A 60,948-nucleotide genomic window follows, 5' to 3' on the forward strand; every position below is an offset into this window, starting at 1 on the left:
AGGGCCCATCATGCCTGTCTCGTCCGAATACCGTTTCACGGAATGGATTCGTTAAAATGCCACCAACAAACGATACGCGACATTTGTTTTATCATATTCATCAATTCTCTCCATTTTCTCCTAATTTCGCAGCAGGGCCGACCAAAATACCCCTTTGCTCGGGTATACAAAAGCGTAGCGTCGGCCAAGAGGAAGAGTGCATCGATGTACCTGGTTCCGGTGGCGCCACTGCGATGCTTGGCACCAATCGAGACGGTGGTGGCCACGGCGACAAGGGTGTAGGTGTTGGTGGTTGTCCTGTGCAACGCAACTGCAGGGCATCCAATGAGGCTTTCGCCGACGACAGTGGAGGTGGATGCAGAGCTGGAGTTGGAAACACTCTCGACGGTTGTCTCAGACTCCAATACCTGCATACGGCCGGTGTACGATATGTACAAGCCAATTAGGGGGGGGGGGGGTGCAGCCCGAGTGGCACTGGCTCGACGCTATGGCCACCGTCTTGTCCATGAGGATTAGCATGGAGGTCCATTTGTTTCGCCGCAGCCGCCATGGCCGCTCCCGTCCTCAGCGCTCAAAGGGGCATTTTGGTCAACCCGAGTGCAAAATTATGAGGAAATGAAGAAAAATGACGAATATCACAAAACAAATGTTCAGCATCGCTTATGGGTAGTATTTTAGCGATTCCATTCCGTGGGACAGTTTCTAAACAAACCAAGTTTTGGCAGTTACCATAGTGTCCGATTTCTCCGTGCCGCGCGCGGATGACGCGCCCGCTTTCGGCTACTCTGCACGCGTCGCATCCCAACTCCCACGGGGCGCGGCGCATTGCTAGCTACACGGTGCGCGGAGGCCGGCCCGTTGATATCGTTGCAGCACCACACCACAGCACCAGCGATCTCGTGACTCGTGTGGCGCACACACACACCACCGTTTCCGGTGAAACACGTGACGTGTAGCGGTTGATCTCGACACGCGGTGCTAAGTTAGTTCTGACGTTGCGCCAAGAAATGCGCTAAATTATTAATGTTTCAGCTTACCTGGTGTGTGATGCATCATGTTTTTGTGGCCAGCTCCTGATGCAAATATGTAGTATTCCACTCGAATCACTTTTTTTTTATTTTTAATCTCGTTTCATAAATGGTGCGAGATGTTGGTATACGGAGAAGTTCTTTGTGCAGACTTAAAGGTTGTAGGCTTACGGCAATGTTATTTTGGGTAATCAAAACTGATTTTGATGGGAATCATTACTAGCGGCGCAACAGATAGCTTGCACCCCCCCCCCCCCCCCCCCCCCCCCCCCCCCGCCGCTGTACATCGTTGGGTACTTGGGTAGAGCACTAGAGGTTCGGTTCGTTCGGTGGTTTGGAACGCCTCGTGTTGGACATCCATGCATGGTTTAAGACGACGCAGGTGTGGTCAGCATTTCACCCGGGAAAAATCTGCAACTTGCTTGCCGCTCGACGTTACCGGAAGTTCTAATAGGTCATGTTTTGCTTTTTAAGAGAAAAAACAGAACAACATATTTAAAACGAAAATAATTCATAAATAACATTTTTCTATGCGTATTCTTAATGATCTAAAAAGTAAATGCTGGAAAATAAAATATAATAATAATACTTAAAATTTAATTTTAAATTTAAAGTTAAGAAAAAATAAATTCTAACTTATAAGCATAGAAGAATAAAGGGACGAGGCTGTTAGTCTACAACTACCCAGCACAAGCATTAGCGCATGCGATTCGCTTTCATCTCTCCTGTCCAATAATGCATGGAGCTGCAGTCCATGCATATGTGTACACCGAAATTTTTCTTCATCTCTCTGTTGGCAAATGTTGAAATACTGAATAAGACACATCTGTTGCTGTTTGTATTGTCGTGTAACATGCCAACATATAAACCATATAACCAGCAACGTAGACCCGCATCTCCGGAAATGATGTGGAAGCAAGGGTGTCTAGGCTTTGCTTTACCCCTAATCGATGGCAGCAAACACGTTCTCACCAAACAATTGGTCGGTTTCGACCTGCTCCGATTGCTAGTTGAATTCTCTTCATGCTCGGTCACGGCTGACCATGATTTTTATGGGACTTACTAGTTACTACCAACTCATAATTTATGCAAAACCAACAGAGTTGGCTCGATCCACACTCGTGTTTGTGCAACAAAGATCTCTCGCTTAAAGTATGACCTAGCACATGGCCAAATCAAGAGGAGCAGCTCATCGGCTGATAACTGATTGTATTACATCCTTACATTAGTAATTTAGTATCCGCTATTTTCATGTTTCATCAAAGGTAGACAATTAATCGCAAATGACCGTGTTAATTTATTGTACGGGAAGTAAGTAGGCCATCGACTGGTCGCAGAGGCGTTAGGCGTACATATAGCTGAAGGCAAGAGGAAGACGAAAAGGAACGAGTCGTCTTCTCCTTCCTTCAAGGTCTCCGAAGAAAAATCTCCCTACTCTCTCACGAGCCACAGTACTTCCTTCCTCCTATTCATGCCCCCGCCCAGGACTTCATACGGTTGGCTATTTCAGAAGAAAATTCAGTTTATATTCGACTGGAGGACTAGCTTGCGGTAATTTGAAGCATTTTTTTGTTCGGTTTTGCTCGCTTTGGGAGGGAGCCAGTAGATGCAAAAAGTCTGATCTTTTGATCGACTTGGCTGTCCTTTTGATTCGGCGTCATTAAGCTCCGCATGAGAGTTTCTTGGTCTGTGCTCGCTTGTGAATAGAAAGGCTAATTGTTGGTGATTGGTTACCAAAATTTGGTCCTTTTTCTTAATTCGGAAGGCGTGGGCAGCAAAATTCACAGGGGAGCTTCGGTTACCCGAGCAAGAAGGATCCTCTCCTTCACAGACTAAGATTGGTGATGGCCCGGCGCTGAATTGCTCTGAAATCTGCCGAAAGCATCGATCTTTGCCTCCGAAAGATCAGGGATTGGGCCCTGGAATCCCAATTCGCCACATCTCCAAGACAGCGGTCGGGCTTGTAGATGGGGGCGGGTTCGAGCATCCTCGGCGCGGACGGGGAATGGGGGATGACGTCCCTTGGAGACATGCCGGAGAGCTGCGTGGCGGCGGTGCTGCTCCACCTTGATCCACCGGAGATCTGCCAAGTCGCCCGCCTCAACCGCGCCTTCCGGGGCGCCGCCTCCGCGGACTGCGTCTGGGCCGACAAGCTGCCCGTCAACTACCGGTACCTCTTGGCCTTCGCGGCCGCCGCCGATGACGAAGATGGTGGCGGCGGACACGGCAACAGCAAACGCTGCTCGCCAACTTCGACCAAGAAGGACATTTACGCTCGCTTGTGTCGACCGACCCCTTTTGATTTTGGCAATAAGGTATTTATAGCCGATTTTTTGTTAATGCTTACTAATTAAGATTTACTCTTGTTTATTAGAACTGATTCGCTGCTGTGTCATATATATGATGATTAATCTGTTCAGTGAGGGTTACTCCCCAAACAATTTTCAATGGGGATTTGCACTTCGCAGTTATTGAGAGGACCTTCATTGTGATTTGGGTAGTCGAAGAGAGATTTTGAGCACAACTTGTTTAAGTTTGCTGCTTTTTAATGTATATTTTCGGCCTCCTGTTTGCTTGAAATTATTTGTCACGAGTAAAGAGGCATCGATCTTGTGGTTTGTAGGAATTCTGGATCGACAAGAACAAGGGAGGTATTTGCTTGTGCATCTCCTCAAAGGCGATGGTGATAACAGGTATAGATGACCGGAGATACTGGAGCCAACTTGTCACGGAGGAATCAAGGTATTTACCCCTTGTTGGCTTTGATTTTGTAGAACTCCTCTCTTGTGTGCAAATAATAAATAGTAGCTGTTGTAGAAAATATTTAACCTTTAGGAATTTGATTTGAATTCTTAACCTTATTTCATTAGATTCACTACATGACACTTATCTATACTTCTATAAAGATGAGTAGTGGTGGTGGTGAATATATCATCTACCTCACCACCAACTCCTTTCTATCTTTTTAAAGGAAAGACCTATATATATCAAACCATTTTATTAACTCTACTTTAATAACATGCTAATTATATTTTTAATAAAATACCAATTGCAACGCAAGGACAATATGCTAGTAAATCAAAATTTCAAGTAACAGTATGGAAACCTTCTTGTATCACTCTTCGGTTCTACTCCTCTTCCTTGGTGTGTTAATATACATCAATTGACTGACTTGCAACCCACCCACTGATACTCTACTGTACTAACTATAGAACTTCAAATTTTGCTAGATTTTTTCAGGGAATTATCATAGCTAGTAATGGTCAAAGTGAAATACGCAGGAGTGATTAATTCAGGCAGAAGTGTTTGGTGCAGATGATGATAATTTTCTTTGACCTGAATTCCATGAAATTTTAAGGATTTACTTAAACCCAAATTGAACTTCTTAGTTGAGTGCCTTTGTATCATTCGAGGTAGAAACAATTTGTATCAATGGCATTTCATGGATTTTCTCTTGCTTTTCTTTTTTGTTTTGATTACCTGTTTTATATATTATCTAACTATTCTGTACGTTTTCTTCAATGTGTCCATGTTGCTGAGGGCTACCAACTATTTCACTAAGAGTTCTTTAATTTTCTTGCACATTACTCCCTCCGTCCCACAATACTACTACCTTCCTAGCACAATTTTTTCCTAGAAAGGTAGTAATATTTTGGGACAGAAGGAAAACCAGTCACACTGACGTTAGCAATTTGAGATTTAATAATTATTGTAATCTGGTTAGTTCCCTAGTGTCTTCGGTTCTCACTGCTATTTGCTAGTATGGCATAAAGTTAGACTATTTCATTATCTGGTCATTTGTATTGTTGATAATTTTCCCTAGAGACTTTTATCTTGGCATAAATGGAACTATGGAAGATGACCTGTTAGTTGTTTGTGTTATGCAGATTCCACCATGTTGCCTATCTTCAGCAAATTTGGTGGCTTGAGGTAGATGGAGAGCTTGATTTTTGCTTCCCTGCTGGTTCATACAGCATTTTTTTCCGGCTTCACCTTGGTCGACCATACAGGCGCATGGGTCGACGTATTTGGGGAACTGAGCACATCCATGGGTGGGAATCCAAACCCACACGGTTTCAGTTCTCAACTTCAGATGAACAACATGCTACATCAGAATATCATCTAGAAGAACAAGGAAGCTGGATCCTTTACCATGTTGGTGATTTTGCCGTATCGAACTCTGATGAGCTTATGAAGCTCAAGTTCTCAATGTTGCAGATTGATTGTACCCATACAAAAGGTGGCTTGTGCGTCGATTCAGTTTTGATATATCCAAAAGGGTATCGGCATGAGAAGGAAAAATATAGTTCGCATGTGCTGCAGAATGGTCGCAATACTCCAGCAACATGAGGCAGGCAATTCAGAAGGGGATGGCTAGTCTTTTTCCTGTCGTTCTTTCCTGAAAGTCCATGTGTATATTCAGTTTTTTTCCTTCTTTCATTCTGAGAGTTTTACATGATACAAGGCCTTTTTTTGTTCTTCTGTAGTGTTAGGGTAGGGAAGTAAGGGGCAAGGTTTTGAAAAAGTTAAATTGACATGATAATGTTGAGTACAAGTACTGGTCGTATAAAAGTAGGGTAGATGCCATCTTCATATGTAATTTTCATCAGTGCAATGATGTTTGGCGATCTGGGTATTCATCTTTGCTTATTCTCATATGACTTCAAGATGATTTTATCTTTTTCATATGTTTGTAGTCGACAGCTTTCTGGTGAGCAAATGAATGATAGCGATAACTGACCTGTCGCCGGCATATTTTTCAGAGCTATTACGCTAGTGATGCTTTCGGTTATTAACAACTGCTTCGCATATTGATGCGGTGCTGCCCTAGTTCTGAAGATTTTGCTCGCAGGATGCCAGGATGCCTTCTCCATGCTGCATATCGTGGGAATTGGTGTACCATTGTTGTGGCTTTTGATCACATCTAAAATCCAATTGACTTGGGGTCAACAGACAAAATACTGGGTCCTAAATTTAGTATTGTAAATCTCAGGTGGTGTTTAGATTGAGAAAATTTTTAGGAGGATTGTCACGTCAAATGTTTGATCGGATGTCAAAAGGGGTTTTCGGACACGAATGAAAAATGAATTTCATGACTAGCCTAGAAACCACGAGACGAATCTTTTGAGCCTAATTAATCCGTCATTAGCACATGTTGGTTACTGTAGCACTTATGGCTAATTAGGCTAAAAAGATTCGTCTCAAGATTTCTTACGTAACTATGCAATTAGTTTTTTAGTTCATCTATATTTACTGCTTTATTTAGATGTCCAAAAATTTGATGTGATATTTTTCAAAAAAAATTTGGGAACTAAACAAGGCCTCAATTGAAATCTTCATGGCTATCTAATCCTTTTGCACGGTGCAAGGGTCAACGATTGTTTTCGGAAGACATCTACCTATCTGAACTGGACCAGCTAGTGCATCCTATTATTATTTAGAGATTCGCTCCTCTTTTCGCTTTTACTTATATTTATGAACTAAAATTTAGAGTTATTTATCAAAGTTTATCTCCCCGCCTTGACTTTGATCGTTAAAAGTATGTATAAAAAGGTTTTGTTCATAAATTATTTTTCATTTACAAATATGTCATTTGACTTTTTCTGTGAAAAAAAGACAAACAATAACTCTCAACTGAGCATTCAAATATTCGATCTAAGAAGACATTGGCGTTGAAATATTGTTGTAAACTTGTGATACAATGAGATTGTTAACATGCATAGCATGTTCGTTAACATGTGCGGGTGGGGCGTACCTTCGGGCCGACAGCTAGTCTACCCAGCCGGAGGAGCGGAGCCGGGCGCAGCGGAGGCGGCAATGGACCAACGGCTGGTCGCCGGCCGCCTAACATGAGAAAATTGGAGAATAATTAACTTTTTATCACTATTAGAAATGATATTAACATAATTGTCACTGGATCTACATGTCATAGACACACGAGGATCCACGTGAGAATGATAAATATGTTAGCTATTATTTCTAAAAGTAGCAAAAAAAATTAAATGCCTCGAAAATTGGTGGCGGATTGGGCAGTGCAGCTTTTGCAGATAAAAAGTTTCACAGTGAAGCCGTGAAGGGCCGGAATTTGTTGGTGTGCCAGAAGCCCAGGAGGCTATGGGCTTTGTTCGCGAGTATTCTCATGAATCCCTTTCTCGAGTTTTCGGCTCAGGCCGTCCTGCGCCTCCTGGGCAAAGACTTTCTACCGGGCCAAGCATTCATAATGCAACACATTACTCATGATTTCTATACCATTTGAGTTATAAAAGAATTAATGCGAAACCGCTCTTACAATAGAAATACTACTAATTCACATCTAAATTTAAGAGTGATGTGCATCCACGGTCTCTAAACTTGTGTGCATGTGTCATCTAGGTCCTTGAACTCTCAAAATGCATTTTTTGGTTCCCGAACTTGTCCAGGGGTATCATATAGGTCCAAACGGGCTCTGACCTGTTCCATCCGCTGACGTGGCATGGCACGGTGGCGCCTACATGTTGGTGGTGTCATGTGAGTCCCACATGTCATTCTCTCTCCTTATTCTTTTCTCTCCCTTCTCGTGGACACCACTGTGGCATGCCATGTCAACGGATGGAGCGGGTTGGAGCCAGTTTAGACCTATATGACACACAGTTCAGGGACCCAAAAATATATTTTGAGAGTTCATAGACCTAGATGACACGTGCACACAAGTTTAGGGGCCGCTGGTGCACTTCACTCTAAATTTAATGTTACACATCTCATGTCTTGGTGTCAAATAGAAATTATGTCTCAATGTAAACATGGTTCCTTTCTTATTTCTTTATTTAATCACCTACCATGTTATCTTTTCATTTTATATGATTGTATTTAATTACATGAAAACCATCGTAGTCTTGAGTCTCTTCAACTTACCTTGCCCTTTTAACCCAAAGGGAAGTTATTATCAACAAAGGATCATTAAAGATGGTACAATTCCAAGATAAATATACTGAAATACCACGTGCATAGTACACAAAATCCATGACAGAAGCACGTAGTGCATTTGTAACAATTGTTTGCATCTTCACAGGACACTTCACTATACGCTTGAAGTTTCATTGTAATTGTTGGTCTTCTATTAAAGCATTACGGTAGGGAAGACTTTAAGATCCATCCGCGGGACTCCTGTACTTGAAAAATCATTAGTGTATAGTGAAGTGATTATGAACAAGAGAATGACCGAGAGACCCAACGTGTGAATGAAAAGATTTCTGAATAGTCCATTGTTATTGTTGGTTGTGGAAAGACAAGTGAACTAATATAAGTGAGGGAAATTCTCATCTAATTGGCTAGTTTTTAGGATAAAAAATACCCTTTACGATCTTAAACATGCTACCTTTCTTCTTTCGCTTGTTTAGCACTCGCTTCACAGTCGCATTTCATTTTTTTAATCCTTCCACACCGTTTTTAATTAGTCGATACATACGTTCAGCAATTTTAAAGGCCTTGGCATTCAGGTTGGCAAGTAAATGAGTTGTGTATTTACTTGTATATATGGCTTACTATTTTATACCTTCCATTTCATATTATAATATGTATTGATCTTTTTTAATCAAACTTCTTTAAGTTTGACTAAGCTATATAGAAACGTAGCCAATATCTACCATACCAAAGTAGTTTAGTTGGATCAAGCATTGAATATATATATATTTTATAGTAAATTCGTTTTTGGTTTAAAATGTTGTATTAATTAATAAATATGACAATACTTAAAATCAGCATGTTATAATATGAAACATGCAGAGTATATCCGTCCTTAAAAACCATGTTTGAGGCATATCACTTTCCCATTATCCAAAGTATACTTGATAATAAGCATGCCAACCCACGCATCCGTACTCTTATTATGTACCAAAAACAGAACCAAAGGAGTAAAAATCCGTTTGAACCCAGCACCAGGCACCAGCCAACAACATGTGTACATCACACGATTGATGGCCTTATTAGACAGCACGACCACGACGCACCGCTAGGAAAAGAAGAGCAGATGAATTCACAAGTACACTGTACACGCTCGACTGAATTCACGATTCATGGCCGGTTTCATTGCACTGTTTCTTGGTTAATAACTAAGTGGCTGTTTAGTTCTAAAAAATTTTCATCCAAAAACATCACATCGAATTTTTGGACACTTAAATAGGGTATTAAACATAGATAGAATGAAAAACTAATTGCACAGTCACGTGAGAAATCGTGAGACGAATCTTTTGAGCCTAATTAGTACGTGATTAGCCATAAATGCTACAGTAACCCACATGCGCTAATGATGGGTTAATTAGGCTCAAAAGATTCTTCTCGCGGTTTACAGGCCAGTCGTGAAATTTGTTTTTTCATCTGTGTTCCAAAACCCCTTTCAATTTCCGGTCAACTGATGTAACATGCAAAAAAATTTTCATTTTATCAACTAACCACCCCTAAAAGTAGGCCGCCAATTAACTGGGTACAGCAGCAGCTGCCGAGCCTTTTTAATTTGCCGCACCGCCGGCCGGTGAGCGAAACGAGTTAATTACCACCAAAAGAAACGGTCCCCCGGTGGTGATGGGTGATGCGGATTGGAAAGGTCTATAGGCTGTACTGCTTCTGTAGCATCGTCGCCTGGTCCAGCACGCGAAGGTGCCGACGTCGCGGAACTCCTGAAAGTCCTGATTGATTCCACGGCTTGCGCACGTCACGTACAACTGCTCCTTTCTTCCTGCGGCCTCCGCCTCCGCGCGACTGCGAGCGAGTCGGCCGGGGGGGGGGGGGGGGGGGGGGGCGGGGCGGGCTCCGGTTTGCAGCGTCGGCAACGACGACGACGGCGGATGGGTTCGCTGCTCGCTCGCACGCATCGTCGATCTGGCCGTGCGCGGCGCAATAAATCTGGGGGAAGGGGGAGCCGCATTGATTGGATCGCCTGCATGTGTTTCCTGGCTGCCGTGCCCGTGCCGCCGGATCTGATCGCTTCTGCTGTGTTGGCTGCTCTTCTCCGTTTGCCTGCCCTGCCCGTGCCCGCACCGCTCTCCATCCGTGGGCACCATGCGCGTTAGTACGCTTGCTGCCAGGTCCACCGAAATGGCCTCCAGGTCCCTGCACAATGCCAAATTTCACGCGTGAGCTTATTATGTACACGCGGTGATTTCTTTCCCCCTCTGTCTTTTCTTTTGGTTCAGTGGAAGATCAAGATGGGTATTTTAGTTGATCTTCAACAACAACTGTGGGATCATTATGCCTCAGTTATGCTTCGTCGCAGAAGGCGCAAAAACTGTTTAAGAATTAAGATGCCCATCCTGTGTGTTAAATGCTGAAAGCTACGGGCAGTCTGGTACTACTCCGAATAGGGGGATTCCATTGGAACGGCCTTGACAGTGATCGATCGATGACACATCGCCTTCGATATTCCCGATGCACCAACCTGAGTATTCCATTCCACATGTGTACACTTAGCGTATACTGTATTGTAGAGAGGGTTGTGCACTAGCGGTAGGCAGGTTCCCAGAAAACGTACACGTCGGTATTCCGTGCTACTGTGCAGTGCTCCAACTCCATTCCTACTGCTATCAAAGAATTGTTCATCTACTCGTTGACCGATTACTGCAAAGGAGAAATGGCCGTGTGATTTTAGGAGTATATGGTCATAAGGAAGAATATCCTTAATCTAGTACCATTAGATTCCTCGCTTTGAGGGCTAAAGACAAATCATCGAAGTATACGAAAAGAATGTACCCAGACATATACGGGTATACGACTTGCTTGCCGCGTGATCTCCAGCAAATGCTCGCATAAGACAACGAGTGATTCTTGGAATTACGTGGAATTTAGCTTGGAATTACGTGGAATTTAGTTAACACACACTCCAGGATTAAAGACCAATCTTCTGTGGGTACGTATGGAGCTTGGAATTCTCTTGATTATTATAAAAAAAACTATATTGCTCAGAGGTATTCTCCTACAGGATACATTGGCAATAAAAAAGACTCGCATACAAAAATACCAGGGGTGGCTTCACAAATCTATCAAAAATCTTTGTTTTACCAAAATAAAGTTGACTTCTGGGCCTTTGGATAGAGGGAGTAGTCGAGAAAAAGAAAACATTCCCATGTTTCCAGGGTGTAACAGTTGAGGTACATTACTAATTCGGGAACTCGACAGGGCCTTCTGTACAAAATGCCACGCCTAGATTTGCACGGCATCACATGTAGTGCACGCGACTCGCATCGCAGAACGAATTGGGACTCCACAAATCGCCGCTCGTCAGCGAACCCTCCAAAAAAAAAACCAAATCGTGTTCTGAAGTCCGCATCCATCTGCTGCGCGTCCCTCCCCGGCGGCGGCGGAGGAGGAGGAGGAGGAGGAGGAGGCGGCGATGGGGCTGGAGATGGAGGGGATGGCGGCGTCGATCGGCGTGTCGGTGCCCGTGCTCCGCTTCCTGCTCTGCTTCGCGGCGACCATCCCGACGGGCCTCCTGTGGCGGGCGGTGCCGGGCGCCGCGGGGCGGCACCTCTACGCGGGGCTCGCCGGCGCCGCGCTCTCCTACCTCTCGTTCGGGGCCACTTCCAACCTCCTCTTCGTCGTGCCCATGGCGTTCGGGTACCTCGCCATGCTGCTCTGCCGCCGGCTCGCCGGGCTCATCACGTTCCTCGGCGCCTTCGGCTTCCTCATCGCATGGTGAAACTCTACCCCCTTCCACCATTTGTCTCCAGGATTTGCATACTGTTTTGGATGATTAAGATCAGAGCCATAGTTGCATGCCTAATTTGGGGTGCCAGATCAATTTTTGAACGGAGCTTATTTGCATACGAGTAGAAAGTGAATGCGATGGAAGTTTATTTGAATGACAAACCAGATCAATTTTTGAACGGAGCTTGGTATGTGGTGATGTGGCGGTGCCAGATTTCATATTCGAGCTTACTTAAACGATTTTGACTTTTTATTAATGGAGGGTGTTCAGGTGTTGTACTCATGTGGTCCTACGTAAGACAAGATTTTCACTAAGGCAAACAGGGTCCTGTATTAACTCCACGTCGATTGGCTTGTATGCCTGCAATCTTTGAATGGTCGATCCTGCGAAGTTTGCAGTGAATAGGTTAACCATTTGCTTTTCTAGTCCTTTTTAACTGCAAAATATAGGATTGAGGCCCAGCGAAAAAAATATAGGATTGACAAACTTCCAATAAAAGCTCATTACTGCTGCTTGGATTGCATAGTCCACCTATATTTTAATCTGTAGTTTGGTGCAATCCTTTGTGATGTTTTGTTGAAATAATAACATAGTAATGCATGTTAATGCTAAAATGACATGGTTAAACTAAATGGTTATTGAATGTAAAAGTATGGCAAGGTAGATACTTTAGGCTGAGATAACTATATCGGAATATCCTGGAGCTTCATATGCCCAAAACAAATTTTGTAGACCTCCTGTTTTTATGCCATCTTTATCTATTTTTTTTCTATATATGTGAGTTGAGGCCTTACATATACAGTTTATTTTGCAACAGTTCTCAGTTTTATGCTCATGGAGTATTAGTTCTTTGTGTTGGATTGCATTAGGATTTGCCACTTTCCAATAACGGCAATTGGTGATTTTCCACCCATATGTCTGATGTGGATCCACATGTCAGTTACATATTGGTGGGAATTCCTCAAACGGCACTATGGAGAGTGATGAATCCTCAATTTTCCTAGTAGGTATTATGTCCATTGAGTACTAATGTAAATACAGCCTGGACTTCACTGATTCATCTACATGCTTATGTATCCATCTGTTTTACGGTGCACCATTGTAGAACACTAGATGCTACACATCAGTTTTGTTGTCTTACCCCTTCTTAGTGATCTGCTGCAGTTTATATTTATGTGTATGTGATGGAGTTTGGTAAGATAAAATAGGGATGGGCCTGCTATCGATTATTAGATAATACATCGTTAGTCTCCCAAGGATTTCTGCATCAGGCCAAAATATGGTTCAAGAATTGAAATCAACAACGGTGTTGCATCTAGTGTTCTCTGATGGTCAAGCTAGGGTTATTGTGAATCTGCAAAGAATCTTGAAAGATTTTGCTTTACTTGGTGTCATGAGAGATTAGATTTTGCAGAGGTGATGCAACAAGATATTTCACTGCAAAACAGAATAATGATGTGCCAAATAGTTGACCATGAGAGCTGACAGGAGAGGATGGCCTCGGAATATACCTGCCCTGCCATAGCTAGAATTTTATTTTGAACTGAGTCCAATTCAGAGGTTCCCATCTAGATATCCCGAAGCTTTAAGATGATAATGGTGCTGCTCGATTCACATTATATTATTTTGTCCAGTTGATTGTAACTGAGTATGTATCAATTAGAAAAACAATGAAGGGGTTTAGTTTATTCCTCAAAGAAACGATCAAACTTGGAACTGGTGATGTTTTATTTTCTGAATGTCCTATTAATTGGCATCTGAGTGATCTAAACCTTCTCTAATGAATTATGCAGATATAGGCGGATTACAATTACGTTCTTATCAACATCAGTGTTCAGTTCCTATATCTCTAAAGTAACTAATCCTAGACTGCTGTAATTATCCAATAGAGTCTGCCAATTTGGAATTTCAAAATGAGCTTAGGATATCCCGTATACAAGCAATCTGAATCAGTAGCAATGATATTCTAATTCCACTCCCATTTATGTTCATGCCTTCAGTTCGATTTTTCTAGTTTGCTGATTTGGACTTTCAAAATGAGATTAGGCTGTTCCCTAGACAAGCAGTGTGAATTAGAAGCAACAAGTGCTAACCTAATTTCACCCCGATAGTGTTCATTCCTTCTGCTCCTTTTCTCTATCTTGTAGTGGTTGCCTGCCATTTTGGCATTTCCTAAGTTTAGTAAGCTACCTTTCATGAATGTGCTCTAATATTCATGGACTGAGTTCTGTACTAAGTTTTGCATTATTCTCAAATCCTGTTATCTTGCCAAAAGATAAAACAACATGGCAGGCTTTGATGCCATGTTCGAACTTGTACCTAACCGTAGTTCACATGATGCTCGCCTTTCATTCTTATGACATTGCATGAACCTAACTAAGCATCTGATAGAGATTACTAAGAACCTGATTGGCACCTTAAATGGAAAAATGATATTTTTTTCCTCCAATATTCTTGTCAGCAGCATCTGTCATCAACGGAAGTGAAAGATATGAAATATTCCACAATTATACTTGTTCTGCTTGAACCCAATGCAATAGGTGAACACCTACAACTGGCTGCTGTAAAACTGAAGTGTGATTATTTTATATTCGTTGTATGTAACTGATTTCTAGAAACCATAATTTCTCTGTTGACGTGATCCTGATACATGTCTTCTGTCCACACTCTTCACCCTTGAGGTAATATAGATGTGGAGAGTATCTTGCCGTCTTGTAGTACCAGTTCCATCTTTTTAGTAGAACATGGAAAGTAACTACTGTCAGAAATGGGCAAAAACGAAAGCCAGCTTAATTATTGGGTGTTAGATGCCATATTCATGCCGTATCAAGATCAGTCACCAACAGGCGATCATCAGTCTTAAATATTGCCTTCTTTCCATTTTACACCAACTTAGAAGTTAGCCAGCTCATCATCTGAACAACTATGTTTTCTTATATTAACTGTTGTCCTGGCATGTTGTTTACTCACATAAAAGGATAAACTGGAATATATTGTCGGCTAGCTCTTTATTTTTCTAATATGCAGTTTGCTATTGTTTCCTTTATGTTCCGTAAATATATATTTCCTTGTGCCAGCCATGGAAATTTAAAAAGCGATTGTTAGGGAATAAAATCTCTTTTGGATCTGGATGGGTCTTCTTGTACCGACTGGTTTACACGTAATCCCGTTTATTATTAAAAGTGTGTTGTGGACTGGAAGGTGGCAGGTTGCATACCTGACCAGCGTGAATCAAGTGTGTGTATGTAACAAACCTTTTTCCTCTCAACTTGATAAAATTCTGCTGGCAATTCTTTGCCAGCTCCTTGTCGTTAGTGCAATGGACTCATTCTAAACAGCAGATTGAACTGAGTCCACAGCATTAAGACTAGGGAAACATTTGTTGTTAGGCATTATAGTAGTGCTGTTAGTGTCTTGGATGCATTGATGATGATACATAATAATCAGCTCACACAAAAATCCTAACAGGTTTCCATCCTCTTATACAGTCACGTGTACTACATGAGTGGAGATGCATGGAAGGAGGGTGGCATTGATGCGACAGGTATGGTATAGTGCTCTTGCTTGAACGTTTTCATTGGTCAATCTTCTCGGTTATTTCATTCTTTATTTGCGGGTAATCATCTAGATCATTTCTATTTACATATTTGAAATAAGTGAAGAAAATAAGACATGCATTGTTTTCAGAGTCAGATTCCTAATATTCATCATGAAATTTTAATCATCTGTTTTTACTGGCCTGCTTCCTTGTAGTTAAGCACCGTTCCATCAGGATACCATTCCTGTTCCCCCCTCCCAAAATAAGTTTATCTTTATAGTTCAAGAACTACACATTCCTTTTGAGGGTTGTAGCTATAATATAGACAGCAATATTTGGAATAGCATAACTGAGCGGAGGAGGGAGCTATGGTTTATTCAGGTTAAACATCAAATTGTAGGTTTTTATTTTAAAGGTTTTATTCATGTCACCCCTAACAAAAGCATGATTTTCTGTTTCAAGTGTCTTTGGAATTGATTTCTTTTTTGAAATGCAGGTGCTTTAATGGTTTTAACGTTGAAAATCATTTCGTGCGCAATAAACTACAGTGACGGTATGCTGAAGGAAGAGGGTTTGCGTGATGCCCAGAAAAAGTATCGTTTAACTAAACTTCCTTCTTTGATCGAATATTTTGGTTACTGCCTCTGCTGTGGCAGCCACTTTGCTGGGCCAGTATATGAAATGAAAGATTATCTTGAATATACTGAACGGAAAGGAGTAAGTGGTTTTTGTCTGCTTGGTGTGCATGATGCTATGTTTTGTTTCTTCCTGATACTTTCTTGTCTCTAACAGATATGGGCCAGCCCAACTCCTTCACCTCTATTACCTACTTTGCGTGCTCTAGTTCAAGCTGGTGCATGCATGGGATTATATTTGTATCTATCACCTCAGTTTCCTCTTTCACGGTTTAGCGAGCCCTTATATTATGAATGGGGCTTTTGGCACCGGCTCTTCTATCAGTACATGTCAGGCTTTACTGCTCGTTGGAAATACTATTTTATATGGTCAATTTCAGAAGCTTCAATTATTATATCCGGTTTGGGCTTTACTGGCTGGTCCGATTCATCTCCCCCGAAAGCCAAATGGGATCGTGCAAAAAATGTTGATGTTTTAGGTGTTGAATTAGCTAAAAGTGCAGTTCAGTTGCCGCTCGTGTGGAACATTCAAGTGAGCACATGGCTGCGATATTGTAAGTTTTGCATCCTGATGAAGTCCATTATATCATTGTTGTTTTTTGAGTATTTTTTGAACTTCTTTTGTTGGATGATAGAATGTTTTTATTGATTTTAAGTTTACTATGCTGGTATGGACATGACTCTGGTGCTTTCACCATAAATGGATAGGATAATTTTAAAGCTAACTGAAGGTCTAATCTGCAATGACCTAATACAATTCACATGACTTCTAGATTGTAAGTGCAATTTAGTTTGAAGAGCATAGAAAGAATACTCTATTAGTATGTAGTCATGTAGATGTTTTTTGTTATAGGTTAATTTGCAGTGTTACTGAAAGAAGCCTAAACTTCCCATATATTATCTGACCCTTGAAATTGGCTTTTTGAGTAACAAAAGGCCTTCCACTTGAATAGACAGTTTGCCTTCTTTCAAATTGGATATTGTTCATTCAAGCTTACTAATAAATATGAATTTCGAAAGCCTGAACCAATGATATTCAATATGAATGTTATTAGTTTCATAACACTAATTCAACTATGGTAATTCCACTGTTGTTCCAGATGTTTATGAGAGGCTAGTTCAGAAAGGAAAGAAACCTGGTTTCCTTCAGTTGCTGGGCACTCAGACAGTCAGTGCTGTCTGGCATGTAAGTTGTATTTTTCATGATGATTATATTCTGACTTTAATTTTTCCACTTCTTATTAATTATAAATGGGCATCCTGAACATAATTCCATCAATAGTTGCCATATGAAACTAGAATACTGTATATTTAGAGCTTCTATTGTCCTTGTGCCCTAGTGCCCATCTTTCCAAGTAGAGGCAGCACCATGTGAATTGCATAATGTCCTTTTCACTTGTGACACATTTTGATACTTTCTGACACTTTCTCACACCAAGGATTTGTTGGTCCTTAATATTTTCATTACTTCATCTCTCATGGAAGTGATCTAATTGTTTCTGTTTTACAGGGACTGTATCCAGGATATATTATATTCTTTGTTCAATCAGCATTGATGATAAATGGTTCAAAAGGTACTTTTCGTCTCTTTTACTGTTTGGGGTTATTTCAGCTGCTCTTCTTTCCTGTGGTGTACTCCGTTAGAAAGAATTATGAAATTGTAATTGATCTGACCTTTTTCTTAATGCAGTCATATACAGATGGCAACAAGCAGTCAGCAATCCAGTTTTCCACGCTATACTAGTTTTTCTAAATTTTTCATACACCCTAATGGTCCTTAACTACTCATGCATTGGGTTCCAGGTGAGCTTTAAGCCTCCGAATCTTGTTTTGTTTCATAGCTATATTGAAAGCATTATACTTGTCAGAGTGCTTGTTGAAATGAATCCTGAATGTATGGTGACACAAACACACACACAACAAAAGAAGATAGGTATCATTGTTTTGATCCTTTCCTTCCATGACATACATATGTGTTTTTTCAATTGACATTTTAAGTTTTACTTTATCATCATTTCAACAAAATACGAAGAATGTTGAAGCCTGAATGGTTCTTAAACTTGTAATTAACCATGCCACCTTTAGTGCCTTTGGTTTATTAGCATTTCAACCATGAGGTAATGAGGTTATCATTAGTAAGAGGGAAGTTTAAACCCATCAAGCACATTTCAAGAAATAACACTAGTGGTAGTTGCTGTGCTATTTTATTAAGTTAATACCGTGGGTTGAGTTCCGCAGCAGCTCTAGTATTATATCTGTGTCTGGAATGTGAAAAGGATGTCTTTCCTCAGTTGTTTGTGTAAACTCGGTATTTATAATTATGTCGTATACTCTTGTTTCCTCCAGGTACTGAGCTTCAAGGAAACTTTAGCATCCTACCAGAGCGTATATTATGTTGGCACAATTATTCCCATCGTAGTTGTCTTGCTGGGTTATGTTATCAAGCCAGCCAAGCCAGTGAAGCCAAAGGCTCGGAAGGCAGAATGAGCAACAAGGTGACCTAGTCGAATGGTCATTACATATAGGAGCGGCGAAGATCTAATGATGATATTGACGAACTAGTGCTCAGTTATTCTACTTCTGTGGAAATTTGCAGGAGGAGAATGTGGTGACCCACCTCTTAAAATTATGAACTGCCTTGTGATTGACCAACCATTAAAACGTGGCACTCCCATTGGATTTTTCTATGTTATGGTTACATACCACGTTGGATATCGGCCTTGCGCCTTTTCCCTTTGGTTGTTAAGTTCTCTGCTGGCTGACTGTATTCAAAGCGATGTATTTTATCACCTGGTCATAAGCCAAATGGAAGTGTGAACGGGCATCAATTCTTGTTTCATATACAATGTGTTAGTCCTTACCCGTTACCAATTGAGCTCCAACAACATTAGCACCCGTGTTTTGACTCATGGCCTAGTTTGAACACAATGTTGGTGCCATGATAGCTGAGTTAGTGGCCATAGATAAGCCATCTGGTAGTCATAGGGTCTATTTCGGGAAGCTTTACATTCTGAGAAGCAGTTTTGGTAGCCAGCTTCTGAGAACTGCTTCTCAGAATCTGAAAAAGCTACTACACCCAACTTCTTCAGTTTTTGGATTCTTAGTTTATTTTTCCGAATCTATAACTACAGATTCTCAGAAGCTGTGGATCCTTTGAGATAGTTTCTGCCAGAAGTAGCTTTTAAAAAAGCTGCAGCTAGAAAAGCTCCCAAAAACAGGCCCATAGACTACTTACTGAATCTGGCGCCCTCTGTCGGTCATTTTGGTCTTATAAATGGTGCTACAGAAGTGCAAGCCTGTGGGTGGTCTGGTCCAAACTAATCTACTATGCAGCGGTGGTAGGTTTGGTGCTGATTGCATCATGTTTGGGCCCCGGGACTTGCTGAGCCATGTCCAATACATGGATTTGGCGACCTGATAGTGCCAGCCTTGGTGCTCTGCTCTGTCACTCCAGGGCGGCCAGTAAAGCGCAGCGTAGTGTGCTACAGTGCTATGCAGGGAAAAGGCGACGCCAGTGGCACGACGTAGTAACGTGGCGTTGATCAGGTCATGACAAACGACTGCTGGTGGCGTCCAGATTCCAGTTAGCAAAACTGCAGTTGCAGTGTATAACGAGTCATGCTGCACTATCTCTAGTGCATTCGGCGCGATGTTTATAACGTGTGAAGTCAATCTCCTGGTCCTGGCTTCTCGTCCCAGAGAAATGGGCGGGTCTAACTGTCCAGACTGGCAGCCGCCTTTTCTTCTTTCAAATAACAACGCACAAGTTCTTTAGAACATCATGGAGCAAACCGGCTAGTCGCCACTATTCCCAAGACAAATCACCCTACTGGTGGTAGTAGCTACGGTTTATAGACATTTTGATCGCGGTGCAATTCGCACCCGTGAATTCAACGTTTGCGACACCGGCTGGCCTACGGAAGACGACTTGACTCGATTCGATTCATCGATCGACCGATCCGGTCGTTTTCAACCGCTCACATCTGCTGCGCCGGCGCCGCAAGAGCTGCACGGTTTCGCCACCGTCTTCACCCACCTGGGCGTACGTACCTCACACGGCCGGCTCCTTGACGTATCCCACCCGGCCACGGCCACGGCCACGGCCACGGCCACCCGCGCGTGCTGTGCTGTGCTGTGCTGGCTAATAACCGAAGCAACATGGGCGTGCGTCTATTAAGCGACCGTTCATATGCAGAGCTAGCTGGCATTCGTGCCATACCAATCGCGCGCGCTCTCCCGCCGTCGCCCACTCGCCCATGCCCTGGACGCGTACATCGTGCGGGTGCAGCCTTGCCGGCCTGGTTAATTTTGCAGCTGCAGGCCATAGTTTTTACTTAAAACTTTTGTTAAAAACATTGCATCGAATATTTAGATATTTAAATAAAGTATAAAATATATATAAAAATTAAAACTAATTACATGGTTATGGGAGAAATCATAAGACGAATCTTTTAAGCCTAATTAGAATATGATTAGCCATAAGTGCTATAATAACCAATATGTGCTAATAATAGATTAATTAGACTCAAAAGATTCGTCTCGTGATTTCTAGATAGAATCTAAAATTTATTTTATAATTAGACTATATTTAATACTTTAAGTAAATGACCATACATGTCGATACGATCTCTCCTAAATATTTTTTCCAACGGCCTTACTAAAAAAACACTGGCCGGCGTTGGGTGGGGGATGTGTAGACGGGACAGCGGACCACCTGAGATTCGCAACGAGCGTGTCGTCGATCGACCGGTGGGGTTGTGGATTCCGTGCCTGTTGCCTCTACAGTTACCTGCACTGCCGGCTACGGGTTACCTGTAGCTCGGGGTACCACACTAGCTAGTAGCTACCCAGCTTTGGCCTTTGCACAGGCACACAGAGATAGAAAGAGAGAGAGATGGTGTTGCCGAACTAGCAGCAGCGGCCCCGTCCTGACACCTGATGAGACCACGAGGCAAGGTGACCATCACGCACACTCGCATCACTTGCGTACTTGCGTGGCACGTGCCCTAGCTTACCCCCTCCCCTCTCTGAGCTGCGCCCACCAATCGTTGGCCCGCGACCGCTGCGTGCATGTACAGTTCCACCTGAAACGCGTACGTCAGGTGCAGGCGCGTGCATGCGCCACCGGGCAGACGGCCGGCCATGCCACTCCACTACTACCCACCCCGATCCCTCGCTCCGGCCGGCCCAACTGCGTTGCGGTGCTCTTCTTTTGCGCCACATGCGTTGCACATATTTTGCATTGCACCCACATCCCCAGCCTTCCCCTATACACTGGCAGGGTTACGTACGCTCGGGTCGGCTTGTCGTCGCCCTCCCTGGTCCAGATTCCTCGCCCATTTGGTTCTCGCTGCACTGAATCCGTGTCAGGGATCATATATAGTCGATCTCAGAGATCTGAGTGTTAGTTTATCACTCTACTGATCATGCATGCATGCATTCATCGGGCCTGTGTAGGCATGTCTCGCTATCTGTTCATCAGTAAGTTTTATTTGACCAAGACCGCCATCATTTTACCTAGAGCTGTGCAAACTGTGGGCTGCATTTTTCTTGTTTCGTGCAGCATGCAACAGCATACCACGTATCAACATCGGCGTAATCCTTTGGTAGTGGTATATTAGTATATAATTAACTAAACTAACCATCACATTCACATGTACGTAATTTAAACAATCACGTTCGCAAAGTCCTGACCGGGATCCCCCATGCTGCCACATGTAAGAGTCACCTGCTAAATGAACGAATTGCCATTGGAAATTCTGCTTCGCCGGCCGCAGCTGGTTTTGTCGGATTAATCGGAGTTTCAGATAACGAAAGCGAAATCCACAAAACACAGGATAGTCAAAAAGGAACCCCGCGCCATCGCGGCGTGTCGGCTGCATTTGCATCGTTTTTAATTACATGATGCATGGGTTTTAATTTATATTAAAATGCGATTCGCGGGCGCTATGCCAAATGTATGTATGCATCGCTACTTTGATGTTGTTCCCTTCTTCTTGAAGATCATACACGGTTTCGAGGTTCCCGTCGTCCGTATCTTTACGCGGTTGAGTTGGTAGCTAGCTGACGTATGTGTGAGATCAGAGCAAATGTAGTTGACACCGATAACTAGCCGGCCTAGTTCCCCTCCTCCTTGAACATATATAGGTGGTCATCTTTTTGCAGTTTGGAGAAAAAAACCGAAACGATAAGTTTATAAATAAAAAATAATTTATGAATAAAATTTTTATACAGGTTCTCAGCTATCTGAAAGCAAAGAATAAAAAATAAATTATGATGAAAAAATATCTCAAAATTAGCTTTAATTTAATGTTAAAAGTTTCATATTTTATCTTATAATCATAAGTGAAAAGTTGAGGTTGTATTACTTCCTGCATGCCGAAAATGTTGATTTTCTAGGGATTACATGACAAATCAGCTTAGAGTGCAAATGACCAATTTACCCTCTATTTATCAATTGTTGTTCAAGAAGAATGGATTAATGTGCATGCTCTCAATTAAAATGAGTAGGCCTGATTGACTCAAGAGGACAATGGTAGTGTTTTTCTCTACATATTATTCTTATATTCCTCAGTTTTTACACACACTTCCCTAATTGCTTAATGATGTACTTTTTTATGAAAAGTTTATATATGGTATTTCATCATATCACATTTTTAGAATAAATTTTCAAATTTGTACCAGTTTATTTTATCATTTATACCATTAAATATCTATCCAAAAAAAATCAAATAACCTATATAGCTAGATGTCCAAAACGGCAATCTTTATGAGACATTTTTCTGAATTGTAAAACGACCAACTTTCTAGGACAAAGGAAATAGAAAAAAGAAGAAACATAATAAAAAACATATTCTAAATAAAAGCATAGGAAAAATATGAGGGTCAACCAAAATGGGTTGTTGGAACACATGAACCAAATATTGATGTCGCGCATATGACGATTCATCTAAAATTGGTGTATTTGAGGCAATTCCCACCCTGTCGATCTCCCAGAGGGCTTAAATTTTGAATTGATACCTATATCATGGATATGTGGGGCATTATTATCAGTTTATTAAATGAACTAGAACTTATGGTGATCAAGATGAGCTGATCGTTCAGGCTAATCGATTGACTTATTAAACTTGGTCCCTTTCTCATCTCAATCCGCATAGTCTATCATCTCTCGAGCTTGTTGTCTCCCTTTCGCTCCCCCAACCGCCTCCTTGCATACTCCCCACCACCCACTGCCATCGTTGTTGTCAGTGTGGTAGTACTAGTAGTAGGGATTCGATGAGCAAGATGAACTACCTGATGAATGTAGAGCAAAATGAGCGTAGGTGTGTTTAGACAAGTTCGGGCCATCTATACATGCGATACTCTACTCCTCTATGTGTTATTATATTTGTGAGTAAAAATTTCTTAGTCTAGAACCCGATATCCCTTATGGTCTTAGACCTCCTCTTATATATGCTAGAACTAGAGGGTTAGGCATGACAATGTACAAACCATGTTACAATTAACTACTCCTAACTTACAGTCACATGTAGGCCCTAACAACCACATTGTACGGAGTTGGTAACTATTCCCATTTGCACTTTGCGCCCTTCCAATCATTGATAATGTGTGTGGAGGCTTTTATTTCCATTTATATGTGGAGGCTTGCAACTGCACATCATATGTACCGATCATGCCTCTGGCAAGTGTGGGCACTGTGATGTGCGGAGGCTTTTATTGCTACTACGTTGTTCCTACTTATCAGCCTCCCAATGGAACATGTACGCAGCTAGTGGATACAGCATGATGCCTAGAGCTAGGCACAATGCCTAACACCCCATGCTACCCCCTGCAAGGTCGGGTGATGTAACCCACCATACCTATCATGCCTCATGCTCCATAATTGGGAATTGTCACCATGGAAAGGCACATGTTCACAGGGCTTGTCATGGATCATGCGACAAGGCCACCTCAGCCCTGATCTTGGGGACTTTGGTGACGTGGTCCTAGACCATCTTGTGCCTGTGACATGAAGGTCCCATCCGGTTCTCATTTCACTGACAATCACCCATGCTGTTGGCCCTCCTCCTTACTGCATCTCCCCTCCTTTCTCGGCTCTCCATGTCCTCCCTACCACCGCGGCCCTCTTCTGGTGTTCTAATTGTTAAAATTCGAGGCTTCACGTGTGAGAAGCGAACATTTCAGCTATAATTGGACTTTGTTGCACATTTTGATTTTATAATTTCTTTTGATGTTTCGGTCATTGGGATTCACCACTTCCTGTAGTGGTGGCCGGGTTGTCGCTATGTGTTACAGTAACTTCTTCTTTTCGATATTGAGTCTCTTCAAAAAAAAAATTAATCAGGTAAGTTCCACAAAGCGGAGAGGCAAATTAACCATTGTCATAAAAAAAATTTGCCGGGGCCTGCATGCACATTACCAATTTCCTACACATAAGAGTATTATATTGCACACCACCCCCAGCCGCGACAACAAAATTTCGGCCGCATGCATGCAAACACTGGAGGCGCCAAAAGAGAGGGAGGCGCTTTCACTGGCGCAAACGGGCATTACGGCATATGCATGCCTGTACGCGTCGTCCGTCCGCATCGCTGCAGGCCAAAGACAACAGCCTTGTTAACGTCCGCCCCCCACTTTAACCAGCGAAAGGTATCGACAAAATTAAGGCACGCACCGCCAAGAAACACACAAGAGACGCTTAATTAGCTAGCTAGCTCTCTCGATCTTGTGCGCCCTTGTTACCACGTACGTACGGATTCGATCTCTCCTCCTTAATTGTAGTATAGATTTGTACGTTTAAAGTCGTTAAGCAAATTAATTAACCACAAATGCCCCCAAAAGAGCTACACTCAACTGCTCCTCCTCCATGCATGGATATTATCTCCCCAATACAATATACTACCTCCGTTTCATAATATAATACCACCGTTTTATAATATAAAATTTTGACTTTTTTGCTTGTAATGTTTGATCATTTGTTTTATTTAAAAAAATATGGAATATTATTTATTTTGTTTGTGACTTATTTTATTATCAAAAGAACTTGAAGTACGACTTATTATTTTTATATTTATACTGAATTTTTAAATAAGATGAATGATCAAACGTTACAACTAAAAAAGTCAAATGTCTTTCATAATTATGAATCGGAGGTAGTACTGGATTACAACGGAGGCGAAGCGATCATCGAAGGCTACGCATGCAAAGTGTCTCCTGCAACTGCAAGTGTACGTACCTAGCTAGCATCGTGTTACGTTGTGGCTCTTGTTTAACTAAGAAGAGCGTATAGATGCTAAGGACGATACTCTAGCTAGCATATGTAGGCATGAGCCACGCATCTAGCTACCTAGCTCAACATGAATATTTTGTCGATCTGCGCAATCAATCAAGAGCTTAATTGATTTTAATTTCGATGGAATTATTGCGTCGTCGTTCACTGTATACATATACACTTACTGTTTACTTGGTAACTTATGCTGCTACCCAACCAGCTCTCTAGCCTACATATATGCGTCTTGCAAGGGGGGAATCCATCGCTGATAGATGATGACAAGACTCTCCCCAGGGACCCAAAAATTCTCTTGATGGATTCCCCCGTTTATAATTAGCATATAATATGGTAACTTGCTCACTATGGGTCCCTTGCTTGCATGCTAGACATGGACGCATCTATCTAGCTCGATCGATCGATCGCGTATATGCCACTAGCTAGCTAGCTACCTACTTGCCTGCAAGCCAGCGTAAGTACGTCCAAATTGCACATTATATCTTCATTAGCCATTGGCACGTTCAATTAATCCCTCTGCTTTAATTTGCATGGGGGTCTCCTGCAAAGTGGATACGAGATGGATCAGGGTACTTCAGATGGGCCTCCAGGATCGATGCACGGAGTGTTGTGCGCTGTACGTGCGTGCGTGCGTGCGTGCGTGCGTGCGGATGCATCTGCTCAAAGTCGTCGCACGTACTGTTTTCCTGATTTGGCAACATTACACGATTGCATTTTGCATCGATCGATCGCCCCACGGTTTGGCTATACCCATGCATCTCCCACCCAAACCGTAGCTTGTAATTATTAATCGTACTTAGCAACGCTAATGGATTTTATTTAGTGACAAGTTGCGGCTAGATGATCGAGCTAGCTAGGCCGCGACCTCGAGGGCTAGCTCGATCGCTATGAGCCTAGATATATGGAGGTGGCCAGATGCGGTGGACGTGTACATATTATGTATGCCGTCCCCTGACTTTAAGAGAGCATCATTTCTTAATTAGATGCCTGGTATCTAGCAGAATTTTACTAGCTAGCTAGGTATGGTTAAAGTAGTTTCAAGTGACCAAAACGAATATGCAGAGTTTGTACGTGTTGGTGCTGAACGGTACAGTGCCGGCCACTACACTAGCATGATCGTTTAGTTTAGAGATCTCTTGCTCCAGCGAGCCGGAAGTTGTCAAATGCGAAAGCGCGATCAATGCACAGTATTATATCAAACGAAATATATTACTACTAGTAAATACCCTCTATTTTTTATTTAACGTCGTTGATTTTTGATCTACGTTTAACCATTTGTCTTATTTAAATTATGTAAATATGCAAAATTTAAGTTATTTCTAAAGTTTTTATTTAGTAACAAATTAAATCATAAAAAAATAATTAATAATTATATAATTTTTGAATTAAACGAGTGTGAACATAGATCCAAAAGTCAATGATATCAAATAAGAAAAGCGGAGGGGTAGATATATTTTTTGATGCTTTTTTTAATCTCAAAGATGCAAACTAACATAATTATGTTTGATATAGGCGTGACATGATTATAATTACATAGTACAATCTCAAATGGTGCGCTCCTGGAAACCTTTGACCCTCTCATATATACGTGGGTGTATATGGCGCAGACTTTTTGATTTATTATGCTATAATAACGCCTGAAAGAAAACAAACATATTGAGCGTCTTGTCAACGCATAAAGATATATACTGTACCTCGCTAAAACAGCTAGGAAGGGTTGACCTATATATGATACAATTAAGCAAGAAATGTCAACCAAACAATATCAAATGTTAATTAATTTACCCATTAGGCCAGTATCAATGTATTTTATGGCATAGTTATCAAGACCGTAAACTACGTAACCGAGTCAGACGAGTTTTATGGGGATGAAACACCTCTCTCATATCATGAAACTCTCTCATTTAATGATCATATCAAGTCATCAATTTTAATAATGTGACACCCTATTTAATGTATATGACATCCATATAAAACATGTATTGAGATTGACTCTAGCACAGCTAGCTATATGTAAGCAGGAAATTAAGGAAACACCGCTGCCATTAGCTCATGTGAGAGTCACGCATTCCAAGCCAGTAGCTAGGCTTAAACATGCATGAGACTAACATGTATGCAACCAATTAAAACACATCCACGTGAACGATTTTTAGGGTCATCGCGTCCAGCAAAGGCCTTCTGAGTGACGGTGCAGTGCGCATTAGAGCAGTACAATACTAGATTATAAGTCAGCTATAAATATATTTTAAAGAGAAAAAAGATAATAGAGCAGATCAGTGAACTATAGATTTATAGCTAGATGCAGTATGGGCTCCAAGACACAATATGTGTATGACAGGTAGGTATATGTTTTGTAGCTAACTATTGTACAAATTGTCTATTAGATTGACTGTAGATGATTTAGAGCTAGTAGTTGACTATACTATTGAACTTGCTCTTAACGTACATATCCCCTTGCTAGCAGAGTACGGAAAATTATTGAAGTACTCCCCGTAACTAACCTCGACGAGAAAGAGGTGTCAACGTTATCTTAATTTAACGCTGTCAACTTTTAGATCAGATTATTTATTAGTTTTAAAAAATAATATATTTTTTAATAAATTTTATATAAAAGTTCATGATGTTATATTTCTAAAATAAAATTTTAACTTTAATATAATTAATTATATTATTAAATAGTTATAAAAAATCAGGTAATGGCTTGAGCCATCGCTCACCTCCAACCAATGCTACCTCTCCGTGCCAACAGACGACGTCCTCTACTGCTGCTGCGATCTTCTCTCTATATATAATTAAAGATCAAAGCATATCCCTATATTGTTTCTGTTATTTATTTGATATAGTTGACTTTTGGATGACGTTCATATTATCTAAAAATATTTTATAAATATGTAAAGTTATGAATTATGCTCAAAATTCTTTAGTAATAAATCAAATCATAAAAATAATTAGTAGTTAAATATATTTTTTAATACAATAAATAATCAAACATAGATCTAAAAGTCAACGACATCAAATAAAAAGATGGATGTAGGCTACGTCCGGCAGTAGGTTAAATAACCGGCACGGAAAATGTAGCAATAGATTAGTACATGATTAATTAATTATTAATTTCTAAAAAAGAAAAATAAATTAATATGATTTTTTAAAGAAACTTTCCTATAGATTTTTTTAAAAAAACATACCGTTTAGCAATTCGGGATACGTGTGCGTGAAAAACGAGGGAATTTAGGTTAGAAAGAGGGGAAAATGAACGGAGCCATAGTTTACTTATCTCTCCCATCCTTTTGTGAATACCTGCCATTTCAAAATTTCTGCTGAATATACAAGAGATTCTGTTATTTTGATATATTTCTAAATACCATTTATTGTATCATCTCCTTTCGGTTAGTAGTCTCTAACCGCACGATCTGTTAGCATATTTTTGGTTACAGGGATGGGATGGGTTGGGACAGAGCCGACCCATCCCTGACCCTGTTTGGTTAGTGGATGGGTGGGATGGGTTGGACCCAGAAAATGAATATTCCCCTTCCAACCCATCCCATCAAAACGGTGGGACGGATCCATCCCAGGACGATCACGACGCACAAAAGGGTGTTTATTTTATTTATTAAAATTATTTAAAATATATTACTTGTATAAATATATATTCAATTACTTTAGGTTCACATATTAATCCTAGTATTTAATATTTTATTTTGGATATCAGATGTAACCTTTATCCCATCTCATCCCTTCAACCAAACAAAAAACAGGTCCAACCCATCTCATCTCATCCCTTCCACCAAACAAAAAACAGGGTCCAATCCATCCATCCAACCAAACAGAAAAATAGAACCAACACATCCTACAATCCAGGGATGGAGCCAACCCAATCCACCTCGGCCACGAACCAAACGCATTATATTTTAGCATGGCTCCAACTTCTAGATTCTTGCACATAATGGAGTTCGATTAAATTAAAAACGACTTAACCATCCTATTTGGTCCAAAATTATGAACAAATGTTTCATCCTAATATTTTTTAAGCTAGAGATGCCTAGCTACCTCCAACAGAATTTGGAGTTGGAGACTTAGAGCTGTGCTAAACAAGACGCAAACTCGTATCTACGTTCATCTTTATTTGAAATTTAGGACATAGCATGGTATTGATATGCTCGTATACACCTTTAGCTTCTTTCTAATCATGTTTGAGTGGTGGTGGATTGAAGCATTTGGGTGGAGCTCCTTTCCCCTGGTCTCTATCTCTTTGGATTTTCATGGGGATCCAATGGGTAGGGGAGCTAGAGCCCCTTCTGCCCCTAGCTATGACATTAAGGATAGATGCCTAGTTCCGAAAGCTCTTCCAAACGTACTATATATATCTCTATTTGTTTTTTCTTGTGTTATTTAGGATATCTACTTGGTGTCCTATATGCGCTTTTGGTAGGATTTGAATATATATGTACCTCGTGTTTATTTGTCATTTATTAGGACATTCAGACAATATTTATATGCCTGCATGCACCTCTGCCCATTTAATTAATTTCCTAATCATGGTATGAAATTAAAGGTTAATACCTTCAATATTACTGCTTGAAGTTCTCCTAAACATGGTCTATATATCTCCGTTCACTTTTGTGTGTAATTTAGCTAGATTATTGAAGCGTTCCCCTATATGAACCTATGGTTTATTTACTTAGGACACAAAACTAGGGAGTCTTTATCTCTGCTTATTTTTATTTGTCATTTAAGATACTCACACGGTATTGTTTTGCTACGGCCTTGTGTTTTTCCTTCTGGTTATGCTTATAAGCCAAATTTTAAATTTTAACTTTAAATTTATGGTTGATTTTGGAGTTATTTTATCATAGTTTATTCAGCCTTAGCTTTCAGATTGCAAAGAACACGTATATAAAAGTTTTATCCAAATTATTTTTTATTTATAAATATGTCCTAAACAATCACCCTCCAAGTATGCACCTCTAAACCAACACAAGCTCCTTGGTTGAGTGGTCTTAGACACCACGTCAGTCAATCGAGACTACAAAGCTTTTCTTTAATAATACAAAATGATTTTAGCAATAGCTTTATTTTTTTATGTTGAGCAATTCTACATTACTTAAAAAGATATCAGGAGGTGCTAAAATTTTAGTATAAAATTTAGTAGCTCCTAGTACCTAAGGTACCAAGATGTACCAAATTTTACACTAAATATTTGGTACCTCTCGATACCTACTTAAGTGCTGTAAAATTGCTCTTTTATATTAGTCCCGTCACTTCTTATAATAGTCTTTGTAATTTTTCAATTTAGGAAGAAGTCGTAAAATCCAGAAAACAATATAAAATATCTCCTTACCTCACTCCCCATTTCCCTCTCTTACCTACAGTCACGCCTCTTCCACTTTCCAGGCGCCGCCGCTTTCACTTCCCCCCTCTATGTGTGGTACAAATTAAGTGTAGCGCGGGTGAATAGGCGGAGCTCATTCCTAGATCCAACACTGTTCTTTTATTTGATGAGGCCATTATCCGCTACAGAAGCCACGATCGTCCTGCTAAAGCCACTCTTCCCCCACCACTCTTTCCTCCAAGTAAGTAGTTTTCCTAGCTTCCCAAAAAATACACACTAAGTAATTCATCTTGACGAGTTGAAACCACTAGCGAAACACTCTTCTTCATGGTCCAACGAAGTCTATGGATGATGACAAGCGGTCTTTGACTCTTTTCTATTCATATATACTCTCTTTTTGATTGTTGGTAAAACACTAAAACCATCTATCCCCGGGTGATGGAAGTCGCCACCCGTGTATGTTGTAGATTGGTCGACGTGTGCTTAAAGAAAGACGGAAAGAGGGCAACTACGCTCCCGTCTTTGAAGTTTGAAAACTTAGGTTTTGGATGATTAGGCAGGCAGCCAACGACGAGACAACGTTCCAGTCTGATCAAAACAAGAGAGGAAAAATAGAGATGGAATTGGTGGGCCCACACCAGCTCCCTATATAAAGCCCTGATGCGCGGCCATCCCCCTCGCACCAACCAACCAACCAAACGAGCTCGCACAATCTGAAGTTTTTTTTCCTTTCGTCAACCATTTCCTCTGCTCCTCCCCCCGCCCGGGGAGTGAGGGGGGCGAAGCGTCAGCGATCGATCCACCCCGCGCGCTAGCCTCCGAGCCGGAGACAGCACCACGCCCCCCGCGCCCGCGCCCGCGCGCGCGTTTCCGAGCGAGGCGCGGGAGCTAAGTAAACAAGTATAACGTCCCAGCCTCCATCAGCGAGGAGACCGTAACGCGTCGCGCGGGAGCGAGCGAGCGTTGTTCTTTCTCCGGTCCCCTGTTTCGGCTATGTCGTCGCCTCGCCGGGACGGCTGCGGCGCGGGCGACGACCTCGAGGCGTCCTTGCTCTCCAAGGGGGATGGAGGTAAGGTGGTGGTCGTCTTCGTGGCCCCGGAGGCGGCGGCGGCGGCGGCGGCGGAGGAGGATCTGCCGCCGGTGCTCACGTGCAAGCTGCCTGGCCGGTTTGTTAGAGCGGTGAAGGAAGCCTGGTCCGTCCCGTTCCCGATGATGCGGTCCATGTCGGCCGGCGCTGCGGGCGCCGAGGCACGGTCCATATTGGAACTCGCCCTGCCCATGATCTTAACCGGGTTGCTGCTGTACCTCCGGTCAATGATTTCGATGCTTTTCCTCGGCCGCCTCGGTGGGCTGGCGCTCGCCGGGGGGTCCCTCGCCATCGGCTTCGCCAACATCACAGGGTACTCAGTGCTATCTGGCCTTGCCATGGGCATGGAGCCCATCTGCGGGCAAGCCTTCGGCGCAGGCCATTACGATCTCCTCGGCGTCACCATGCAGCGGACCGTGCTCCTGCTCGTCGCGGCCGCCGCTCCCATCGCCGGGCTGTGGGTTCACATGCGGCCTCTGCTCCTGCTCTGTGGCCAGGACGCGGCCATCGCGGCGGTCGCGGAGACCTACATTCTCGCATCCCTTCCGGACCTGCTCCTGCAGGCGTTCCTCCACCCAGTCCGCATCTACCTGCGGACGCAGTCCATAAACCTCCCTCTCACCGTGTGCGCCGCGCTCGCCATTGCACTCCATCTGCCCATCAACTATGTGCTCGTCTCCGTCCTCGGACTCGGAATCAAAGGGGTGGCATTGGCCTCTGTTCTGGCCAACCTAAACCTCGTTCTCTTCCTCTTTGGCTACATATGGTTGAAGGGCGTGCACAAGCGCACCGGCGGCTTCGCGATATCGGCCGACTGCGTCCGGGGCTGGGGCGAGCTCGTCAGCCTCGCGCTGCCGAGCTGCGTCAGCGTCTGCCTCGAGTGGTGGTGGTACGAGATCATGATCCTCATGTGCGGGCTGCTCGCGAACCCGAAGGCCACCGTGGCTTCCATGGGCATCCTGATCCAGACGACCTCGCTCATCTACATCTTCCCTTCCTCGCTCGGCTACGGCGTGTCCACCCGCGTCAGCAACGAGCTCGGCGCGAGCCGGCCAGAGCACGCCGGCCGCGCCGCTACGGTGGGCCTCATGCTCGGGTTCGCGTTCGGTGGCGTGGCGTCCGCGTTCGCGTGCCTCGTGCGCGGCTCCTGGGCGACCATGTTCACCACCGACCCGGCGATCGTCGCGCTCACCGCGTCCGTGCTGCCGATCCTGGGCGCCTGCGAGCTGGGCAACTGCCCCCAGACGGCCGGCTGCGGCGTGCTTCGCGGCAGCGCGCGGCCCAAGGACGCCGCCAGCATCAACCTCCGGTCGTTCTACCTCGTCGGCACGCCGGTGGCGCTCATCCTCGCGTTCTGGTGCCACTACGACTTCAAGGGCCTGTGGCTCGGCCTCCTCGCCGCGCAGGCGACCTGCGTGGTGTGCATGCTCCTCGTGATCGGGCAGACGGATTGGAGCGCGGAGGCCAAGCGCGCGCAGCAGCTCACCGGAGCGGTGGACATCAAGGAGAGCAGCGGCAAATACAGCAGCCACGTCGCAGTGACTGAGCAACCAGACGAGTGCTGACAAGCTGCTGCGGAAGTTCAGCATTCCCGTCGGCTCTTCGGCTCTCTTATTTTTTTTCCATATTTTTGGCGGGAGAGGAACAAGAGGCTAACATATGACAATTTTGTTACCAATTGGTAAATCTGTAAAGATTCTTTTCTGGTGGTTACTACAGAAGATGAGAAAATTCACAGGAAATATCAAAGATTTTTTCCTCTGACGAAAAGCCACCCTCACAGTAACATTTTTGCTAAAGCTGCCATCCCTGGTCAAAGTGTGCATTGGCGGCATACGTGATGGGGTATAAATAAATTAATTGTCATCTTTCCTCATCGATTTAAGCATTTTGGTTAAATTGGTTAGAGTAATTAAATATTGACTGATACGTAATTAAATAAAGAATGTCTAAGGCCGCATTCGCCACCCCTCGCTAGTTAACTTATCCCCTCGTTTTTCGCACGCACGTTTCCCAAACTACTAAACGATGTGTTTTTTTAAAAAATTATATAGGAAAGATTTTTTTTTAAAAATCATATTAATCTATTATATATTTTTTAATAATTAATTAATTATGTACTAATCTATTACTATGTTTTCCGTGCCAAGGCATAAGTTAACTTACGGCTACCAGCCGAACGCGGCCTAAGTGTCTAACCATGTTGAGGCCAATCTAAAACATAAGAAATTTACCATAATTTCAATCCTTTCTGGAAAACAAAATTCCTCCATACCAGAGGAAACATAAGGAGGAAAGTGGCAGAATTTTACTGTAATTTCAATTCATGTAAAAAATCCTGCCAACCACCTCCATGTATACTAAAGGAGACATAGGTACCAAAATGAGATAATTTTACTGTACTTACATGTCCCGTGAAAATCTCGCAGATCCGGCCTCCATCTCCATATGAGACATTATGATTTATGAATGAGCAGCAACTATTTCGACCCTGGACCACAGGCCAAGCAGGAATGTGACATTCTCAAAGGTAAAGCCATAAGATCGAGTCAAAAATCAACCAGATTTCAATAAGAAGGTTTGTGGTTCTCGATAACCAATGGAGATTCGGTTGCATGCCTATATGAATAAGCAACGATCAGACCGATACATATTCTAGCACCATATTTGAACGTCTAGTAACCAAGCGATCTTCCACTCTCCCGCAGTGGCCAACTGGGAATTTTCTTAACACGACGAAATGCTTCAAACAGTGGCAATGCGAATCGTTTCAAGCGACGTGTAGCTGCGTCACTGGAGTGAGGCTGAAACATGAACGGAATAAGACGCATGCGGCTGCTGCTGCACCAGCAGCTCCCTCACACATCCCGGCGAGGAGAGGAGAGGAGACGAGATTCGTCTGCTCCCGGTGTTCGGTCGGAGGGCGCAGCTCAAGGACGGCGACGGCACGAGGCCCAGGTGGATCCGCCTGTGCCACGCATAATTATACCGGTGGTCGTACAATGATTCCAGGCGGCTACAATCTGCACCGGCGCCGGCACCGGCACGGCCGGCCTACGAGTGTATATAAAAAAGAGTTTTACCCTCATCTTTTCTTTTATACCTCGAGGAAAAAAATAAAAAAGAGTTTTTTTTTCTTATCCTTAAGAAGGTACCATAATATACCATCTCTTTCTATATAAAATTTGATAAATATGTAAAGTATCAAATTTTATATAGAAAACAGTAGTACCTCTTGTACCTTCTAAAAAGGGTAAAATTGCTCATAAAAAACCCAGAAACGGCCATTTTGCTCTCTATCTGAGCCACTGGGCTTCTCCGGACTCCGAGAAGATATCCACAGTTTGGAACTTTGGATGACCCCAGGAGCCAGTAAAAAACTAAAAAAATGTAATGTACTGGATTACTGTTAGTTAAGCAGTTGCTTACCGCCGGGTTAATGCAAATACATAATGACAATTGTGCTCATCATGTCCTGGTGTTGTGGGCGTATAACTTGTCGTAAAAACGATGTATCCGTATAAATTTGGGGTGAGTAGTGGTAGATTTTGGGGTTGGTATGTGACGCGATTTTGCTCGATCGGTTCGATAAGACGCGTGTTTGCGTGGAAGCAATCCACACTTGTTGCTTGAATCAACAGTTTATGTTAGTCTCAGTGTGACAAGGATATACTGTATCTCAGATGATAACACAGTTTGTCTCCTGAGACATAAATTTTCTCAGCTTAGTCATCATTACAGCTCCAGGGAGCTGTGAAAGCATAAGTGGCTGGAGAGCTGTAGCCATTATTATCTTTTGGACGAAAGCAATTGCGTTTAGCTATCTCCTTGATCCCGAAGCGAATGCATTACTCTTTCGCTCGCTAGCGGATCAAGGTGGGTGGAGCCCGCACGCCGACGGTGAAGGATCAAGGATCTAAGGGGTTAGCGCTCTCGTCTTTTCATTTATACTTATAAACTAAAATTTAAACTTTTAACCTTAAATTTAAGTTAATTTTGTTTTTTTCATCCTTTGCATTTAAATAGCTAAGACACATATGAAAGTTTTACTCAAATTATTTTTTATTTGTAAATATGTCATTTTATTTTTTCAATAAAAAGCTAAAAGATGACCTCACTATGAAGTGGACATGCAGTAGGGTAATGAGGGCGCAATGGATTTTTGTTTTGTGTAGGGTATACAAACACACTATTCTTGCTGCAAGAAAACCTTTTAAAAATCATGTAGGTCCGTTATAGAAGCAAAAAGGTTCGCTGATTTTTCTTGTTCATCGGCTCGCTCCCTGTCAAGATCCCTATCAACTAAGACAGGGATACTCGGTTTCTTTTTTCCTTTCGGAAACGATTCTTGATCCAAGTTTAAGGCCACTCTCGAGCTGCAGCGTCCATTCATATATTCAATTAGAAGCGTAGGACATTTCTAACTCGGCTTGTACTAAAAAACTCAACGTAAACCATATTGTATTATCAAAATCACATGCATAATCTCATGGCCTCGACTCAAACATTTTTAGCTACACACTGCATTTTTTTTTATGATTAGTGTCAGAACCCCCACGATATAAAGGGACGATTGATTTCCTCATCCAACTTGCATCACTCTGTTTAAAAACTCATTTTATCCTTCATTTGCGACGTTTCTCTAATTTTTAAAGCTAATCTCAACCGACTTTATATAGTGGAACTAAGAGGCCACAATCTTGCAGATTTGGTAGATAATGGAGATCAATCACTTGGTCCTCTTTACATGATACTAGTAGCCCTGTATTTTTTTACGTCGGTAAGATCAGTACCGTAGGATTTTCTTGGGGGAGAAAAGAAGCAAGTCAACTAGAGCCCTTTGCAATCATCGCGACGGCCCTAACCCTTGATTGCCAAGCAAAGTGTCACACGGTGATCAAGCCCAATCAATATAGCTTTGTAAAGCGACAGTGATCCTTTGATGCTGGACACTCTCGACTTTCGTCTGAAAACTGGCAGCAACTGAAACAGAGTTGCATTTCGTCCTTGAACACGATCCCCGGCCCTGCAGACCACGCACAGAAGACGCCGCCGACGTAATCTGACTTGTACTCTGCAGTGTCACGGTCACGCCCCTAGCTGCACGATCTTGCATGAACCGTGAAACGAGACGGCTCGGTTCACGTTACGTATCTAACAGTGGACTGGACCGTGGACGGCGTGGAGAGAGTACATGCGAGATACGCAATACCGCTCCTGGTTCTAGTAAATTGGAGTGGCGTGCCGGTCCAGATCAGGAATTAACTGCCCGTTGAAAGTACAGGCGCCCGTCCCTGTCCGGCCGTCGCAAACAGCCGAGGGGGATTCTTTTGTCACACGAGCCGAGGTGGTGCGTTCGGGCGGCCGGGTGCGCGCGAGCGGCATCGGGGGCGGGGGACGACCTGGGCGCGTGTCCAGTGGAGGGGGAGCAGTGCACCGGTGGGGCGGCGAAAGGTCCACCGCCCCCGCGCGCCCTCCTCGCACGGCGGGGATTCGCCGTGTGCCGGGTGGAAGCGCGCATGCATTGTACCGCACGTCCTCCTCCGCACGACTGCACCGTATCGCCGCCTGGCACAGGCCGCCCCCCGCGCGCGGACCCCCGGCGAGACGTGGGTTGAACGCCTAGGCTACTGGCAATCACGCACGCGCACGCTCGGCTCAATGGTGATGAGCCAGCGCGGGCGGGGCGGCGGTGGCGAGTAGGTTGAAAGTGATTCGGATAATTTTCGTCCGACCGGATCGTTTTTCGGATTCGGATAGTTTCGGTCGGATAGTTTCGGAAATTTTCGGATTCGAAATCAGATTCGGATATTTTTTTTCGGATACGGAAACAAATACGGTACGGGTGATATCCGTCGGATTCGGATATCCGTCGGATAGTATTCGGATTTTTTTTCTGGATATCTGGACCTATAGATTAACCATTCAATCAAATCAGCTCAACCTAAAAAAGCCTATCCCAACGGCCAAACTAGTGTTAACCTTAGCTGGTTCTGATTAACTGGCTTCAAGTAGTCTACGTGTCCACGACCATACAACCGCAACTGATATTTATTTTTATGATATTAGTAATTACTTATATTTAAAAATTTTGATAAGTTATATACTTATATTAAAAAATAACAAGTTATATTTCTTCAATGATACGTGAAACTTAGTTTAAGAGGTTTTTATGTTCTAATTAATATTCGTCACCGTATTCGTTTCGATCCGTATTCACTCCGTATTTGTATTCGATAATATTTGATTCCGTTTTCATATCCGAGTTTTCGATTCCGAAAAAATATGAAAACGAATATGATAGAGGTGGTTTTCGACTGTCGGTCCGTTTTCATCCCTGGTGACGAGCCGATCTGGCCCGGGCGGTACGTCCTCGATGGATGGGCGCGCGGCGACGGCCAGCCGTAAAGGCCGCGTGCGGTGGTGGGTGTGGCAGCGGCATGGACTGGACCAGGTAGGGGTGGCACAAACACACACACACGCTCGGTGACCGAGTCTTTTTCCAGCGGCGCACCGCCCCGACTCGGTGTCTCGCCGCTGCTCGAGTGGTGTCCACTAGAGTTAGAGTCGGTAGACCGCGGTGCCACGCTGCCAGTGTCGTTCTACTCGGGTACTCCGGCACAAGAAGGATGATGTGACGTTCGGTCGTGGCGCATGCACGCACGCACTCGCGTGCGTGCGTGCCTCGATCGATTTAAAGCTAGTGGTCAGGCTCGATCGGGCCGCTGCGCAGGCCTAACACTTCATCGTCACAACAGTTTCACGAAATACGTGATCTCTTTGCTTACGGGACGGCACCCAGAAAGTCTCTGGTGGCTGTACTCGAACGTATACAAACACCTAAAAATATGTGAGTATATTATTCCGTTAACAGATCTCAACTGAAATACATCAGGGCTCGTCAACAGAGTGTGCTGGCTGGCTGGCTACAGGTAGTAGCGGAAGCCGTAAGACGTTTTTAGTTGATCAAATAATGAAGTCGACATGCGGAAAACCTACTGTAGGACAACTGGGCATGTGTTTGCATTTTCTGGAAGCTGACTTTTGGCATGTCAACTCAAGTTGCAAATAACTCTCCGAATTTAAACCATAATTTAAAGCCCGGTTTGAGATGCTATTTATACCCTTGTCTTTTCGCTTCTGCTTATACTTATAAGCTAAAATTTAAATTTTAAATTTTAAATTTAGAGTTGGTTTTGGGATTTTTGTTACTGAAGTTTATTTTATAATCTTAGTTTTTAGATCGCCAAGAATATATATATATATAATTTTTATTCATAAATCATTTTTTTCATTTATAAATATTCGTCCCTATATATAGTTATGCACCATTAGTCAGACGCTAGCAAAGGAGGAACTACGAAGAGAAGAGATGGAGGGTACCTATCTTTTGTCTGATCCGTCATCCTTTCTGAAGATGCACGTCTGCTAGGCTGGAGAAATTAGGCTCCGCGACAATCAGGTCTTGGATAACAGGATAAGCTAGTAAAATTAATCACGCCAATCAGCGGTTACTGCAAGTATAGAAATGTCCTCTTACATAGTAGCATGAAACCATAGCAGGTGGGATGTAACGATGTTAGCTATTTGGTGGTGTGAAAAAATAATTTAGTCATGCAAATTACAAATGACTTAGACCAGAACTAACATAAGCTAATATTTTTTATTAGAGAATGATCAAGTATTAAGTCACCTTGCCTGATTGAAGCCAGAGAATATTTTTCACGTCAATATTGTACGACCAATTTTGTACCAAACCAAAGTGCACAAGTGAGATTCTCTAGGCTTTTGGAGGGAATATACAGTTAATCAAATTTACAGTTTCTGAGTATGTATATTCCATAATGTACGTTTACCACCAAAAGCATGTCCAAAGTAATACTAACAATATAATAGATCCAATTTACGCACATAGAAAGAAGGATGGAGCGACCGAAAGAAATAAATCTTCTAACAAGAACTGTTCGACGTTAACAATAAAGAGGGGTGACGGAGAAAATAAGGCAATAGTCCGAAGACGTTAACAACCCATCAGTGCAACCCGATCACATTAAATATGGTCAAAACACCAGAAACATAGCACAGTTACTGAAAACCGAATATGCTTCATTCACCTTTTACAGGGACATGTAGTCGAATTCAACTGCTTGATGGACACCAAGGCGGAATACTATTATCATGTTTCAGTCAACATCAAACATGTAATACGTGAACATTTCCCCGTATTTACATAAATAGTATATGTTTTCTGAACGAAAATTATGTAAAGCTCCTTATAACGAGAGTAAGGGGGTGATTGTTTGACTTTTTCATGAAAAAAATTAAACGGCATATTTACAAACAGAAAATAATTTGTTAAAAAAGTCACTATATACGTATTCTTAACGATCTAAAAACCAAGACTGGAAAATAACTTCAGTGAAAAACCCCCCAAATCAACTTCAAATTCAATGTTAAAAATTTAAATTTTAGCTTATAAGTACGAACAGAAGCTAAAAAGATAGGGGTATAAGTACTTAATTATATAACAAAGAAGTATGGGAAAAAAAGCACCAACCTATTTTAAAATATATATTGCATGCTTCGGCGAAATAGAACATTTTCAATAATGAGTGCCTTCAGAAAGAAAAGAGCAGGAGAGAAATCTGGTGAGCACAAAGAACTGCAAATGCGAGGTACAGGAGTACAGAAATAACAAAATAAACAGAATAGTTCGGCTACTTCAAATTTAAGTATCATTTTCATCATGAGTTGTTTAAGTAACAACTGTATTTATCCTTTTTTTGGGGTAATGAGTCTATTAATGACATTACAAGTAACGACATATCATATATAGTTGATGTTCAGAAATGAGTTTTATAGTCAACGCATAAAAAACGCACAGAATGCAATACACAAATGACAGCTACAGTCAACTACATATATATTGCAAAAACTGAAAAAGTCAAACATGAGAGGGAGGGTATTGGAAGGCCTTAAGTTGACCTATAATTCTTTTGAGGGAAGGTATTGGAGGGCTTAAGTTGGCCTATGATTCTTAGAGTTGTTCAAGTTGACCGCTTTTAGAAAATGAAGCTCTCGCCAATGGTATTAAGGTCAAACTGATGCATCAGCTTCTAACTTAAGTTATCAGTACATTGTATCCTTATTGAAGACAAGCAGGAGAGTTCAGTCGAGATATAATTTGATCAACATCCGAGCTGCAGTAAGGATCAGATCACTGTTAGTATAATATAATGAACTGGAATATTTTAAAGTAAAATACTATAATCAGTTTGGAGTAATCCAGTGTTCAAATATCTAGCTGTGTAATGTGTTGGTCTCAAAACTGCATCACATGACCAGGCCACCGGGGACAAGAGTACAAATAATTCAAAATATCCTATTTTCTGAATTTCTTATTGACATAAGGAACAAGGGAGATATCATAATCAATTCCAAATTAGACGTGCATCTTCTATGTGGTCACTTGCATTCAGATGCAATTTCAGCCATTATTCATCCTGATTCCTAAACACAAATCTACCGTAGAAGCTATGTACTGCTCAAGAAGATGCTATTGTTTTTTAAAGGTTTTTTTATCATTTTTGAAAAGTACCCTGAGGTACTTTAAAAAAATTAGTGTAAAATTTTAGTATCTTAAGATACATCATACCTTGAGGCATTAAAAATATGGTATCTTAGATGTTTTTTAAGAACGGTAAAATAACTCTTTTTAAAAGGTCGAAGGTACCATCGAAAGTACATATAATTGGTGGTTACGGCTCACTGTGATTACAGACTTTCATTGTTTACACAGATAGGAACAGGACGAATGGACGATGGCCTGGCCCAACCTCAAATTTAGCCCAAATATCATGTGCCAACCAAAATCAACAACATGATAGGCGGATAGATTTTCTGTGTTATCGTGACGTGCTGAGATGCGTCACAAGAATCCCACTGCATCGGTACCTTCTTACACTCATAAAACACTACACTACTACAGGACATACATTGCGCAGTAATAAAGTCGATTCATTGGCCCAAGTGTCACACATGCTACGGTCTTGAAGTTGAATGATAGAGGTAGATCAAAAGGAAACAAATTCAAAGAATTAGCTATATCGACCTTCAATTAAAAGTCAGGGACGTTTATAAGTTTTTTACGAGACCTAAGGCATAAGTAGCCTGGACAGAAACTTTATCATTTGAAGTATTTTCTTCCGATTTATTTCCAGATCCAAAAACAAATAGTACAACATATGACAGAAGTCGGCCACAAATCTCTTTTATGCATTTTACATACTGTTTCATTCTACAGAACTAATTGCATCCACTATTCGATAGAAAAAAAATTAAAAAGCACGACCTTTCTTAGGGAGAGGCAGCAAGAGCCTACGTATCAACCGAATATTTAACATTGTGCAAGCAAGCAAGATATCGCACTCAGGATTAAGACCAGATTGCCCATAACGAAGAACCATTTCAACAAGCACCTTCCATGCGTGCCCAATCAGGTAAGAACCAGCGGGTAGAGAAGCTGACCTTGCCATGTCGCGCGCTGGCCCGCAAGCAAATCTCCCCCTGAAGCAATCGGGTGACGGAGGGGAGGCCTGCCGCCTGCCTGATCGGCGCCGGATTAGGCGGAGTAGCGAATACGGAGTACCACCTTAAACCTAAATCGTACGTGTTCATCTCATCTTTCTGGCGCCTGCTTCCCTGGGTTGTAAGCTGCGGGCCTGCGGCTGGTCCATGGGCCGTATGAACATACTCAAATGGGCCGTATCTTCCTACGACTGTAGGAGGCCCGTTCGAACGTGTCGAAGAAACGACACTGTTGCTGCGCAATACTACGTCTTGACGAGCTGAAAGCCTGTAACCTCTGTAGTCTGTACCGATAATGTCGAGACTCAGTTGTTTTCCAGCCGCTATCGGGAAGGTCCGGTGCATTACAATGCCCCCCGCGTTAGGTAATGTTTAAGCCGAGAAGAAGGGCAGTTGCCATCTCAATGACGTTAACACCTCCTCACTCTCGCGGGTTGTTCACGAACACGAACACGAGGAGCAGCAGTGTACGTACTCCGTTCATGGTAAGGGTTGGTCCCTTTGCAGTGTCGGTCCTCGCAGCATCGCGGCGCATGGTAACCATATTTTATTATTCCCGGGATGTATGAAAGTTATACCTTTTGTTTATGCAAGAACCAAGATAGATAGGTAAGTACACGGGAAAGCCCGTATCACGCATTCACGTAGCAGATCACGCACGCGGGCATCCCTCGATGATCAGGCATCGTGGCGACTGCCAAATCTTGGACTGTTCCGCGGCGCGCACCTGCTCCCTTCCCACGCTCCCACGCCGCCGCGGCGGGCCCGGCCCCGCCCCCGCGCACCCCTCCACTCCACCATTTCAAACAAACGCATCTCGTCACGGCCGCCGACCGCCGCCGACCCGACCCCTTCCCTGTGACAGCTGGACCCCCGGTTGGAGTGGGTGCCCGCACGTCATGGAGGGGGAGCGGAGGCAGACGCCATCGACCGAGTGGCTAGCTCGGGCGGCAGATCTGCTGCAGCTCGGCGCAGGCAGCGGCCAAGGCCAAGTTACTCCTACTAGGCAGCAGCAAGTGTACTCTAGTGTAGTAGCTAGACGCCGCAAGGCAGGCATCTCCACTCACTCGCACGAAGTCACGGGGAGATACTTCTCATTCTCGCGACGACGAGTGCTGACTGCTGCGTCACCAACTCAACGGATTCCATCTCCGCCGCCCCGCCCGCGGCCGCATCATTCCTTGCCAGCGGCCCACGCAAATCCCAAATCCCAAACCCTGCGCCGATGGCCACCGTCGCCCCGCCCGACCCCAGCACCCGCCGCCCCGCCGCTCTTATACGCCGCCGCGGCAGCGTCCTGCTCGAGCAACCGTATTAGCCACCACGGCCAGCCCGTTTGATCGATCCGCCTGCTGTTGCTGCTGCTGCTGCTGCGCGCGCGCGCGTGTTTTTTTTTTTCTTTTTTGGTTTTGGTTTTACCGCGGCGGACGAGAGGCGTGGGGGGAGGAAGCTCGGCCGGGCGGAGATGCTGGGGTCGGGGCTGAATCTGGTGACCACGGTGATCGGCTTCGGGATGAGCGCCACCTTCATCGTCTTCGTCTGCGCGCGCCTCATCTGCGGCCGCGCGGCGCGTGCCGAGGCGGAGGCCGACGCCGCCGAGGGCAGGGTCGTCGCCGCACGAGCCATGGCGGCTGGACCCCCGCCGTTCGACTTCGACGTCGAGTTCCGGGCCGCGGATCTCGACCGCACGGTGAGATTTCTACTCCGGTAATACAACACCTAGCGTTTAGCTGGTTACCGTGGAATGTCTCCAACGGGATCGTTCTGTGCCGCATTGCTGCGTGGTGAATTGTTGATGCTGTGCCGCTTGAATTGCTTTCGAACATAGCCTAAGTGACGAGTCCAATAGTTTGCAGCTTCTACGGGTATGTTAACCAATCCACACAACTGACAAATCGGCACCCCCCCCCCCACTGATTTAATTTGGTCTAGCCGCGAAAAAAAATTAATGTTTCCTTCATTTGATTGCAATTGCCTGGATATAAATTACACGACAGTTCAGCGCTTCAAGCTTGGTTATGAAAGGTTCGTTCATTTAATTTCAATTATCTGGATATAAATTAGACACCACTTTAAGGCTTCAAGCTATATACGCACATTCCCCGCAAAAAAAAAAAAAGCTATATACGCACATCACACCTTAACTCAGGATTACATATTTCCAGTATGCATACTATTTGCATCATGTTAGATGCTTTTCAAATCGTAAGGTAGACGGGCCTTGCCTATTTAAGATATAACTAAGCTTCAAACATGGAAAAATGCTTGCTACAAATGCATCTGAAAAATCCCAGTAACAACGAGGTGATAAAATGGACAAGGAAATAAAGTGTCTAAATTGTGCATTGAGTGAACTTGGGAACCAATTATGCTACTAAACGTAGTAATAAAAACTATTAACTTGACTAAACATCTTAATAGAATAGATTTATATTAATAAAAGAGAGAAAATTGTCTTCTTTGTTTTCAAAATAAATGCAGTTCGTGCAGGCCAAATAGTTACGACAGAGATTTCCTTTGTTGATCAAACCATCCATAACAATTTCAAGTTACTTAGCGTAATGTAAACTTATTTTTTATGATGCATGTGTAATGCAATGCTCGGTCACAATTTCTGATTAGATTATCATATTAAAGAACGCCCATAAAATCGAGGTGTCGTGATGTCTTTTTCCCTAGGTTGTTTTGAGAATGTCTTGATTGCTTTTGTCACCAATTAATTTTAACATGTCACATCATTTTGTGTAAGTCAATAGAAGGTTAGACATCTGAGTTGTCTGTTTCAACTGTGAATGTGACGTATATAAACTTATAAAGCATCTTTATTATTGCTTAGGGACAGACTAGAACCAGATTCTTGCCAGTTTGGTGCCGCGTTCAATCTTTAACCTTTACAGACATGCTAGCTTCCACTTGTAGATGACAACAAGATTTTTCAATGAGTTTCCTTTCAGGAAAAGTTTTAATCGATTGGGACTTCATGCAAACTTATATATAACTGATTGGTGTGATTTAGTTGACCTTTTACTTGTGCAATGGGCTGAGAATTTTCTTTGGCATAAAAATATATAAACAGCATGAAACGATCGGACTACTGTACCTATATATTGATAACATAACAATATTACTGAAAAAAACGAACAATTGCCAAAGAGAACTCAGACAGCCCTTCCAGATTCCAAATGTAAAGGCACAGCAAGGTGCTCCCGCTGTCTCATGGGCATTTGTTTCATCAACTTTTGATGAGCTCCCTTTTAGCCTTAATTACTTCATGCATCATTTCTAATGGGAAAATGTTTACTTGAACTGTCAAATTCAGATACTCGTGTTACTAAATGGATAATCACTGCATTAATTAGGTATCTGCTTGTGTTCGGAGATTAACTTAGCTATTCCCTTTCTTTTTAAATAGATCGAGCATACACGTAGTGGGTTGGAACCTTTTATTGTTGCTGCAATTCCTACAATGAATTACAGCTATGAGGCCTTCCAATCAAAAGATGATGCCCAGTAAGTGTACTTTATGCTGTTGAGTTACTTATGTGCTTCCATCTTTCGATCTCCTGTCTATCATGTTTGCCTGTTCTGGATTAGCTGCTAGATTCATGAGATAGTACCTGCAACTGTCCAGTTACCTGCATCAAACTTTCATTGCTCAGTTGGAAACTTTTTATTTATGAAACCACTCAGTTGGAAACTTGGAATGCCCGTACAGTTTTGTTTTCAACAAATTTCATTGAAATTCATTTAAAAGAGTATTCAAGCAGTCTGGCAGCGTGCATAATATGTTAATATAAGCTGAACAATTGCAAACAACTCTGTTAGAAAAATGATGATCCAATGCTTGTAACCTAAAACTTCTATCAAATTTAATATATTGGTGAAATGGTGATCTCGTGTTGTGAAGCATATGTTACAGCTGGCTAAGTGGTTTGTCTGTCTGAAAATGAAATATATTTGAACAGCTCACCAGACTAGAAATTTTATAAAAAGTCAATACTATTTGAATGAACTAGCTTATTGCCTTTGCGCTACAACGAGATTTTATTTAAAAACATCATTAACTTGTTATTTATATTATTTTTTTATTTATCATTTCTTGATTGCTGCATATATTCTTTTATTGACATGTGAGACTATTGGTCCCACAATCTTTTTTCTTCTCACATAGAATTAGTGAGTGTAATTGACATGTGAGATCTACAATTATTTTTCCTTTAAAAAAAGAGTATAGATAAAAAATAGGGATCCAGTGATGGTGGTGACGGATTCATTGCCACTAGCTACCACCATTTCTAATGTTTATAAGTGTATAGAAAATTACAAAAATAAATGCTGAGTAAGAAAAAAAAATGTGAAAATAGCATCTGTCGAACTTTGTGTGGTCGACAGGCCCTTATCAAACACAGGACGGAAGTCAGTGCCCCATCGAACTGAGGAAGTTCGACATGTCACACACCTAGTGTAGGCTACATCAGGTGTGCTCCCTATCAAACTCCCCTAGTTTGAAAGCTTCCACTGTCAGTTCTATTGAACGTTAGTAGTAGTTCGAGAAATGCATTTAAAATGTTGCCCCACCTTAAAAGGCTCCTATCGAATTGTTGATAGGCCCCATATCGAACTGATAGATGTCGATAGGCCCCGTATTGACCAGGCCCAGATCGATAGGTCCATATTTTTGTAATTTTCGGTATCCAATTTTTTTTCTTTTTTGATTTTCCATCTAAATGGTATTATTTATTAAAAAAAATTTCCTAGACTAGCTATTTAGTTGTGATTTATAAGCTATACAACATGTTGGTGCTTTCAGGAACAAGAATGAGCTGTCTGTAGTTATTCTTTAATGACTTGATCTCATTTTTAAATGGAGGTATAGAAATGAGCGGGCCTGATAACTGAACGTCAACCCATCCTTCCTAATCCAACGTGGCTATCAATGATCCCGAGGCTCTGCTTGGCATAGCTTCAGATCCAAGATTTTTGAGATATTATTACATTGATAACATTTGGGCAAATCAATTGGTTTATTTTATACGAAATACAAAATTCTAGACCATTTAAATTAAACTTAAATCCAGCGTGAATTTGGGATCTAGAGCGATGCCAAACAGGTTCAGAAGAATCAATAAAATAAAAGATCCTTGAGAAGATTGTACAGAAAATCGTCAGATTAGTTGTGTTTATCTGTGCTTGTGTTGATGTATCAGATATACAAGACATGAATTTATTTGTGGAGAAGAGAAAATATATTTAGGATTATATTCTTGATTAAGAACAATCCCTCTAGCATTTATTTGGTGAACAGAATAGCACAGGGCATGCATACTCTTGGCTGTTGGCTGCCTTTTTCTTTTTATCTTGGTTCTACAGCTTCATGGCGAGAAGTAACTTTTTTCTCAACATATATTTGTAACGGGGTCTTCCTGTTAAAAAATAGGAATAGTCAAGAGAAAAACCGCTTATGTCAAGATTATTCTTGCTGATTATCTAGTCAATAATTTTTTTGTTGGTTGGCTATGGTCCCTTATTTATGCTGTGACAGGCATGGAGAAGTTATGGTCTTCCAGAAATAATTTTGTAGCTATTTGACCCCTTTTTATTTTTTGTTTACCAGGTGCTCCATATGTTTAGGTGAATACAATGAGAAAGAGATTCTGCGGATCATGCCCAAATGTCGCCATAATTTTCATCTTTCCTGTATAGATGTATGGTTACAGAAGCAAACGACTTGCCCGATATGCCGGATCTCGTTGAAGGACCTGCCCGGTGGCAAACCTGCCGAGTCCCCTGCCCGTAGTCTTCCTCAACTATTCAGTCACCCTGAAAGCTCTGTGAGTCGATCACCTCATTGGATACTTCCTATCCATCGTGATCGTACTGGAGGTAGAGAAATCAGTCCGGTTTCACAAGAAACAGTAGAGGTGGTTATTGAAATCCAACAAGAAATTCATTGAGGACATGGATGTATAGAGGCGAGATATCGATGATAGACGTTGACGAATAATATCTATCGCAGAAATGATGTGCGTTCTTCCAGCAGCTCACGGCTTTTGGCACAGGGAATTTGTTTGCTACAGGGCTGGATTTTAGGCATTCTTTGTATATTTGAGGGTGTAGATTAGCGGGTTTTTCGCCTCACTGTTCCTTTAATTTTTTATGTGTTCTGGGTGTATAGTGAAAAAGGAAGCATTAACAGTACTGATCGTATTCGGGGAGGCAAAAATATTTGTAGCAGCTCCGTTGTTGAGAGGTCGTAATTGCTCTCTTCGACTCTTCGGCTTGGGCGGGTGCCTTATAGCAATTCTATTACAAGACCATAGTCATGATTTGATTTCTATGTCTTTCATATCAAAGAGAAACTATTATTAGATATCAATCTTATAATGTAAATATTACTAATTCCTATTTGAATTTAATGATATTCACTTCTCATTGTGTTTTTTTTATTATGTAAAAATCATGTCTTATGTGCGATACATTTTTTTATTTACTTGTCAAATTACTTTCTATACTATCCTAATACATGGTAACTCATTTACTTTTATAGATATTATTAGTCATTGTATTAGTAATGTCCTTAAAACAATGTTATAGATTCGCGGTTTTAATGCGTTAAGAACAAATTGTGTCTCGTGAGAAATTCAGTCCCCTCCATGAACACCATGTTACTTCACTCGACTTCAGAACAAGAATAACAGTTCACATGGATACTTGGAAATGATCAAATCAACATTACAGAAAGCATCATACTTGTACAATGTACGATAGCTTGACAGGTAGGGAATTGTGATAATTCATGGCTGTGTCTTCTGCATCAACAGCTGTGACGACGCAAGTTTTCAACGAAGATGAGGTCGCCCCTGTTTCTGCACTGTGAGCGACTGTAACTCTGCAAGGGACACATCATCGTCCACGACCGTTTGTTGTGACACCACGTTGTCGCATCGCGACAGTGGCCAACTCAGCCTGGCAACGGTTCATCGCTCGGCGTAGTGTAGTAAGGCCCTGTGTAGTGTCCAAAAATTTCCCCCAAAAACATCCCATCGAATCTTTAGACATCTAAAAGAGTATTAAACATGGATGAAACAAAAAACTAATTTTACAGTTATGTGAGAAATCGTAAGACGAATCTTTTGAGCCTAATTAGTTTATGATTACTCATAAGTGCTACAGTAACTAATATGCGCTAATGACGGATTAATTAGGCTCAAATGATTCGTCTCACGGTTTTTAGTCGAGCCGTGAAATTCGTTTTTTTCATTCGTGTTCGAAAACCATTTCCAGCATCCGGTCAAATATCTAATGTGACATCCAAAAATTTTCATTTCCCCGACTAAACACCCTCTAATCCTAGCAAGTTGTTGTAGCAACGTGTTTGTTACAAACGAGAACAGGGAGAAAGAGAAAAAAGGAAAATCTCTGGCTGGGTCAGTGTGAAGCTGCAGCTGGTAGCGTAGGGCACGGCTGCGAGGAGATGGGGGACTAGTTAAATACTGTGGCAACGCTGCTGGCCAGGTCCGCCGCGGCGGCGGACGGACGAGCGCTTCGGGTGAGGCCAGCGTGCGGCTTGTTACCGTCGCGAGGCAGCTGGTGCCTGGTATGGTAGCCGCGGAGCGGAGCGGAGCGGAGGGAGAGGTAGGTACCCCGCGCGCAAAGTCGCGCCGGGTCGCGATCGCACGAGCACGGCGTCACCAGCTCGCTCTCCACGCGGCTTGGCTTTGCTTACGGCGTGCCGAGAGTCCACCGGATAGATTGTGATAGTTTGCCAGGGCGGCCGCCTTTTATTTTGAGCCGACTTTACTTAGGGAATGTGGAATCAATTAGTCCTCCCTGCGTGCGAACTGTGTGGATCACCCTGACCGATTCTGCGGCACCATCGATCTGCGTAGTCCGTCCGAAACCAGCGTGACGGGAGAGACGAGGTGCTTGCTTCCGGACCCAACTACACGTACGTCTAGACCCGGATGGGCTGGACCAGGGTGCACTGTGCCCGGGTGCGTCGTGTACATGGAACGGATAAGAAAAAGGTGATCCCTCGAGCGTGAGAGGTGTTCTCCCGGACTACGCTTTTTATACGCCGTGGATTCGTTCGTGCTCTAACTTTTCAGGTTTTTGGACTCGGGGGAAAAGGATGGGCACGTCCGCAGCACGTCAGTTCGGCTAAATTAATTAGCCCGTGTAAAACGGGAAAAAGTTGTTAATATATAATTAAGTATTAGCTATTGTAAACTTGAAAATGGATGATTAATCTAATTTTTTAAGTAACTTTGGTATATTTAAAAATATAACATATAGCATATATCAGGAAATGTGTGTACGGAAGAACAGGTGAATATTAATTATCTTCGTTGGTGTTTGTGAACACGCCTAATACGCTGTTACTAATTTCTTTGAGGTTTTGTAACACATACATAGCATTAAGCTTCTAGGCACACATCACTCCAACCTTACTTAAAAAGAAAAAATCTAATGAATGTTATTGACAAATACTTAAATCTAAGAAATGTCATCGACGAATGCGAGTTCTAATAAATACCATTGTACAGATGAATTTGTCTAATAAATGCCATCGCCATTAGGGTTCCGTTCAAAATTTCCGTTAAGTACTATAGTATGAACAGTATATTTAACGGTAGAAACGGACGGAACCCTAACAGCAATGGCATTTCTCAGACAAATTTGTTTATAAGATAGCATTTTTTAGAATTTGTATTCGTCAATGACATTTCTTAGACTCAGACGTTTGTCAATGGTATTTTTTTAGATTTTCTCTACTAAAAAAGAGCAATTTATCATTATTAAGAAAATTCTAGAAGCTACTATCTTTCATAGTGTAAAATTTGATATGTCTAATCAAAATTTTGAGTACAAATTTTGGCACCAAAAAATATTTTTAAGGATAATAAAATTGTCCTAGGGACAATCATACCACACAAACACATATGTGGGTGCACGGAGACGAGTGATCAGTCCTTTCGTTTGATTAAAATACTACTCCCTCCGTTTCACAATATAAGATTTTCTAGATTTGCTTAGATTCATATGGATGCTAACGAATCTAGACACATATATAAATTATATATATTTATCCATTGATAAATCTAGATAAGTTTAGAAAGCCAGCCATCCATATATACAATATCCATGAACATCAAGATTTTAATTCCTAGTAGACGAAATAATGCATCCACTGTTTCTATTAAGAGCGTGCCTAATCGTTTGATTGCAGCATTTCTAGTGCTTTACGTTATCTAGCGTATCCGTGGCAAAATAAATTGCATGATAATTTTGTTAAGTTAAGATAAATTATATGTCTTTTATCTTCGGACTTATTTTGTCAACAGACATAGAACCAAAAGATTATGTTGTTAAAAAATTAAATGATATTGAGTGACCGGACAATTCCCTAGCTCTTGTATTAAGGTGAATAGCTGAATTAACAACTAATAAAATATATGAACTAAATCAAGTTGTTATTACTTCATTGATCTGTGTAATTCAATCAACAAGAGAAGAGACATTTGTGGGTTCTATGTATAGAAATGCACCAAATTTTTTACAATGTTCTTCTACATAATAAATTAATACCCCCTTTAAATTTCAGTTAAATTTGATATTTTCTATAATATGGACATGAATTTAAAAAATTTGGATCCTGAATTTTGCACATATCAAATAGGTATAGGCAAAGTGAGTAAAAATAAGTACTGCCATCCCTATAGCCAAATTTTAAATATGTAACTTTCTACCTGTATCATGCCCATATAGTGTAAATAATGTTGGTATGTGTATGGGAATGCATTATGGATACCCACTGGCAAACGAAATTCTTGTTACAAAACCTTCTTGCTGTTCGAAAGCCTCTAATTATTCCTGTCTTGGCTAGAACTAAATGCGCGGTAAATAACAAAGGGAAAACTGGTCACTTTACCAGATCTGGCATTATAATTATGGAACCTAGCTAATAATTGCATCTTAGTCTCATGCAGCATGCCACTTGTTTCTATAGTTGGTATTTGATAGCTAGGCTTGTGGATTCCTACATATATAAGTTTAGTTTCGTAACCGTTTGCATCCTACATGCAAATGGAGCAACTTGACAATGTATACGCACCCTACTACTACCAGATTTTAGATGTGATTATAGCTGGGTTTTAATTATTAATATTAAAATGATGTTTCATAGCCATTTTCCACGTAGCTAGCAGTCTAGCACACCAGTAGCTACGAAGAAATGCGGTGTAAGGATTCTCAAGGAAAAAAATGTGTTCCTCGGTAGGAATCAATGATTATATTTGCAGAATGCTAGAACAAACACATGCCAATTTTTGAAATATAGGAAGAAATTAAGAAATATCTAAGCATGAATATACCTTCATTTTGCTATTCTTTACACAGTTTAAAGTGCAGCCACTGCACCAAGTTGATACATATATGACGGTCCATGTGTGACGGCCAAAGTGTGTTGCTATGGATAACTTTGTCTTGGATAGACCAAATAGATGCCTCTTAGAGATTATGCTCATGAGCATGCCTCCTTATAGGTAAGAACTCATCACTGACGGGCTTAAATATAGAACAGACACATATCTCTGATAGGCCAACATAAAGACTTACACAAGTAACCTCTTATCTATGATGGACGTTGAGTTTGCTCCCATCCCGAGTAAGACCTGTCACATATAAGATATTTCTTACCGTGATGGGTATTAAATTTTATACCCGTTGGTGATGACCTAAGAAAAAAATATCTCTTCTTCCTGTTTCAAGTCCCACCCTCTCATCCATACCCCTCCTTCCTCTCCCTCTGTCTTCTTCCTCCTTCCTACTCACTTCCCTAGAGGCAAGCATCCCCCACCCCCTCAAACCATTCCTCCCCATTGCCTCGATGCATGAGTCAGCTGAGTGCACCTCCTCCGATCCCTTCTTTCCCTCTATCCCGATGCGAGCGTCGACAAAATGCCAACCGTTGGGTGCCTCATCCTCCTCCTCTAGATGAAACTGTTAATTGGATCTGACCACCGCACAGCACCTCCTCCGCCTCGTTGACCACCGGTTGTTGCGGTCTCCATCTTCCAACCACAAGATGCTAGAACCATCCTCCATGAGGTCAGGGGACATGGACCTAACCATCGAATGTTGTCTTCCCTGAGACCTCCATCACCTCCCTTATAACTGCTTATCTCTAATGAGGACCATACCAATCATATATAATGGTTTAGGCCTGTCAGCGGTGATCTAGGCCGATGTAGTGAGCTAGAATTTTTTCATATAAATATAGCTTAATTTTGTGTGTGACTCGTGTTCATGTTTTCAAAAGTAAAATTGTATTTTCTAGGCAAATATTACTTATATATAAGTATAAATATATTTTATATTTTATATACAACTGCATTGCATTGATCACCACCCGCTATTATAATCCAGCTCAAATGTTTAAATGGTATATATCTTTCTCTTTTTACCCGATTAATATGGTATGTAATTCGTTGATATTTGCCTTTCCGCTCGTACATAACAGATACATATCAATTATGTACTCTCTTTCCACGTCCGGTGTTTTTGTTTGATGCAATCTTCAAAGGTATATTTTACCGGTTACTTTATCTAATTTCTTGCAAAACTAAACTATCCCAACTACAAATATTTCTAGCAAACTATCCCAATCACGAAGCTATAACTTTTATAACTTAAAAAAAATAGTGATATGCATGCAAACTTTTAAAATTTGCAGTTTTTTTTGTCACATACAACTTCACCACTAAATCTGTAGTTTGTTTAGCCCTTAAATTTGTAGTCTAAGATAAGATAAATTTGACGTTAAATCTTAGTATTTTCATACACATATTTAGATATATAGTTATGTGATAATTTATTCAAAGTAGGTGTAGTTTTATTAAAGTAACTCTTTTATCATGGTAGCCAGCATGTTCGGACTGTTTCCACGTAATCGACGAGTTCGACACCCATGAACAAAAGATGAATGACAAGGTAGTTTAATAGCTTTTTTTTGTCATATTAAGGCAAAATTGAATCACCTTTTCCTTATGGTGGGTCCTATATATTCGCCTGGAATGACAGTGATATCAAGAAATATTTGAATAATCTCTCCTTTGATCAAGTGACAGGCCCTGTTAATCTAGGATGACAGCGATTTCAAGGAAAAGTTTGCGCACCTTTTTTCTTGATCAGGAGATAACAATATATGTAGGTCCTATTAATTACGGTGTGAGTGTGCCACACATAGATTTCAAATTCAAGGAAGGATTAGAAGCACCTTTTGCCCGTGCTTCAATCGATCTGTCGCGCATAACACCGACTTAATTCACGCTCTACTATAGTGCTCAATTATCTGAAGATCGCAGAGAACTCGATGTAACAGCTACTACTATCTCGCAACGTAGTATAGTAGTAACCAGTAAACTAAGGGCATAAGAGCAAGTTTAATAGTAAAGCCAACTACTGGCTCTTATTTATTTATAGTCAATTTAATAGCCAACTCATACAATGTTACCTTTAAAAAAATCAATACATGGTTCCCACATGTTATACACATATTTTGTCTTAGAGCTCGTGTATAACTGGCTATAAATTAGTAGCTCATCTCTCGTCTCTCCCCTTTTATCTCTTTAAAATATGTTTATAGGTGTTTTATCGTTGTCGTGGACGACCTAAATTAATTATCGGATACCTGCAGGCCGGCCTCCTCGTCCCGGGCCGTGCAGCGTGTGCGATACCGTATCGCTTCTCTGGCCAATCGAATTGGGTGGGGAGAGCGTCGCGGGCGAGAGGAGAAAAGTCGCGGAGGACGTGGCATCGGGCAGGGTATGGGCGAGGAGCCAAAGACCGCGACTAAAACCGCACCGACCTGCGTACGCGCGGCGCGCGGCGCGCGGCGGCGGGCAGCGGATTGATCGCTCGATCGGGTTAAATTGGGTGGGCGCATCGATCGGTTCCTTCGTACCAAAGCAAATCGATTCCCCACCGCAAGGCTGCTGCACGCAGGTGATACAGGTGACTGGATACGTGGCTCCACCGAGGATCATACGCGTGTATTAACCTGTGGATAATGTTCGCAGGGAAAAAACCACGAATTACCCTGGAACTACCGCGGTCAACCAAAAACCCTTCGAATTCAAATACTCATTGCTTTTGTTTATTTGATGCTATTGATTTTTATATCTAATTTAACTAGCCATTTTATTTTAAAAGTTGTAAAATTATTAGATATTTTGATATTATTTATTTTGTTAGTAAATATACTATAAACATGACATATAATTTTGTATATCTAAAAAAATTAAATAAGACGAACGGTTAAGGTAGATCTAAAAGTTACCGAGATAACGTAGTGTAAAAATAGCATATTGTCTCTAGAGTTTTTTTTTCTTATATAAGGACATAATGAAAATTCTGTTCTACACTTATTTAGCCTATGAATGGACCTTGAGCAATGAAAATTAACAAAACATCATTTGAGACCACTTTATGCGCTATTGCCATCTAAGCACGCTCTACATGACTGATCGGTAGGTTAAATAAATTTCTCCACCTATTCCCATTTTGTCCATAACAAATTTTCTCGACATTTTTCCCTAAAGTAATCAATTGCAAATAAATTAGCTTCTTCAAACATCTACAAAATACTGTTAAAGTTGCCAAAATATATTTTGTTAAGTCAACATGACTATTATAGTATTGTTGAGTAGTAAGATCATCACTACGGCACTCATAAGATGTAGTCTTCTGGTGTCGAGGGAATTTATGAGATGCGCAAAGCCTGTATATTACGCACAAAATTTTGTATTGGTTTAACCCCCAGAGTTGATAATAACCTTAATCTTATTTATATGGACTATAGATGACAAGATCATACCAAATACAATGATCTAGAAGTGTATCTAGCCTACCAACTTACCTAGTCGAGAAGGCAGAAACTATAGTCAACGACTTAAGCTATATCTCCCCTCTGACTTGCACTTTATGTTTCTTAAGTTTATCTAAGTCTTGATTTATAGCATGGATAGCCTCTTCTTCAAGTAGAATTCATCATCCTTGCCGTATACAAGCAAGACAACCCTATTCATACCTGGGTCAAACTACATACAACTTTCCTTATCCGAAGCACCTTCTATCATTCTCCATACTCAAATCTATAAACGGCTGTCGCCTTCCGTTCTACTTAAGTATGTTGTATCCAGTGCAAAAGTTACTATGATTCTATGGTATGCACTATCTACTCCTCTGATAAGTACGGTAATTAAAATGTAGGCACTATGTTTGCATAATAAACCTTCAAATTTCCGCATTAACAAGAGGTAAAAACAAGAGGTTTAACCGTTAGATCATGATGGGTTTAAACTATAATGGTATAGATTGATTGGTACATTATATACAAAATACAATCTATTACATGTATAAAGTAATAGAAAAAAGCCACCATGTTCACTCTCACATGCTAGAAAATCTCATATTAATCAAAAAAAGAATCCTATTAGAAATATAATATCGGAGTTAAAAATAAAAAAAATATATAAGAGTCCATGTGTAAATACTATTTAGAAAAATTTAATTCGGATTAAAATTTGTAAAATAATTGATATTGACGGAAGAGTCCATCTATAAATGTAGTTTGGAAATATCTAAAATTTATGTTGAAAATAAGTAAAATTAAGAGAAAGAGTTAACATATAAATACCATTTTGAAATATCTAAAATTTTATTACAAATTAATTTTTATGAAGAAAAAACTTTATGTATAAATACAATTCAGAATACATATAATAAGACTCGATCAAAAAATTAATTTAGAAAAATTAATTTCAAATTAACAATTAATTATTATCAAGATAACATACCCTACATAACGATGGTAGCTGCACAATATATGCGGGCCACCATGCTAGTTATATATATTTAAAATTCTAAAAATATATATCATATCTGATTATACTTTTAATTAAAATTAATGTATTCTATAGAAAGTGCGGTTGCAAGTAGTGAAAACAAAAATAAGATTTGTATATGAAATAATTCCAATCTATATTTAGTTTGATATAAATATCATATTTGTATTTACAAAAGTAGAAGATAATAAGAGTTCTGTGTCGAATCTATTCTATTTCTATTTGGCTCACTGTAATATTCTGTGGGAAATTCGCTAGTTTTAATCAAACCGGTCTATATATAATTCTTCCTTGAAACAGCACTCGAGAAACTAGTATTACCTTTATTTCATAATTTAAAACATATAGACAGTTTTGAATCTACGTTTAACTATTCGTCTTATTAAAAAAATTATTCAAATATACAAAACTAAGTCATACTTAAAGTTTCTATAATAATAAATCAAATCAAATCATAATAAAATAATTAATAATCATATATTTTTTAATATGATAAATGATCAAACATAAATATAAAAGTCAACACTGTCCTATAAAAAACCATTAAGGGAGTATTTCTCTATTTCTAAATCTACAGAGTACTCCTATCCACAGTTTATTCTTATTCCTACTTTGACGAAACGACCACGATCGTGGTCGCACCATATAGCTTCATAATATGAAAAATCTGATGACCCCAGTACGTCGATTGGCGTAATACCATATCATTATGTTTTATATGTTGGGATTTGGGCACCAACCCCAGGTGCATGCATGCGTTGCTCATTCCAACAGAAGCAGGAGAAACTTTGTCAAAGCCCGTGTCTGAAATAAAACGCCGCGCCGATATCGCGAAGCGTATAGCTAAGCTGCAGAGCCCCCGCCGCGCGCGCCTCCGCCCCCACGCAAAGGTTCGGCGAAGAAAGTGGCCAAGAAAAGTGAAGAAAAGCCATGGCAAATCGGAGGCCCACTTGGCAGGCAGGCGCCTCCGCCGGATGCCCAGCACCCGTCACCCACACCGGGGCCCGCCCGGCCGTACGTATCTCTTGTTCGTTCGATCTCCTCGCGTCAGCGACAGCGGCCAACGGGAATTAGCAGCAATCACACTTGATAATTGTGTGGTCAGCTAGGAGGCTAATTAGAATTTATTTAGAACCCCACGTATTAAAAAACTGAACTACTGGGGGCCAATGGGCCATGAGTACTAGTCTGGCGATCGAGGCGGAAGACAGCGACGGCGCCACCCCCGCCGTGTTGTTGCTCCCGCGAAGATAAGACGAAGAAGCGATGCAGCTGTGGGGATCGATTCAGCCACGCTAATTAAGCAAACCGGTAAGTGGTTTTTATGCTGCTGGCTAGCTAGGAGGATAGCTTAGCTTAGCTTAGTTAGGTGGCGCCACTTCACCACTTGTGCGGCTTTGCTCCCCGGGCACCAGCTCATCGCAAGCCAAGCATACACATCCATCTCCCCGCTCAAATTACGCGTCTCCGACTCCGGCTGCGCGCGCGCCTCCTCATCTCCTCGTCTGCTGCTACCGGGCCGGCGGCCTCCTCCCTCTACTCGCGTCCACCTCGAGAGATCTTTTCACCATGGCGGACCTCACGCTTCTTGCCCGCTTCTTTACCACCCTTTATATAGCCCCAATCCCCCTCGTGCGTTCCATGAAACCTACTAGCTTAGGCTTAGCTGATGCTCTTGCTCTCTCTCTCGTTCTATCCCTCTTGCTGCCCAAGCAGATCGACTTGCAAGCTTCGATTGTCTCGAGACGCATACTTGCTTAGCAGACCGGCAGATATTCTCTTGGTACAGCGGCCATAGCTAGATGAGTAGGTGCACTGTAGTTTAATTTGGCGGATATAGGTCCTAAGGTGTATATATGCCGATGGGTGTGCCCTAATGGTAGATGGCTGACCTGCCCGAGGAACCGTCGACTGCGTCCTCGACAGCTCCTCCTCCTCAAGTGCAAACTGCTGGCCTGCCGGCCGAGCCTTCTCCCGGTCCTGCATCGCCTCATTCACCGTCGACGGAGCAAGGGGAGAAGACGACGGGGGTAGCCACGGCGTCGGCGACGGCGAGCTCGGGCGAGCCATCGCCACGGTCCTCGGGGAAGCATGCCTTCTACCGGGGCATCCGGTGCAGGAGCGGCAAATGGGTCTCGGAGATCCGCGAGCCGCGCAAGGCCCGCCGCATATGGCTAGGGACGTACCCGACGGCCGAGATGGCCGCGGCGGCCTACGACGTGGCCGCGCGCGCGCTCCGCGGGGCCGACGCGGTGCTGAATTTCCCCGGCGCCACCGCCTCCCGCCCGGTCCCGGCGTCCGCGTCCCCCGCGGACATACGCGCCGCGGCGGCCGCAGCAGCCGCGGCCGCCGCGCACCTTGAGCAGCCGCACGGCGGAGAGGCTCATCGTACCGGCACTGCCGATCCTGCCGCCTCCGCCACAGTGGAGCAGCAGCAACAACAACATCAACGGTACGGCACGAGCAGTCCGACCACCGACGACGCCGCGGCCCACCCGCCGCCAATGGAAGGAGGAGTTGGCAATGACGATTTCATGGACGAAGAGGCCATCTTCGAGCTGCCGCAGCTGCTGCGCAACATGGCGGCGGGCATGATGATGAGCCCGCCGAGGCTGAGCCCCACCACCTCCGACGTGTCGCCGGAGCCGTCGGAGGCAGGCGAGAGCCTGTGGAGCTACCGTGATCCCTAGCAACTCGCACGCAGAGACTGCCATCCATCGATCGCGCGCCATGTCTTGGTGAGCTGGGCGGTAATTAATAAAATCTAAGTACGTACTACTATAGCATCTAGCTAGCTAGCGACCCGAATTAATCATGCATGGCAAGATAAGGAGAGAGAAGTAGGGTACACTCAACACACATCCATATGGACCCAGAGGCCGGCCGGTGCGCCGCAGCGTCCTCTATCTGGTAATATATATATATGTATATATGCCATAAGGAGCGTTGTTAATACTCATATATATGCCACCCAGTACCCACTTCGATTTTTTGTGTCCTAGCTAGCTAGCTAATTAATTACCTTTTCCAATTTACCTTTTCTTTGTTACTTTTGGCAGTTCTTTTTTCGTTTTAATTGTGATTCCGTGTGACTAAGCCAAGTCGTCCACTTGCTGATTCACTTGGATTATTGCTCGTTTTAGTATAAGAGCATGCAAGCACGTGGTTTTTTTCTAAGTGCCAAGTGAATCTCTCATGTCAGTGAGACTTGGTGCTGGCTATATATGTACATGGGTGTGCCATCACTGTAACTGTAGACCAGGAAAAATATTATGTGGTGGACAAGCAAAGAGGTGCAGACATGCATGCATGGTTACACTTTAGCCTTTTCTAGATGTTGTCACCTTTTGTAGTAGTTTATATACAGGAACAGGTTGGGGAAGTTGGCCGTTGAAAAGATCCTGAGCAAGCAGTTTGGTGGGCATTCTTTTAAGTTATATATATACAACTCCATCTGCTCGCAACCAGTGTCATTGTTTCAAACAATAGATTTGCCACTCCTCAATAATAATGCAAGGGTTTGATGCTCATGTGATTATATGAGACTATAAAGACAGGCATGGGAGTAGCAAATCCTCAAATATCACAATATATACTGAGAGTGACAAATTATTGTTATTGCCTTGTTAGATTTGTTATAATCGTCTAAAAGCTGGATTTGTTGGTCTTGCATGTTATTAAGTATTTTATACACATATGATTAGGAATAGTAGAATTGGGTAAATCAGTTGCATATGCATCACGGTTACTTCTCAAATACAGATAGTATAGTTGCTAGGGACCTTAAATTGTTATCTACATTTTATTTTCTTTAATAAGAGGAAAACATTTTGTCAACCTCTTTATAACCAAATTCTACAATGTTTAGGACATCATG

At 42.1% G+C, this 60,948-nt stretch overlaps 5 protein-coding genes across 5 annotated transcripts; all 5 read left to right on the plus strand.

Annotated features, from left to right (window-relative positions):
• The first annotated feature begins 2,397 nt into the window (after nucleotides 1-2,397).
• Nucleotides 2,398-5,684, plus strand: LOC102714256 (F-box protein PP2-A13-like). The gene is made up of 3 exons (XM_006664956.3): nucleotides 2,398-3,343; nucleotides 3,652-3,770; nucleotides 4,916-5,684. Exons 1-3 carry the CDS (start codon nucleotides 2,996-2,998, stop codon nucleotides 5,376-5,378), a joined length of 930 nt encoding a protein of 309 aa, XP_006665019.1. The 5' UTR covers nucleotides 2,398-2,995; the 3' UTR covers nucleotides 5,379-5,684.
• A 5,548-nt stretch (nucleotides 5,685-11,232) lies between these two features.
• On the plus strand, nucleotides 11,233-18,710 carry LOC102714528 (lysophospholipid acyltransferase 2). Its single transcript, XM_040520488.1, has 8 exons — nucleotides 11,233-11,690; nucleotides 15,192-15,247; nucleotides 15,738-15,958; nucleotides 16,034-16,430; nucleotides 16,977-17,062; nucleotides 17,387-17,450; nucleotides 17,567-17,679; nucleotides 18,223-18,710. Exons 1-8 carry the CDS (start codon nucleotides 11,389-11,391, stop codon nucleotides 18,361-18,363), a joined length of 1,380 nt encoding a protein of 459 aa, XP_040376422.1. The 5' UTR covers nucleotides 11,233-11,388; the 3' UTR covers nucleotides 18,364-18,710.
• A 12,774-nt stretch (nucleotides 18,711-31,484) lies between these two features.
• On the plus strand, nucleotides 31,485-33,272 carry LOC102710664 (protein DETOXIFICATION 49-like). Its single transcript, XM_006647616.2, has one exon. It carries the CDS (start codon nucleotides 31,485-31,487, stop codon nucleotides 33,141-33,143), a length of 1,659 nt encoding a protein of 552 aa, XP_006647679.1. The 3' UTR covers nucleotides 33,144-33,272.
• Nucleotides 33,273-43,241: 9,969 nt separating this feature from the next.
• On the plus strand, nucleotides 43,242-48,517 carry LOC102710947 (RING-H2 finger protein ATL39-like). Its single transcript, XM_006647617.3, has 3 exons — nucleotides 43,242-43,855; nucleotides 45,578-45,675; nucleotides 47,780-48,517. Exons 1-3 carry the CDS (start codon nucleotides 43,631-43,633, stop codon nucleotides 48,117-48,119), a joined length of 663 nt encoding a protein of 220 aa, XP_006647680.2. The 5' UTR covers nucleotides 43,242-43,630; the 3' UTR covers nucleotides 48,120-48,517.
• Nucleotides 48,518-58,738: 10,221 nt separating this feature from the next.
• Nucleotides 58,739-60,583, plus strand: LOC121053613 (ethylene-responsive transcription factor ERF027-like). The gene has a single exon (XM_040521245.1). The coding sequence runs from the start codon at nucleotides 58,955-58,957 to the stop codon at nucleotides 59,759-59,761; it is 807 nt and encodes a 268-aa protein (XP_040377179.1). The 5' UTR covers nucleotides 58,739-58,954; the 3' UTR covers nucleotides 59,762-60,583.
• The last annotated feature ends 365 nt before the right edge of the window (nucleotides 60,584-60,948 follow it).

The sequence above is a fragment of the Oryza brachyantha genome, chromosome 2, assembly GCF_000231095.2.
Source record: "Oryza brachyantha chromosome 2, ObraRS2, whole genome shotgun sequence".
Lineage (NCBI taxonomy): Eukaryota > Viridiplantae > Streptophyta > Magnoliopsida > Poales > Poaceae > Oryza > Oryza brachyantha.

Excerpts from the sequence above, each read along its gene's own strand:
- LOC102714256 (XM_006664956.3), top strand. The coding sequence starts at position 2,996 with ATGGGGGCGGGTTCGAGCATCCTCGGCGCGGACGGGGAATGGGGGATG. Across the intron at positions 3,344-3,651 it reads CTTTTGATTTTGGCAATAAG|GAATTCTGGATCGACAAGAA; the intron begins GTATTTATAGCC and ends TGTGGTTTGTAG. Across the intron at positions 3,771-4,915 it reads CTTGTCACGGAGGAATCAAG|ATTCCACCATGTTGCCTATC; the intron begins GTATTTACCCCT and ends TGTGTTATGCAG.
- LOC102714528 (XM_040520488.1), top strand. The coding sequence starts at position 11,389 with ATGGGGCTGGAGATGGAGGGGATGGCGGCGTCGATCGGCGTGTCGGTG. Across the intron at positions 17,063-17,386 it reads CAGTCAGTGCTGTCTGGCAT|GGACTGTATCCAGGATATAT; the intron begins GTAAGTTGTATT and ends TCTGTTTTACAG. Across the intron at positions 17,680-18,222 it reads ACTCATGCATTGGGTTCCAG|GTACTGAGCTTCAAGGAAAC; the intron begins GTGAGCTTTAAG and ends TGTTTCCTCCAG.
- LOC102710664 (XM_006647616.2), top strand. The coding sequence starts at position 31,485 with ATGTCGTCGCCTCGCCGGGACGGCTGCGGCGCGGGCGACGACCTCGAG.
- LOC102710947 (XM_006647617.3), top strand. The coding sequence starts at position 43,631 with ATGCTGGGGTCGGGGCTGAATCTGGTGACCACGGTGATCGGCTTCGGG. Across the intron at positions 43,856-45,577 it reads CCGCGGATCTCGACCGCACG|ATCGAGCATACACGTAGTGG; the intron begins GTGAGATTTCTA and ends CTTTTTAAATAG. Across the intron at positions 45,676-47,779 it reads CAATCAAAAGATGATGCCCA|GTGCTCCATATGTTTAGGTG; the intron begins GTAAGTGTACTT and ends TTTGTTTACCAG.
- LOC121053613 (XM_040521245.1), top strand. The coding sequence starts at position 58,955 with ATGGCTGACCTGCCCGAGGAACCGTCGACTGCGTCCTCGACAGCTCCT.